Raw genomic sequence first — 72,089 nt, 5'->3', positions numbered from 1 at the left:
AGAAATATTAATAATAAAAAGGTATGAATTCTTCTCTATGCTTGAGAATAGATGTGAAATATCAATTTTATATGTTTTGATCATTCTGTCTATGCCTCTTAATCTATCTGCTGTGGGGTAGAAAAACAGACTGCAAAATCTTTTTTTTTCAGCCTCTGCCTTTCATTTTGCAAGATGTGAGCTTTTTTCCCCTTAATAATAACTAGAAAAGTTTTTCTTAAAAGGCTTGACCTGGGTGCTTGACTTTTTGTCTAAAGAAGACTACACCCACATAATTGGTGTAGAAAAAATGTGACCCCTTGTTATCAGCAGATGCTAAAGCTCATATTTTTTATCTTTTCATGGGTTCAGTATGTGCTTCCAAAGCCATCAGCCTGAGATCTGACCTCATATTCTTACAGTTTCTTACATTATTCTGAGATTCTCCTAGTTACTTTGCAAGGCTTTCCTTCATTTCAAATAGGATTTTGCTTGAAAGAATTGTGAAGAAATGCTCATATTTTTTATTAGAGATGAATTCCTAAAGTTGTAAAGGTTCAGTGCAGTTAGGAAACTTGTAAATAGGAGTAGAAAGAGAAACAATGCTGTGGTCAAATGCCATTACAAAAATTATATTGGTATTTGCCTAACAACCCTCTTGAAATCCAGGCAGGCCCTTAAAGAGTACTCCTTTTTCTTCTCATAGCAAAGGCATTCAATCCCAGAGGTTTTTAGTAAGGCATGAAGGGACTGCTCCATAGTCTCCTCTTCTACATTCCTCAAGTAACCAGTAAGAGTTTGTCAGTAAGGGTTATCATTCTCTATCCAAATCTTACTAACAGTTTACAAAAAGCAAATGTCACCAATTACAACTATCATAACTGCAATAATCTATTGTAACTTTTTCATTAGTGAGTTCTTTCATGTTTGTTAACTTGGTCAAGAACTGTGAGGAGAACAGAGCTCTCTCTGCAGTAACTTCTTCCATGAAAAGTGTTAACAGTAAAGCTTGTGCTGCCAAAGTGACTGTGTAATCCTTTGGCATCTGAGCCTCTGCCCAGAGAGGACGTTCTGCCTGACTGGCTGTGCTACATTTCTACTCAGGTCCCCAGAAGCATAAGTTGTCTTTGTTTTGGTACACAGCACTGGCTTACAGGACAAGCTTTGTAAATGTTCTTTCCTTAGTGCAATACAGTCAAGAAAAATGCTTGAGAAACTTGACAAGAAATGGTTTTTTGTAAAAAAGAGGAAGAAGAAGAGACTGACATGATCTTAATAGGCACCCATCTGCTATGTGACTTCATGGCTTGTGAATGCTATGCTGCATCCATCTGCTGTGTGACTACAGATGCCTTTCTGAAACCCTTAAAGAAAAGGATCTCATCCTATAACTTTGGCTTGGAAGACTTAAAAGATGAAATAGGACAAGGTGAAGTGTCAAAGAGGGAAGGTTCACTTACAGTTATTCAGGAAAACAAAGTTCTGACTCATCTGTGTAATTCTTGGAAGATGCTCCAGTCTGGGATATCTGACTTGCTGTTGGAAGGTCCAGTCCCAGCTGGAAGAGAACGATAACATTTTCTGTGACCAGCAGGACTAAAGACAAAGCCCAAGACTTCTAGAACCAGAGTTGCTTATGACACACTTCAAAATGAAGAATGAGGCTGGGAAAGTCAGAGGAAGGGTCCTCACAGAAGCAGCAAAGAAATCTAACTCTTTGCAAAAATGCTGCTGTAAACCAGAAACTTGCACCAGAAATGTGATGTTTATCAGGTTTCCAGAATCTCTGTGAAAAGTCTGTCTATCTGCTGTGTTCTCTGCTTTATCAATGTTTTTATTTCCAAATGTCCTCTGTCCTCTCCTCTAAAGCATTCAAATGATGAAGGATTCCTCCCAGAGATCTCACATGTATTTACTGTAATGAAGTGTAACTTGGAAGTATATGATGTTGACGAGGTTACCTTCCTCTTTGCATTTATTAGTGAACAAAAAATGTGGAACAGTGACCAGACATCATATCTTAGAAAAGATCTGGTCTGTAAGGGTCTAGCAAGCATGGGATGAACCCTCCTAGAGTACAGAGCTGAACAGCTAAATTGTAGGACTCAGGTTTGTGCCCTTGGGCCCTTGGTCCTACAGGAAAGTAAAACTTCTGTGTGTACCAGGTCACCATTCACATTCAAATTTAATGATTTCCACTAGAAGGCACTTTATAGCACATCTGCTGTGCTATAAAGCCCCTGTTTTGGACAATGAGAAAGTCAAGTGTACAGATGATATCACATGATCTCAGAAAATATCATTAATATGTTCCAAAAAGCACCATGTTTCTGGTAAAAAGGATTTAGCCTATGAGACCTTCCTCTTTACCTTTCCCAGTAAAAAAAAGTGACAATGATGTAGAATGGTGTCATTACTCAGGTTCATGGGTATGTCAGTCAGGATGGGGTTGTCCTAAGGTTAAAACTTGATGGCATGTAGAAGATGTCTGCTGCTAATGTGTACCCTGATATTAAATTAGTTAGTTCCATGTATTAAATATATGCATTAAGTGATCTTATTTCTTACTGTTATATGGATTTCATTTAGGTGACTATTTTGTAAGAAAGTTTTGCATAATCAATCTATGATAAAAGAAAAATGAAGTCGGTATTAAAAATAAAACAATAGCAACAACAACAACAATAATAATAGTAGTAATCCCCCTCATGATTCCTTAAAGCCACAAAGCTGAATGTCAAATAAATATGAGGGGAATGAAAATAATCAAGATTTTTTTTGAAGAATGGGGATTTTGTTTGTGTTTCAAATGCATTGTTTGCTCTTCTGAACTTTCAGAACAATATGCTGTTCTCAGATACTGCCACACAGCTGTAAACAGTGACAGTATTTGTAGTCATATGTTCAAAGAAAGAAGTGAACTTTGAAATATCTTCACTGGATTCTGTTAAGCATAATTTTCTAAGATTCAGATATTTTGCATTAAAAGGAACCTCAGTATATCACTGGACACCTCCCCTCCCCTCCACCGATGGACCTGTAGTAGCAATTTTCAGCAAATGCCCTAAGAATAAATGCATCTATGCACAGATTTAGATCCTGATAAAATATGAATCTGTTTTACAGCATGGATTTGATGCAGAAATTACAGGGTACAGAATGACTCCTGCCCTAAAAACCAATAAATAAATGTAATATTCACTTCAACACCATTATCCTAAATTTACATGACAGGAGCTGAATTTGCCTCAGCAGTCTCACATCTACTCAGGAACAATGGATTTTAGAGAGATGGAGTCAAGGGAAGTTGCCCACTGTAAATTTCTTTTTTCAGCTGACCACCTAATTTCAGTTTCTTACTTCATCAATTTATCCAGTCATACTTATAGATTTATGGTATATTTTTTAGTCACATATATATATATACCTATTTCTAAATCTTTCTGTTAAACACAGCTTTATAGTTTTCCTATTAGTCTTAAATGTATTTTCTTAGTGAAGAATAGGTCTTTATTTTTAAAAGTGTTGTCAAAATATTTGTTTGGAATAATATAAAAGCAATTGCTAGGTCAGAAAAAGACTAAGTCCAAGGATTTTGTAGATATGTTTTTCTTCTGTTCCCAGATTTTATTCTTCCAGTTGCATGTTTCTCTTGGTAAAGAATGTTTTGGGATTTTTTATGAACTATCAACATCATACATTAAAAAGGCAGGTTGTATTATTAAGTTAAAAACCCTAGAATGGATAAGCAGTGAGTAAGGAGCTTTAAAAGCAGCTGTTTGTTACTAATGCCTCCCAAAATTAACCTGGAATATTAATGCCGGAAGGAAATCTGCTCTTGGATGCCAGTGCTTACTTGAATTGTTATCGTTTAAGGATGTTTTATTATTCTTGTTGGTGGACAGAAAAATGTTGGTTATATCTAAATTTCAGATCACTTGTGGCTTGTGATCTCTCCCATGAGAAGAGTTAATAAATCTTGGATTGTGCTCATGAGGAGGATGCAAGGCTTGCAATGCCTTGTCCTTTGAGGATGCCTAGGCTGACCCTGGGTTATGGGCACAGAAATGGGATCTGCAGAAGTCCTGTGCCTGTACAATAGCACAACGAGAAGTCTAAGACCTACTTGTCAAGGATGTAAATGTCTCCTTTTGAGCTTGGGATGTTTTTTTTTTCTCTTTGGGTTGACTCCTCTTGTTAAGTATGTGAATTCCTTTGAGTAGCTCCCATTGAAGATGAGATTATCAATCCTAGTCTTTTTCCTTAAAGAAAATAATCAGTGTGCTTTTGGACCCATGTGAGGTAATCTAGTGGTTATGGCATTCACATGGGAGAAGGTAAGTAAGGACTTCAATTTCTTTTTACACAGTGGGGAAATGCTTTTAAAGAAAGTCTTTCTTGTAAAGAACACTTTCTTGTCTGGAAGGTAGATGGTGGAGATTTAGAGCCTCAGACAATGCATGGGAATTATGCCAAAGCTTTGATGCCATGCATCAAAGATTTATTTTTTAAACTGTTGTGGAAACAGGCACTATTGCTACATCCTTTAATAAAGTGGTGTGCTAGGAAGAATGACTGTTATATTGAGACACAGTGTCCTGTCATGATCACCTGGCCTTTTTTTTTCATGTATGCTTGAGGTACTTTCTTTAAAGAGCAAAATGCCCCAAAGATCCTGTGACTTTCAACAGGAAAGAGGAAGACATTCAGCCACAAAGGAACATGGCATCTGGACCTTGAGCTATGTTTAGGACTCTTACTTAAGGTTTTGAGTTTTGACTTTAAAAGATCATTGGTAAAAGTGATGAATAACTGTCCAAAGAGTAGGAGCTTGACTTTCTGGAAGAATAAACGGTTTAGGGAGCAGTTCTGAGACTTGTACTCAGTGGCTGTCATATTCAGAGCCACTAAATGAGCTTAGTCAGAAATTATCCTGGTGCAGAACGCTTCCCCCCAACATTTATTCCAGCTCTCTGGCAAGGACAAGTGAGCATATTGGCTTATGGCTACAAGATGGTATTTGGAAGAGAGGGCTAACCTTTCCTATGTGTGAAGCTTCAAGGTTATATGTGGCACCTTCACTTCATGTACAGCACATTTGTACTTCCTTGTGATGCAGCCTGGCAGACTTGTTCATAGAAATCACAAATTTTAAAGCTCAAGCTGTCAAACTGTACCTTGAAAGCTTTTAAGATAAAATTGCTTCCTTGTCCAGTAATGTGTCTTCAAAAAGCTTAGTGTAATATCTTTACTGGAATATAAAAACTAACAGACATTTGAACAAAGAAAAAAATAATCTCATCCTACCTGGACTAGTTAGGTATTATAATGCTCAAGAAAAAAAATGTTCTGCTTTTCCTCGTGATGAAGCTGAAAAAATAATAACTGAATTGCCATGTGATTATGGTTGGTGAGTTGAGCAATTTCTCTGCTTGGGGAATTGTACTCAGATTATAGATTACAGAGATATGTAATATATACCCATAATATCCCTATATATCTATATGCTTATATCTGTATACATGTGGCTAGAATATCTCTATATGGCTATATCTAATCCATATTATTAGATGGAGATACAAAGATATATAGGTCTACAGATAAATACAGATATTTTATTGATGCACAGCATGGTTCAAGAAACAAGTAATAAGATGGAGTGCCTTTCACTACTCTGAACATGTTAAGTGGGCAAAAAACCTTATTACTCCTGGCTGAGTGGTGGAACAGATTGATTTTCTTAGTCAGTATGCCCCCACACTATGAAAAAAAGCCTCATCAGTATCCTTCGGAAACCCTTCCTAAGTGTTCCCTGTGCTGTAGGCAAAAGAGCAGAATCACCTCTAAGTTGTTACCTACAGAGTGCACATGCTTTTCTGAAACTGCATATTTCCTATGTAAAAATGTTTTTATATTTTATATTTACTTCTATATTTGACTTAAACAAGCCAAATGGGCTAATTTTTAAAGCATTAAAAGTAGATGTCTCAGGCTTAAACAAGCAATGTCTTCAGAAAGTGGAGAGAGAAATGGCAATATATGGTACAGAAATAGTAAAAAAGGAAATAAATTTATTAATGTTGATGAAACATATATAGGTAAAAATTATTAGATTATATTTAATTGTATTGAATTCTATTAAATATATTCAGTTTCTGATATTACCATTGGTTTAATTTGTTATGCTAATTCTGCTACATTTACTTTGCAGCACTAAAATGTTCAAAGAGGAAAGAGCACAGTGTAGATGGAAATACCTTCCAAGTTGACATATATCTTCTATCTTCTTCTACAGGTGAGTGTAAGGAAATAAGACAACATGAAATACTGTAGTGTCATCCTGTACCTTTAAAATAAAATCACTGGTACAACTCAATCCACAGCTTTTTCATAAAGGAAGACGTTTTCAAGATTTCACATCAAATAGCGCTGAAGGTGCTCTAGAATGACCCTGCTGGAGCAAGAAAGCTGGACCAGATGATCACTGTGGTCCCTCCCACTGATCCATTCTGAGACTCTGTGAAAAGCAGAGACTTGTAGGTGTTACCACTGGAGACACTTGATTGTCAGCTCAGTCATGTGCTTTATGTGCAATGCAGTTGCTAAAGTGAACAAACTCCAGATGCCTGTTGCTGGGGTTCTTGATGTCCTGTCTTTAGAACCTTGCACTGCTGGTCTAATTAGTGTCTTTTGAAGTACTGCTTTGATTACCAGCTCAAGTTGGGATTTTTCAGGTTGGTAGATTGTCATATCTCGAGCAGTTGATCATTGTGTTTAGGAACTGCAACCTTGCTGTGAATCATGTTGTGTCTAAATCTGCAAAACCCCGTTCACCCAGTTAATGTGGTTCATAAAACTTAATCATGACTGCAGTGAAACTGCTTCATATGTTTGAAATGCCTGTTCCAGTTGTGATAAGAACCTTTGCTATCTCATTTCATGAGAAAAGAAAAAATTAATAGAAAGTGAAGGTGAAAAGACAAGTTTGTGAGTCCTGATTCTTCATTGCATAAGCACAAAGAAATATTTGTGCTGAAATATTTTCCCACTGAAGGGAGTAGTCCATGTAACTAAACAGGATGTCCCATCAAACACCTTTTACAGGGTGCAATTCAAAGAACCTAAACTAGAGTGTGCTCCTTAGTCATCTCCTGGAGAAGCTTCTCTCTCTCTCTCTCTCTTGACTCTCTCTCAGCCCAAACCAGTACAATTGGTTAGATGAGGACTAGGAATTTCTGGGTTCAAACTGGGGCAATTTATTTGGTGAAACTTCAGGGCAACAAACACCCAATTAATTCTTTTTGTGATTAAAACTTGAACACCAAAAATTTGAATCTGCTTCTGGTAGTCAGAGCGTATCTCCATATGAGTTTTATACTTCTCCAAATCTGTTATCTTTAGTGAAGATAATTTTTATGAGATTTCTCTATAACCTGTGTAAATCAGATCCACATATTTTTTTAAATGCTATTTTTGCAGAAAGTGCTGAGCACTGTCTAGTAATTACTGTATATGTACTGTGCCGTAAAACTCAAAGCAGTTACTTGCCTTTTTTCTAGGTTGAAATAAACTGCTCAGTTTTTTACATTCACTATTACTGTGAAAATATTCAGGAAGCTGGAATATTTACAGAATAGTTTTTTTATGTCCTAAACAAATAAAAACAGCAGAGAAAAAGAAATAAATTTTAATACAGCAGATGAAAGTAGTAATCTCTAAATATTTTCTGACCTCACAACATATGAACAGCAGTCACTGAAGTATTTTAGAGAAACAGAATAATGCTTCAGAGAGCAGCCCCTAAATATCTAATGGAAGTGAGTAACAAGGGACCATAAAGATGTGTGAGGTTTTGGGAAGATGTTGACTGGCCTTGCAGGTTGCTGACATGAAAGCAGGTCTCCTGCAGGTCAAAAAGCAATGAAAATATTATGTTGATAGATCTGCATGCAAGTTTTGCAGAACTACTGTAATTAGGTCTAGGTTTTGCTAAACTACCATGGTAGAATAAATTAGGTACTTTGTCTTTTGAGAACAGCATCTTCAGGACAGCACAGTACAAGGTGCTGACATCTACATTAATGTCAGATATTTTATGGCCAAAATTTGGTAGATGAATGCTATTTAGTAAAGCATGTGGATTTTTCTATAATATTTCATATGTGAACTAGTTTTTCTTTGACAAAGAGTCACAGAATCCCTGAAGAAGCTGGAGTTGGAAGGCACCCTGAACCATCATAAAATCCAGTTTCTGGCCCTGCATAGCACCATCTCCAACACACACCACGAGTCCAAGGGGATGGAATGTCTAATTCTCCAGTCCTTGAATACCTACACAAACACACATACACATATATGGAAAGTAAATAGTTTTCATCAGACAGATCCATCATTTTCAGCTCTGAAGTGTTCCCAAGAATGTGTTCCCAAACAAAAGCAACAGAATTTACAACGGATATGATTCACAGGTAGGTGGCTATTACATTCAGGTTGCCTTCATTTCTTTGGGAGAAAGCTGTGCATACAGTAGAACTGTGTTTGCAATACTGAAAGAGCAATTTTTGTTTTTAGAGTGATACCAGCACAACACTTTTGCTACATATTGAAGAAATTCATTACTATGAGGGTGGCAAGGAGATGGTAGTTGCCCAAAGTAGTTGTGGATGCTCCCTCCCTGAGAGTATTCAAGGATGGGGCTCTGAGAAACCTGGTCTAGTGGAAGGTGTCCATGCCCATGGCAGGAGGGTTATATGATTTTTAAGACTCCTTCTAGCTCAAACCATTCTATGATTCTGTTTGGAAGTACCATTGCAAAACAACTTACCATCCCTGTCATAATTGGTATTACAATATTCTGTGGACTCTGTATTTGTGAAAGCATAGATCGGCTACTTTAAAGGGAATGAAATTTCTCTGTGGCTTTGTCTTATGCAGAACTGTTTTGTAATCCTAAATGATTGTCCCAAGACATGGTGGAGAAGGAACATATTCCAGATAATGAAAAGAGAAAAAAATTGTTGATATAAAATTGAACCCACTGCAACACTCAGTCACATTTCAGACATTAAGAAAGAAGGTAGAAAACAGGTTTACTCACCAGAGCTCTCTTCTGTTTTCCCCTTTTCTGTGAAACATCTTGGGTTACTTATGGTAATTGCCACCAAATTCCTTCATTATTTGTCTTTTTAAAACCTAGTTGTTTGGCCTGGATCATGGGAATAGCAAAAGGAAAGAGAGGTCTATCATAAACACTATGTAATACTTTGGAATTTCCCTTCTTATGAGTTTGACTTAATGACATTTCTGATGGTTTTTTGTTTGCTTGTTTGGGTCCATTTTTTTGTGTTATGTTCTGAGGTTTTTTGGGGGGGGAATTCCAGTAAGCACAAACTTTCATAAATTTCAGATGACTATTCTTTGGTTTTGCTATGATGACTATTTAAGTTAATAGTCTATTTTATATACTCAGAATATTAATTTCCTGATAGTAAATGTCACCGGGAATGTACAGTATTTTGTCTCTGCTGCCAAACTGGTGAATACAGGCTGGAATTCTTTTGGTTGTCCTCAGAGCTATCAGGGTTTGCATGAAGACCAGCCAATAATGCATTTCTGATTTCAGTTCATCTACTGAAACCAGTTGCAAGGCCTACTTTAAAACCCCTGGTTTATTTCCAGTAGTTATGGAAATCTTATTTAGGTGGTATGGGTGCAGTGCCTGAGGAAGTTCTGAAAAATAATGTGTTTTAAGAGATTAAGTACAAAAGGCAAGGACATAATTCAATCATGTAAAAGATGTATTTACAATACTCTGCTCTCATGATTTTCAAAGATTTTTCTCAACCCCTTAAACACCCTAGAGCCATCGTGGCTGTTTGGACCTTCGTTTCCATGGGTTGGTTTAATTTTGAATCCTTCTATTTAAAAATACACCCCAGTGCCACCAGGAGGTGTCCGTGTGCCGTTTTTTGGTTACTTTCCGGGGTGCTTGCCTTTTTTTATTTTTGTGGGGAGAGGTCCATAACAATGCCATAATAGTAACAGCTTCTACAGAATCATTATTATTAACATTATTATACACTCTTGTTGTTTGCACTTCCAAACAAATTAGGATGTTATGTTTGTGTCCAGAGGGTTCTTCATTCTCTCCATGGATGAGAGAAATTCCGGATGAAAAAGACCTGTTGAGTCATCCATCTTCTTCCCTTCTGGCATGCTCTGTTCTCTGAAATATACTGTATAATGTATTGAGTGAAGATATCAGTCTGTTGCTAGGGAAATGATGACTATAATCAGATGTTACACAGTCTACATTTTGACTGCATTGCAGGATCAAAAATGAGGCTGTGAAAACAAAGATTTTTACTGAAACACTTAAGTTGTGCCCTATTTGTACTTGTGTATAATTTCCAGGAAGACTGGAGTGTATATTTTAAAACGATAAATATCTCACAGTATTTTTATGTTGCATATTCCCATTTGGTCTGTGATGTTTAATTGGAAAGTATATAGTGTAATTTTCAGTGCAAATACAGGCATAAAATATATACAGATCCATAGCAAATTACAAATAACTACAGGAAATTCTATTACCCTACAGCCTAAAGTAGAGCCATTTTTATTACCACATGGATATTCAGAACTATACATCAGAGTGAATAGTAAATCTGTTTTCATCTGAACATCTGTTTGGGAGAAAAAAATAATTGATTAAAGATGCTTGGTGATAGAAGGTATGGTTTAGTTGTACTCCAGAGGGTGTCTTGAAAACCCTGTTCCAACCAACCTAAAATATAGTGTATGGCAACAGTCACAAACATTACCTGCAGATGCTGTGTCTGAGGGAGGGCTGTGTGCAGGAATGATACTTTTTTCATGACTGTACGGTCAGATTGAGTTTTTCTACTTTTTATTACATCTTCCAACCAATTTATTTTGATAAAGTGCACACAATTCTTGTTGAGAAGAAACGGCATGAAAACAATTTCCAAATACAATGGCGTGTTGTATGGGTTATGGCAAAACTAAAAATGTTAAAAGCTTTTTAAGTTTGCTAGATCTAATTTAGTAGCCACATTTCTGCGAGGATATGGTTTTCAGGCTACCTGTGTAACACCCCAAGCTTCAAGCCCCCCTCCCTCCTCAAATTTATGCATAATGTTGGTGGTTTATATTAATCTGTAACTATAATTTTCCACCAAAAACCTAGCATAGCCTCTTCCAGGACCAGTTATTGGATTCCCACAAGCGATGGCAGTCCCAAAACATTTTAAAGTAGATCCTGACCCCAAGGACTCATCTACGTTCTGTTCTATTGATAGAGAGAAATACTAAAGCAGCAGATACATATCATTACAGTACATGTGTTCCTGCATCAATAGCCAGCTGCTCACTGAACTGGAAAGAACATGGGTAACAGAAGACATTTTACTGACAACTGGGTTGACTGAACTAGTGGGAAACACAGTGAAATTTCACTGAGACTTAATGATATCCCATATCAAAAATATGTAAAATACACATTGGCTAGATACTTGCCCTTTGAGGACCCTAACAACAACTGAATTCTACTGAAAAAAATGCATGGTTTTGCTGATGTGCACATTTTAATGCTGAGTTTCTTTGCACAATCATGGCTTGTTCTTTTTTTATTGAAAAGAAGAACCTGCAAATAAAAATATATGAGTAATGAAACTGACCTGTTAGCATGCTGTGTGGTTAAAAATATCATGTTTCCCTTGCTGCCTTGGAAGCCTGTTTCTGGGCTCATACTTAAAAAAATTGTTTTGTGTATCTGTTTGCAATACCCATGTTTGATGAACACAATGAGACAATTTACATGCTAATGCAACAAACCAGATGTAGAATAGATCAACTTATATGCAGAGCTGCTCAAGATTTAGTTTCTCCACAAGGATCTCCCATACCTCTTGTAGGTGACATGTCACTATTTCCTATAAATTGCTGCCAAGCTACCTTTTTTTAAAATTCCATCTCTTATCCTTTTTGTATGCAAAAACCTGATTAATTTTTCAGGTTCAATAGGGTTTTCTTTCAGAAAACTAGATCTAAGCATTAACTGATTAACCACTGATAAAACAGGTTTATTATTTAGCAAGTACAAAACACTTACCATCTGTCTTTGCTATTGAAAGAAGGTGGTGTGGATTTTTTATGAATGCTTTTGTCTCAGAAATTTTGCAAGTGCTCAAGATCAGCTGCCTCTGATATCACACTACACTCATGGATCAGCACCAGAGAATTTCCTAACAGTAAACAGGATTGAAAGTGTATACTGATGGCTAATTTGCTAAAAACTTACCTTAAAAGCTCATAAGGAAGTCATCACTAGCACTGGTCTTTTTAGAAACATTTTGTTTCAGGGTACTGAAGCATGTGTTGCCTGAAAATACCAAGAGATCATTTATACACACGCATCATGCGTTGACAAGCCTGTCCTGTCCTCCACCCTGGAACATCAGCAGCTCCTAAGCTATAATGTAAAAATCAATGGAAAAGGATAGAACATGAAGTCCTGCTGCTTTCAGAAGATGGGGATGCTTTTTGTAAGCATGAGTGCACTATATTTTTGTTTAGCTTTACTCTCTGCTTTTAAACTTGTTCATATTTTGTTACTCGCTCTTAGATAGTGAGCTAACACTCATCCACATTGATAATTTCTGTCCCTACTCTCTTGCAGGAAAAAATAAGTTCAGCCTGAAGACGTAGAGAACAGTGAGAATGTTCCTGCCACTACCCTTATTTCTATAATTTTCTTATCTGTTAAGTATTTCTGCTTTTTAAGAGCATTCTGTGTTTTATGTTAGAGAACAAGAGATACCTTTGATTGCATTCAAACCTGGTGATACTAGGACTGGTCTCAAGGGTACGTGCCCAAGATTTATGGATACTTCTGTTATAGTGTACTGTTGAGAATCTGAAGTTGGTTCTGAAATCAAAATATCACCTAAAGTTGAACAATTTGTCTTTTTAGCTATTATCAACACATCCTAACTGTCCATCATATGATGGAGGAAGATATTTTATGCACTGGGCCCACCTGCCTTAAGAAAAAGATATCCTCCTTATATTGCTGGCCTATCTTCTTGAATTCACTCTTCCTTCCTGGCTCTATTGCTTCTCTTGTGGAAAGAACTTTGAAACAAATCCCACTCTGTGCATTGACCAAAAAGATTAAGTGAAAAAGTCTTTCCTCTACAAGACTTTAGTCGGTCAATATATAGTAATACAGCACTCCATCTATTTCTAGGGTATTATTTTACATTAGGGAACCACAGGACAGAAAATAAACAAGCTAGAAAGAGATGCAGAGCAAAACAAAGTAAATAGTCAGCAAAAATACAGCATTCAGCATAGAAACACTGCTGAGGTAAGGCAAACTCTGTCAAAGCTGAGGTTACTACACTGTGCTCAGTCTCAACAGCAGCTCTCAGTCTTTCCTCTAAACAAAGTTCAGTGTTGTCTCTGAAAAATAAAATTAAAACATCAAGAACACCTGAACTTCTCCAATTTATCTGAGAAAGGCATTCATACTGTAGAAATTCCATCTTAACCCCTTCGGTAGTTGCTCCTTCTAGGCACAAGATAATTAATTATCTATTTGCACTCCTCTGAGGATAAACCTTTTCTCATTTCAAAATTTTGGAAAAAAATTACAAGAGAAATTACACAGATGAGGATCCGGTACAATGACATTTTTTCACATTCAGTAATTGTGTTATCAAAGGTCATGGTGAACTTTTAGCTCTAAAATGATGGTTTGATGAAGAAACAAACGTGAGTGCTTGCTGCTGTCTTTTAACACATACATTTTGAAGCACATGGCCAACATTAATGGAAATAAGCTGAAGAAAGAAATGCCAGTATCTCTTTTCAATTATAGGGCTAAAAGTTCTGTTTGTTTGAAGTGGACAGGGAACCCAAACCCTGCAAGTGCAATGAATACAGTCACAGACTTCATTATGGAAAGAAGAACGTAAATACAGAGACTTCATAAGAGATGGTCCCTCAGAGTGACCAAAGCACTGAAAACATCTGCCTAAAGAGACTGTAAAAAAAAAACAAAAAAAAAACCAAAATGAAACCACAAACCCACCACCATCCCACCAAAGCCAAACCTTTAAGGATAGGGAGTATTCTATTATGCTGATATTCCAGACCTAACTTTGTTGTGTCTATATAGCTTTTTGGAAAGAGCTAACTATCTAAGCTTTTTAGGATCTGACTATCATGAACACAAAAAATAGAAAGAAGATACTGGAAGAGAAGCCAGTACTGAACTGAGAAAGATAGCTAACAAAAGCAAAAATAACCCAGTCAAAGTCTGGTTTTGCAATCAGTGTCCCTGTTACACGATGCAATTACACAGAAGTAAAGGTGTGAATATATTTAAAGTAGCTCTCCTGTAATTGCTTTGGTAACAATAATACTGAAGATACAGTGCTGTGACTTGGCACAGACTAATCACATGTTTCCTTTAAGTGAGGCCTGCTTGTAGATGCTACAGAAATATCCAAAATTAAGACAGCAAGCACAGTTCAAGTGATAAATCAAGCACTCATATACTTTTGGGGGAAGAGGAACATAAATAGCCTTTTACTCCACTAAAATTAACAACGCTATTTTCCATCCCAAAGAGATGGGTTTCAAAAACCAGCAAAAGACACCATAACTTGTTTAAAAACAAGGAAAAAAAAAGAGGAGAAAAAGAAGAAACAGGTACAAAATAGAGAGGAAAGGCTGAAATTAATTTTATTTAACAACACAAAAGAATTAAGAAGGAAAGTATACTGAAATAAAGAAAAGCAGTGAAGGAAAATAAGGAAAACCATCACTTTAATATACTGTAAATACTTATTTTACTATTGCCTTTTTCTGCAACATATTACTGATGATGTTTCATGGATCATCAATAAAGTAACACTATTAAAAAAGAACTCTAGAATCCTATTTCCTTCTGGCATTTGTGCTAGATTGACAGTAACTAGTCCATGACAAAGGGCAACCAGTTCAGCTTGAAGACTTGATGCAAGAGCGAAAGGGAGAGAAAAAATTTAAAAAAAGGTCAATAATAATGTGTTAAGTTTGAAAGGAACACCAAGTAAAGCAAATGAATAAGAATTCCTTAAGGATAACAGTATTTCCAAAGCAAATGGACTTCTCTTACCACGAGGATAGGGCATTTGATGACAGCTAATAAGACAGCAAGGCATTCAGCTTCCAAACACTAGAAGGTGAGAGTTAATATTACACGCATGAGCCACAAGCATACGGCTGGCTTGTTTTTATTAACACTAATAAATGATCTCATAATACTGATCAGAAGAGGGTTTTTTTCCTCCACATATCTCACAAAAAATTTTCAGGTGACAAGTACTATGATACATATGGTAAAAACAAACAGCTGTGGCCACAAAGATGTTTTGTTAACTGATGATTAATATATTCAGGAAGCAATCACACTATTCATTAGTAAAAGTTTACAAACATTAAAAAGTGCATAACATTTGAAACCAACAACACAAAAATATATATAATATATATATACTATATATAAAGTGACATCACCTCCTATTAATAAAAGAAAACAAATCTTCTGACCTTGTGATTGGTGCTTGTGTGATTGCCATGGTTTACTATCAGTCACTCTCTTCACTCACCTTAGTCACACAGAGGTGTGGCTGCCCCATTTTGCAGCATTCAGCCTCATGAATGGCCTTGTCTATTGGGGCAGGACAAGGGGGAAAAACAAATCAATCAGCAATAGCTACTGCAGAACAGGTTATTAATCTGTAGATATTTTAAGTGATGTCCTGGATGGACAAGCTATCCTGGTATTTTGACAAAGGCCCAGTCTGGACTGTCATTTTGGAATAGATGAAATGGGAAAAAAATCTAGTCTTTGGGTGCTAGATGCCAAGTCTCTCACCTCCCTTTCCAACTCCAAGCCACAAGGCTACTGTAGCAGATTCTAGCACTTGGCTGTTCGGGTGCATCAGTAGCAGGCTACTGGCTGTGCAAACTCAACAGCCTGATCAACTGAGGCAAAGGCAAGGAATAGTAAAAATCCAAGCCCTTGCTGGATCCAGCCCAGGAGCCACTCGTTGGACTATACTGCATTCTAATACTCATTTCAGAATACATAATTGGCAATAACCTATGCCAGTTATTTTCCCATGTGTAAACAAGGCCTATCTTTTACAATGTGAATCAGGAAAACCTCTAGCACCATGGAATTAGTTTGAATTTTAACCCAAATGAGGTTATAAATGTATTCTCAAAACTACCGTAACAATAAAATACTTGGAATAACATTTTAAAAAAATATCTCAGAGAAAGATTAAGAAATTGGGACCAAAATTAGAAAAATGAGGAAGAATAACATAAAAGATTCAATTTGAGTCTCTGATATGCAACTAACTACAGGCGAGTGGCAAAACTGTACCAAGGACACAACACACGCTCAAGTATTCACATTAACAAATCGTTTTGAAGGCTCATCTAGTAACAAATTCGAGTGTTGCTGAGTCATTTAGGTTTAGGCATAATCAATTTAGCGGTTGACGTTTAGATCTATCATGTGTACATCACCACCTTATGCAAAAAAACCAGCCCTTTCAAAACGTGTGGTAGAAAAATTCACAGTAACAGAAATATTCTTCATAAGCAGTTGAGAAGGGGCAGTGTGGAGCATCTAAGTCGTACAATACAAAAACCATTGTAAATAACAGAGCTGTAAAACAGATGCAAAGTTCTAAAAACAGTGCTTTCTTTACAGTTCTTATAATGGGCAAACACTTTGGCCAGAGAATTTTAAACTCTGAGGATCACACAAGCCTTTGCTTAAGATACACAATTTAGATCCTCTGATGCTTCAAAGGCCATTTGCTACAAGATTTACCTGTTCTACTTTCTAAAAGTGTTCCCATCGAGTAGTCATTATGAAGGGATCCATCTGATGACACTATCCCAAAAAATCAATACATGTTCAACCATTGCTAATGACAGAGGTAGAGAAAATTCTGTCTTCTGTCACAGCTTGTACCCAGATTTTTAGCATTGTGTTGAGTGGGTTCCAGCAGTGAAGACACATGCACTTTCTTTTCTACCAGCTTGCTCATGGAAACAAATTTGTTCCAGCATACTCTTGTAGCCTGAAAACATCCAGCAGCTGCTCCACTCGGTCAAAGTCGGATGTCAGCTTTCTTGCTTTGCTGCCTCCCCTTGGGCCTCCCCGGTTTGCTCACTTGGATTTCGCTGTGCATCTCCTTCTCCTTCTATAAGACAGGAAAAAAAGATGAGTAATCCACCCTAAAATAAAGAGAACTCTGATTGTTCATCCATTAGCTTAAAAAACAAAGTAAAAAGAAATAAGAAATTGAAACCGAAATATGAAACTCCTTACTACTAAGATAGCTATACTTTGTTTTAGGAAGCGTCTCTTGAGATGCAAATTCCTAGCTGCAGTCACAAGTATCACTAAATAAATACCAAATGTAGCTAAAAATTAATGAATTTAACAAAAACAGCAGAGTATTTCTGAAAATTTCTTCACTATGATGCTATAACAGTATAAGAGAAAAAAACCTCATTGCACCAATCTGAACAGGGTTTGCTACAAAGAGCTGTAACTTCAATAAAAACAACAGTTTGTGAAAGCTGCTTTGGTTCTGTGCATCCGTTTTCAGCATCGTGTCCATGGTGTTCAGTCCAACTCAAACTGCAAACTACAGAAAGACCTGAGCAACAGCTCACATCCTACAGAGGCACAGTGAGCAGGCAACTCACAGTCTGTCTAAAGAAGGCCAAGAAAAGCATTGTCAAATGCTTTTACAATCTATATGCAAAGTATTGTATTTTACATAGCAATTAAAGACCTCACAGGTTCAGGTAACAAGAAGGTGAGTGCAAGTGGGACACGAGTCCCTGAACACTGGACTGATCAGCTATAGATACAAAACAATCAATAATGTTAAGACATACATTGTCTCTTGTATGTTGCAAGGATTCTGAGCAGTTTGCATGGAAATGGCTCGATAAGGGAAGAAAATTCCATGGCTAGGCTGTAACGAGGTTTAGATAACGAGGTTTAGTAACGAGGTAGCAGTGCCTCTTAATTTTAATCTACAGATCTTTAGAATGAAGGCAGTGTTCTCAGTGCAGATATTTATTGTTTCCTCATTTCAGATCACATGGTGCATCTGCAGATTTATTTCTGTTTATAGAAATAAGCATCATAAACGCCTTCTCTTGTCTGTGTAGAAGAAAGGGCACACTGGTAGGGGAAGAAAGTTCTTTGCCTTGCAAAGAACACTGCAAACAGCTTAGACATGACAGCTGTGTTTTGTGCATGCACTGAGTAGGCAGGAAAATGCCTCAAAGGATACTGTGAATTATCATATTCAACCTGATGGATTGTAATTTTTACACAGCATTTTGAAACCATCAGGCAGTATTAAAAAAAGAAACTAAACTAAATAATACAATACTCTGAGCCACAATACAGTTGTGTAAATAGGTCAGCTGGCCAGAGTAACCAGTCCTGCTAATGCACAGCTTTTAACTCAATTTTTTTCCTGGAACATTACTAACTCTACAGTGTCTATCCCTATTCCCCCTGTTTACACCCAAAACATTTCTACCATGGACTAAAATCAATTACTTTCACTCACTAATTTCTACAGTCAGTTCTTCATTCTGGTTATGTAGGTCTTTACCACCCTATTACCCCCATCATTTGCAGATGCTTGGACCACTACAACTTTTACAAGGAAATATCCTTTTCTGTGTTCTATAGCACCTAGAAAAGAAGCAGTTTGTTTTAGAGATTAGATCTGCAGAGACTTGTCCTCATTCTTCATTGTACTTTTAGCTCACTACTTCATTTAGTAGTGAACAAACTGCAGGATCAAGTTTCTTGGATTACATTGGTTACCTTGAGAGTGTTGAGCTGGAGAGCTACCTGCTGATCTCCCTGCTAAAAATCTTCCTTTTGCTTCTATATTATGATTTTTTTTCCAGTTTTCTATCTATCAGATGTAAGTAGTGTGGCTTTCACTTAATTTGGATAAAACGTATTGACACAGTCCTTGGAACCTGTATTTTGGTGTTTGGTAAATACCTCCATTCCATAGATAATAACAGGTTGTTAGCTTGCTATGGACAAAGAGAACTGGGACAGTTGTTTTGAAGGGAGAGTATCATACAGTAATTATACTTATTATACATAATTATGCAGTAAACTCTTGATTATCTGTCGTTGGCTCATTGATGAGGGGATTAACCAACACTCACTTCATGTATCAGCTACTGAGTAACAAGAAAATACACTGTCTTTGAACAAGTCTAGTGCTGTTAAAAGCTATTCTGGTTTTTTTTTTTTTTTTACAGGAAACGTATCTGCAGGCTTTTCAAAGTGAATGTACTAAATATGCTTGGATAGTTTAATTTACATATGTTTTATAACCACCTTTTTTTTCTTTAACATCTGCATTATCCTACTCTGCCATTACTTCATGAAGTTGAAAGCAAACACATTTGCAGTTCTGCAAAAAAATGCATGCAGCTGTAATAGGAATAAAAGGAAAGAATTGAAACTTGAAGTCTATATTTATATAATTAAGTTGTACTTAGCATAAATTGTTTGACATGCACCTTGAAAGAAATAAGATATAGCCCCCAAATGTGTTTTCTTCTTAATCCTGTCAGATGTGATGCACATATGCATCCTACAAGCATTAATATATTCTGAACTGGGATTTTACATGCAAAACATTTTTTAGCCTTTCTTGATTTGGAATGACATGATGTGATAATGCACTAATACTCACATGAATGCTAGGTAAGACAGTGCCTTTTTCCAGTCTTTTTTTTTTTTTTTTGAGGCTTTTACTTGGCCCCTAGGTGTACTAATAATGCAGAATTTAAATGTGTTTTTGTTTTATCTAATGGAAACTGAATAACCTTCTGAAGAAGTATGCAGATGTTTCTGTGTTAATACTATCTAAGATAATTTTAGGAACAGCTCTGTATGTTTTTCTGCATTGATTATGTTGTTATTGATTAAGTCAAAAGGGATCATCAAGAACTAAAGAGACTCCTGAAAACGCATTTTTGGCTTATAGGGACTCCACTATTTAACTTAAAAATAGGGATTGTTTTTATACTCTAAATGGACAAGATCAAAGATGATTTTGATAAGTGTAAATCTGAGACTGAACCTTGGCATTATGCCTTTCAAATGGCACCTACTTTTTATTTTTCCAACATTTTACACCTGTCCCTACTAAAATAAAACTACACACCTACACACATACTTACAAAGCATTTTTAAAAAAAACCTCAAGGCCCTGCCCAGCTAGAATTGCATGCATATAGAGCCTCTAAGTTCCTGGCAAAAGGAATGACTTAGGATGTACATTAGTCCAGAAGCCAAAAAAAGAAGCCCTCCTTCAAAACAACACTACAGCCACCTCAATACCATGCTGCTCACATGTGACTGTCCTGCAAAGAGACTCCCTCTCAGAACTCTTGTCTTTATCTCTGAGAAAAGTATGTGCACAAATAGGGCAACTGCTTATCAACAGTTTCTTCTTTGCTGCATTTATTTTCTTCTGCTGTTATTAAAATAAATAAAACTATGCCTTCCCTAACATCTGAAAAGGGCTTTCTAATATTTTTTAAGATCCATTCATTGGCTGCTACTCATATAAAACAAAAATAAATACCCAGTCGTATTACTATTTTATTTCATGTAAGGTCCACTCTTCCTCTCTCAGCTGAATTTGTGGAAGCATTTAAAAATGTTGGTAATATTAAAGGTTTAGGACTGTATTACTGCTTATCACCTTAAAGAAGGACAAATATCAGCAAAAAAGAGAAAGAGACAATTTACTCAGAAACAAAGATCCAGGTAAAGATCCAGGAAAAACAAAGATCCAGGTAAAACAAACATCAATGCATTCCTATTGCTTTGTCCTTTGGCAGCTGAAAAGAAGTTAAATTCAAAAAAACTTTTCGGCAGACACACGGCTTCTCCTACAGGCTTCAAATCAGAGAGATCCATTAAAGGATTTAATGCAGACTTGGCCTTTAATAAAGACTTCCTTATTGTCTTCCTTTTACTCTAATTTTCATAAAATTTATCCTGATTTGGACCTGCCACTAGGCACTCACTGCAGAACACCTTTTCTTTATTCAGGGTTCTACTTGCAAATAACCACCCTTTTAATTTATGAAATCTGTGATTCTTTTTGTAGGCAACCCATGTTGATTAGAAAAAAAAATATTTATTCTGCTGAGGAACAAGGGAATAATGAGGGCACATAAACCATGCTTTGTGTACTAGTTCTCATTTTAGTTTTAAATAAATATAATAAAATCCCAAAACATACTCACCTGTTTTGTTTATATCAAGCTCTGATAACTTTAAGGCTAGTTCACTAGAGTTCCCACCCGGAGAGGACACAAGGATGTCATGTAATGCATTTCTTCTACCTGTTCTTCCTGAAGCAATAAAGTCTGCATATGTAGATTCCACATCAGTCATTGCTAACAAATATCCACATAGCAGTACCTGCATGGGAGGAAAAAAAAGAAAAACAAAAACCACCACTTAGACCACCAGAAAACCAGCTGACTTCATGAATTAGGAATAGAACTAGAAGTTCCCATTACAGGGTAGATTGACACATCTTCTTTTACTGGTTAGCCAGTCTCAAAATTTGGAGAAATTAGACAAGAAACAGAGTAGAAAGCAAAACCACCGTGTGTATTTTATGCCATCTGTATTGAACAGTATTTTAGCCAACTTCATTTTCCATGCTTCATAAAGTGATAGTGAGTACTTTATAAAAGCAATGACCTCAGCAACATAATTTCTTTACAGTTGTCTCTGCTTTTAATATTAGCTGAGATGTAGGAGGTAGGCAGGGGGTGGAACAAAGTTCTTTTCTACAAAAAGCAGAGTGTAACGAGTAAGAAAGTACAAATTGATAATGCTTTTGTGCAGAACCCTGTGCTCATACACAAGACACTGTTGTGTTTTGTATATTTTCTTTCCTGTTAGTATTAGTTTTGGCATTGCATACAGACCTCTTCAGGTCCAACTAATTTATTTTGGTGTGGTAGTTTCCCTGATGCAAATACATTACCATAATGCTCCTGAAATGAGGGGAGATGTGCTATCAGAGCAAGCAGAATAGCTAAACTAGAATGCAGAGGTTTGAAAGCAGTGCTCTGTAAGCTAGGTATAATCTCAGAACTTCTTTTCATTAGAAAACAATTTTTCTTGTGTCATTATGGAATGTGATGATGTGGGCTAATTCAAAATCTGACAAAGATACAGGAAATACAATATGCTATTTCAATCTTGGTAACAGAAAGAATTACCTCTCTGCTGCAGATCTAAGCTAGCAGAATTTTATTTTCTTAATTTATAAAATGTTAAAGAGTATGGGGAGGAGCACTTTTTCTCACTGATCACATTGCTTTTACTGTAGTTTCATGCGTCCATGTCTAAGGTTTTCTGCAAAATGCTAGGCAACCATGCTTTCCTCATGTTTTATGTTTCCATGTCACAGGGGAATCAGGGAAGCTTTCTGCTAGAGGAGTACTTTAAAGAAAAGAAACACTACAGAACCTCTAAACCAAAGCAGCTTCCCCACAGTTGTATGCCTCCTTCATTATAAGCAGAATTTCTCTGGTTCTGCACACTGCAGACAGAGGACATGGCCATGCAGGCAGCAACTCACAGCTTCCTACAGCAAGGGGCTTTAGCTGTTATTACTAAAGTAGCCAAAACTTCACATTTGCATAGAATGGATAAATCTTTTTAATCAGTTCCTACTGCAGGTGCTGGATACTGAAGCAGCTCTTGAAGTCATCAAAAACATTAACAGCAGCAAAAGGTTTAGCTTTCTCTCTTCAAATAAACCCCTCATTTTTGATAAACACTTTTTATTTTAAAAATAGATACAAAAAAGACAACAGCCAATCCTTCTCCACCCTCACCTCTGAATAACTTTACAAACCCTGTTCACTCCTTATCTTCATCCCATTCCTCACCTCCCCAAATTCAGTCAGCTGTATGAGGGTGTATATATGATGTGTGTGAGAAGCCAAGAAAAGGGTTCTACACCATATTTTATTTAGCCTAAATATAACTACACCAAGTATCATTGCAAGACTGACTGACTTGAAAAGAAGTTCATTGCTATCAAGCTTTGGTGTCCCATGCCAAACACTGAATGGCTGACAGGCTAATTTAGCTCTTAAGATCAACCACTATGATACAGGAAACTGCTTTAAAAAACCAAACCAACACAGAAATAAAAACTCCAACAAATCAACAATCAAAAGAAAAAAAAAAAAAATCAACCCACAAAACCTAACACCATCACCTAGGGAGGGAAAAGAGGTCAGCATTGACTGAAAGCCTGCCTGACACATATAAAATAGCCCAATGCCTTTGTTTAATAACAAAAGCTTTCATGAGAACATGCGTTTCTTCCTTTGAAGTGGCCTCTTATTGAAACACTGCAAGTATATTGAAGCAAGTGGGAAGTTTACCATTTGTTCTTTGCCCAAGGTGCAGACACTGCAATGCCAAATATATCAACCATGTAGTAGTAATGCAGCATGTAGCTTGCAAAGGTGAAGGGAAACAGTGAGGACAGTTTTTATAAGAAAATAGCACAAGTTTGCAGACTTATCTGGCCCATTCACTGAATAGCATTCACCAAAATCAGAGATGAAAAGATTTTAAGCAGAAATCCCTTATATTAATGCATGCTTTTTTATTGCAACTGACTTGTAGAAAATGAAGTGCAAACCATGAAAGCAACCAGTAGCCTTACATGCTTGGATTTCATATTAGGGAAGGACCAGTCCATAGCTATCATCCCTGTGAAGACATTAATTTATTTTTAGCATAGAAAAGAACACCACAGAGTTGTTTTCTTTTCTTCTTTGAAAGGTGTATATGAGTGCATCAGGCCCAGAATAACTAGAGAAGACTGTGACTGAGGTGGAACAAGCTGCAGGGCTGTAAGGCTTGCAAAATAATCTAGGTTGTACTCCATGAGAAATTCCCTGGATGTGCAAACTGCACTCCACAGAATATGCTTCTGTAAGATTATAGTGCTCTTGAAACATTCCATAAAAATGGAGAACACCAGGGGAAATCTCAAGTTTATCTAGTTTCAGCTAAAAAACAAGCTATAAAGGCATGGGAAAATATGCTTGTAGAAAACTTTTTAAATGTTCATTTTCTTACGCTCAATATGGGATTACTAACAACATTCTGATCAAAAAATAATGTTATCAAACATTAATTTATGACACTTCCAAATTTTCCTGTCTGTGTCTCTTCCTAAATAACAAATACCATTCTGTTTTGTATTGGCATTATCTTGAGACATTACTGCATAAATATGGAACTACACTGACATCACCAAAGAGCTCCCCTTCCAATGAATGGCTCAGTGCCCAGCAGTTTGTACTTATTCACTGAACCAGTCATTAAGGAATTAACATTCACTTCAAAAAAATCTTTTTTCCCCCTTCAATCTCTGTGGAAGGAGTGGAATTTGGTAATAACTCTGAAATATAATTTGAATTTTCTAAATAATTGCATTAACAGGTACTCCTGCATTAAAGATTGTGGTCACAGTCCCACTGGTTCTACAACTTTATATTTTTCAAAGAGTTGCAAAACCTGCTATGTGAAATTAAACTGAAACAAGAGGGCTGCAAACCTCACTGCTTCTGCCAACTGAACCAGCAAACTGCAGAAAGAAGCTCTGAGAGAATAAGGATTAATGAAACCTACTGTTGCAAGATTGGATCCCTTGGTAACTGATAAGATACTATCCCATCAGAAATCCCCCCCGGCTGTGCTTTACCTTTCCTCCCATCTAGAGTCACTATGCCTGATAATGGGTTAGAGTTTGCATCACAGCCCAGGGGATTTTCATACAGTCTCTTTTATTCCTCAGATTCTCAATTTCATAAACATCTAGAAATGTAGGTATCTTAGACTTTTTTTTTTTCTTTCCCTTCCCAACTCCTTCCTCACAAAAAGTTGTGCTGAAAATTATTTACTTAAGAAATTACAGATGATTAGAATGGTAGAGCTGTTACCTCGGATTTTAGCCAGTCTTTCAAGACATGCCTGTATTGTTAATGAATATTCTGTATTGAACATAAGGGGTAAAGTATCCAAGGAGAAGGAGAAAAGAAGGATGCCAAGGATAGGTTCAACAAGGCCAAGTGCTGGGTCCTTAATTTAAATGAGAACAACTCCATGCAATGCCACAGGCTGGAGGAAAAGTGGCTGGAAAGTTGCTCAGTGGAAAAGGACCAGGAGATGCTGGTCAATATCTGTTGAACACGATCCAGAGAGTGCCCAGGTGGCCAAGAAGGCCAATGGCATCCTGGCCTGCATCAGCAACATTGTGGCCAGCAGGACCAGGGCAGTGATTGTCCCCTGTACTTGGCACTGGTAGGGCTGCCCCTGAATCCTGTGTTCAGTTCTGGGCCCCTTACAGCAAGGTCACTGAGGTGCTGGAGAGTGTCCAGCGAAGGGCAACACATCTGGGGCTGAGTCTGGAGCACAAGTCCTGTGAGGAGTGGCTGAGGGAGCTGGGGGTGCTTAGTCTGGAGAAAAGAGGCTCAGGGCAGATTTTATCACTCTACGCTGCCTAAAAGGAGGATGTAGCCAGGCAGGGATCGGTCTCTTCTCCCAAGTAATAAGTGACAGCATGAGAGGAAATGGCCTCAACTTGCACCAGGGGCAGTTTAGATTGGATATTAGGAATAGTTTTTTCACTGAAAGGGTGGTCAGGCATTGGAAAAGGCTGTCCAGGGAAGCAGTCAATCACCATCTCTGGAAAAGTTCAAAAGATGTGTAGATGTGACATTCAGGACCATGTTTTAGTGGTGAAGATGGTGATGTTTGGTTAATGGTTGGATTCGATCATCTTAGAGGCTTTTTCCAACCTTAATGATTCTATGATGAGAACATTATAATTTAACAGGTACAGAAAGGATCAGTATCTGTGTTTTCAGAAATTTAATGGAATACTCCTTTAACTCCACAATCCAATTTATGTTAAATTTTCCATTTCCATGCTATATAGAGAAAATGTTATCCCAAAAGTCTCTGAAGATAACAGTCAAATCTCCGTAACTGAAAAAAAACCCAACTAAAAAGTTACTGATGAGTTCACAAATGTAATCCAAATTTGACTGTGTTCCATAATCATTCAGTGAAACCCAGTAATATACAGTGTCACTGCTCTCAAGAGTTTGGGAGGAAAAGTACAGAAATTATGTGGTATACCAGCATGAATTAAAAATCAGTGTCTCTACTGCTTATGGGCTAGAGGTACTTAGGGTTGTTGAATTTAAGTCTGTTTAAGGGACTAGATACCTAAAAGAAGCCCAAGCGTATTTGAAGTACCTGTGCTAATTGGTTTCATTATTATTTCAAAAGGAAGACAGAACAAGAGCAGGCACTTGACATCCCTACAGCTTGTCTATGAACTTGGCACATGCTGCTGGCAAGCACCAGAGCTGCCATTTTCTTGGCAAACCTGCAGAGTAAGGCTAAGAGGAAAAATCCTTCAATGCATGCTCCCGCTCTTTCTCCATCTATGCTTAATGGCAGCATCAAATAAAAGATTTTCAAATAAAACTCTCCCAGGCTTTGGCTGCTAAACGTTGTATCACGATCAGCACATTATTTAAATGTAATTATCTATATTCAGCTTTCACAAGGGAACAAAAAAAAAAAAGAAAAAAAAAGAGAATTTGTCATTTAATAGCATGTCTGATTTAGGGAAGATGTATAATTATGCTTTTAAAACAAATTTTGGTTCCAATCTAGCCTAAGAAACAGGGCTACAGGGCTCTTTCTAGTGACAATACAGATCTCTTCCACAGCAATCTGTACCTAGATTTCTACCTTATGCATGGTCTTCTAAGCTGAAAGTAAAAACAGAGGAACAATTTAACAAAAGCAGATTTTGTTCCACTGAGATTGTATCTATTGTCTTATGTAACAATGTGTTTTTGCACAGACACAGATGAACAGAAAAACAGAATTAACTCTTGAAAGCAAATTAAAGAAAATATTAATGACAAGGCAAGATACCAAGCTGGGCAGTATTTTAATCTGCACTTTGAAAATCTCTCATGTAGTTTTTTCTGTCTGATATTTCTGAAGTGACCAGCTCCTTGAAACAGTAAAGCAGAACAGGTTACTTACAGCTGACAATTAGCATACTTTTAGGGTGCACATTATATACATAGCCATCCTAGTACTACTAAGATCTTAATAGAAATTAATAGGCAATTCAACTGGGTAAACAATAAAACAGAACAAAGAAAATCACCACCTGAGATTTTTTTCAGAAAAAAATTATCTTGTTTAAACCTGCATAAAAAAGCACTATGAAGTGAGATCTCCTTCAGCTCACAAGCTATACAAGGAGATCAATCACCAAGACAGTTAATAGGTTTTCCTTCTATGTAATCTAAGTTGCAGTTAGTTTTCCTAAAGAGATCTACAAAACTAAAAGCCAAATAGTTACAGCTCTTACCATGTCCTTGCCCAGGCAAATTTCATTATGCCCATAACCATAAGAATTTGGTCTTTCATCCACCACTTAATCTAAATTCCCAAATTTAGTGTTAGCTTCCAGTGTTCCATGAAACTGGGTGCAGATATCACTGATGGTTCTGGGAGTAATTGAAAAATAGCAATGAATGTTTTGATATTTTGAAATTAACACCCTATGGAAGAAACTAATCACAACATTTAAATATCTACATAGGGACACCAGGTTAGGGAGCAGAAGAGGGTGACCTAGAATGTACCATCACTGTTCCCTGCCTAACCTAAGGAACACTAATGGCAGGCAATGTGTTTGTGAGAAAAGACATCCACTGCTGTGTGACTTTTTACTTGCAGTTTGTGAATGAACTTCTTGGCTTGTGAAGGGAAGGAGCAAAGCACTACTTTTCAGGATACTCTGAGACTCTCTATGAACAACTAAATGCACTGCAAGCACCTTATAATCACAGAGATAGATAAAGGCCTCAAGCCAGGTGAGAGCATTTCAGCTCCTCATGTGACACACACCTGGCAGCCCTGGTGAGCATTCACACACCCATCTGAGCTGAAAGGAGGTCCATGTTTTAAGGTTCTGGGAGGATGAGGGCAGGTATGCAGCACCTTAGAATGCTGTGGTGCTCTGAACCAAGGAACACAGGCAGAACACTACACTGAACAAATACAGTCTTTGCTCAAAAGGACTGGTTTCAGCCTTTGGAGAAAGACTGTCTATTGGGGTCTTTATATGGCAATTCAGAAGCACTTCTGAAAGAACGGTGAGATGAAATAATAATTTTTGTCATGAAGACTGTGACACAAAAATCACCCCACAGCAATAAAAACCGGCCCTTCCTCAACTGCTGGGTTACTGGAAAAGACCAGTCTATTGAGAATTCATAACTGACTGGCAGCTTGGAAACATTCTGTGCAGAAAAGACAAGAATTGCTGTAGAAATGTGAAGTTGATATCTGCTTAGGATCAGGATGTTTAGTAGAGGGGATGAGGATTAGGGGGGAGGGAAATTTGTGTGGGCTTTGCTCATGAAGCTCCTAACCTTGCCTTTAAATCAGGATTCGTGCTGTAATTGAGTTTATGCTCTCAGACACTTCTATCAGTAGTGCCAGCATTCACAGCCAGTGATTTAAAGGTATTGATCAACACAGGTCTCATTAGGTGAGACTCTCTTCTTTAGAGAACCTGCTATAAGCACTGCAGTGACTATTTTTGTCTCCTTTAGTCACTACTACATACAACAGGCTGTATATGACTTCATAGGGGAAAAAAAACCCCAAAACGTTGAACAGCCATGATCAGTAACCTGCAAATGTTTTCGGCCAAAGGGCTGTGATCCACTGTCTTCCTTACAAAAAAACCAAAAATACAGGTTTAGCAAATTTTTAACTGAAGCTCTGATAGCAAGATAATTCTGTGAATTACCCCCAGACAGCTATGAGCCTTCCAATCAATGGTATATAGGCAGTGATGTGGAAGCCACTCAGATTAACGGTTTTCTATGAGAGAGATTTCCAATTTTTGGTAGAAGTTTAATGCCGTGGAAGGGGCTAAGAATGAGATCTTTAGACCATGAGAACTGCATTTGTTCAGCCATGAAGAACTAAGGTTTTAGGGGACACCTTATCACCATCTTCCAGTATCTAAGGGATGGCTAGAAACCAAATGGAGACTCCCTTTTTACGAGTCATGGAAAAGATGAGGGGTGATGAGTACAAGTTACTACTGGAGAGATTCCAGTTGGATTCAAGAGGAACATTATTCACAATCAGAACACACATCCATTGGCATAATCTCTCCAGGGCAGAGGTGGATTCCCTGGTATTCAACCCCTATAAGATTCAGCTGAACAGGGTGCTGGGCCGTCTTGTCTAGAGATGCTTTTGCCAAGAGATGTTGGACTACAAGATCCTTGAAGTCCCCTTTTAACCTGGTATCATACGATTCTATGAATCCTAACTCTAGATGCCCTAAAAGGATTCTGGCCCATTGAATTTTCTAATTCACCATCCATAAAATGCTTATCCATGTAAGATCCATTTCCCTCACTATCTTTTTTTGTTTTACTTTGCAGTTATACACTTTGTTAGATATTACTCTACTAGTACTATGGCTTTTGAGGTAAAACCAATAACACCAACATGCCTCCCCCTAAAAAAAAAAAAAACCCTAAAAACCAAACCAAAACCCAAACAAATGAAAGAAAAATCCTTCATTCTCATTAAAAAACCCAAGAAACAAAAAAACAACAAACCACTCCAACAAAACAAGAAAAAAAAACCAAACCACACAACGAAAAAATCCAACAAACAAACAAGAAGTGGCATAAAGACTGTGCAGTACATTGAGGTGCACTTTTCCATTTAAATAGGAACCAGCTATGTTTTCCAAAAGATAGCTCCATAGCACAAGGCAACCTCCATTTCTCTATAAGGGCTCAAATATTCAGCTGAACTACAGACTGGAATGGCTAAACATTCCTAAGTAATTAATTACAGTTGTTGAAATTCCTAACAGCAAACCATGAAACCAACATGAGGATTGATGGTCTTTTGTTACAAGCCAAGAAATGTAGCCCATCTCTTCTATATTAACTTATACCCAATCTGGTAAAATAGTTTGTTATGCAAAATACAGCAGTGTTATGCAAAGTGTAAGAGCTTGCTCGTCATTGTTTTAAAATATCAGTATTGGTAATGGCTAGCAAGAAGATACTGATCAGCACTGCCACCTATGCATGTGCTGGGTAGGGGAATATGATGGCATTATAAGAACACAACATGGATGTGAAAGAATCAGATTTCAGGTGGGGAGGTAGCATCCAGAAAGGGTAGTCTGTCAGCAGAACAAGACCAGAAATGAAGAAAAAAAGCATATGGAGATGGAGAGGAAGCAGCAATTGCCTTAGATAATTCAAGAGCTCAGTTAGAGAAACCAGTTTACAACCAAAAAGAAAGATTGTGGTGAACTCTTCCAGCTGCTCTACCAAAAAGCTCCCAGGGGGGATAACTTGGCTCAAGGACTTGACACAGGGCCACTGATTTGAATGCAGGGCTTGGCTCCCCCATTGCAATGGGTCGCTCCCATCCCCAGGTTAGCTGAAGTTTGCATTTTGTGATGCTCAGCACTCTGTCAATTTGACTGATATGTTTACAGCATCTACAACAGCTGTCTGCAGGTAACAAAGCCTTTGAAACGGAAAGCAAGAAGTTATAATAGCAAGAAGAAAATGTCTAGATAACAGTATCATGACAGCATTTATAACAGGAGGATGCTCCAGCAATTTCTTAAGGTTTCTTACACACCTATTTGCTAGGATTCTTCAATGTTTCAGTACAATGGTATAGTCTGGCCATCAAATATTCAAGCTATCTAAATGCTCTACAGTTAAGCTGTCCTTAAACTCTTCCTTATTATTAAAACAAACAGCACAGCTGTCCTCTCTCCAAGGCACTTTTCCTCAAATCTTTAGGGTAATGTAAGCTGCTAAACAGAAGCAGCATTTGTTGTATTACATATCTTTTCAGCAATTTCTGGTGAAATAGCTCAACTGTTTGCATGTGATCACCTTTTAAAATCATGCAGTCATGACTCATCAAGAAAGTATGCGTTGCAGCATCCAGAACAGAAAAGCTTGAGCTTATTACTGTTTCTCTTTGGGCAGTGGCAAACACTGTACTGAAAAGAAAGGATTTGCCTTTTTTTGATAGCAAGATCAACCACAACCATGTATTTCTAAATATTAAATATTGGTTCCTATTTGCTTTTAATAAAGTCAATTACCTCTCAAAAAAACCAAAAAACCTGCTATAGGACAATTTGCTTCTGTGAAGATCTCACATTTCACGTGCACGCTTGGAGTTTCCAAAAATATACCCAATGACATCACATTTTTCAGTATTTGCAATGATAAATATCACTGGGCTAGCCTGAAGACCTGTGAACATGAGACATCTAAAGTATATTTTCAATGCCTGGAAGAGAGAAAAAAAAAAAAGATGGAAAAGGCAATTTATAAAATACTGATTAATGTATTGTGGCACACAGACATTCACATTCCTGGTTTATCTGGTCAGCTTTTTGATTTGTTAATAACCAACTGCCTTTCCCATCCTTTTTTTTTTTTGTCCTGTGGAAGGCATTTAAAACCTACTTTACATTTGAATTAGTTGTCTCAGCCATCAGACATTCTGCCTTTTAATTACTATCTAGAAGCTGAAAAAAAAAAAAAGCTAACAATTTGGCTAACAGCATTTCAGTTTTTTTAACTTAAAAGCAGTTCAATTTATTATATCTCACAAAATATATTCACATTTTATATTGTACATGATTTCACTTTGGTTCCTCCTGTTCTCAGCCTTACATTTTTCAAGGTTTCCATCATTTTTGCATTCTGTTCCCATGTGTACACTGACTACTTTAGAGACTAAGGACTGCCTGGCTCTGTTGCTATGCAACAGCATAGCCTACTTAGGGCTTCCTGAAATAATTGTCTCAAATGTGCTTTTTTTAGACTTGTTTCCAGCAGGAATACTTTACAGATTCTTTATAATGGACCACTGATATGACCACAATGTTAGATAGTGGTCAGCTGGGAAGTATTGGTAGATAGTTAAGATTAATAAAAAGAACATTGCAAAATTGAAAAAAAAAAAAAAATTTGCTTGCAAAATTCTGGACATACCTGCTGCATTTCCACAGAGAGGTAAATATCACAAATATCCCATTTTTTTTCCCAGATGTTATCCCTGTGTATGAGAGCCATATATTTATTAGAGGGAAAAAAACCCACCTTCTTTGTTCTTTGTTTCACTCTATTTCATTCAAAGGAAAAGAAAAGTTCTCTATTTAGAGTATATAACCCACCACTCAGGAAAAATGAACCCTCTTTATACAGAGTCTATTATAAAGTTAATCATCTCAACAGAATGAACACATATGCAAATATTGCATATATTGCAAATATATTGCAATTTATTATCAAATAAGTTGATGTCAGAATTCTTGAGGACAAGGTTTCAAATTTTTAACATCACACTATAGATGCAAAAAATTGGATCTGCATTTGCTTTTTGAGGTATCTTCAAGCATCCCCTGAGAAACTGTCCCATGAAACCTTCAATCTTTCCAGCCTTCAAAAGCATTCTTCTTGTTACAACCTTCTTGTGCTCCTGCTTCTAAAGTGGAAAAATATGTTCTGTTTTCTTATAGCTGGCATAATTGGGAATCTAAGGTTAATTAATCTCTGTAAAAAAACATAGAGCAATTTAAATACAAGTCTCTTAAAAACGGCATTGATTAATTCCAGAGGGCCAAATGTCTTACAATACACCAGGCTGAGGGATCAAATCAAGGAGGTCTAACAGTACAGAATATTTTAATGAAAGGAAATATTTTACCTCTTATTCTTTTTTCTCTCTTGTTCACCTTAGCATGTTCAGCAGCAGTTGCATCTACAGAGAGCAGCGTGTCAGTCCAGAATTGTGATAAAGAGAAAGATGTTTGTCAGAGCCAGGGAAAATAAGAGCAAGGTTTAAATTAAGGTCCCTGCAGAAGCAAGTCCATCTGCAGCCTTTTAAAGGAAGGGGGGGAAGAGAGCAGCAATTTCCTACTGTTTGCAAGATCCTAAGTCTTAAAGATGACTTTTTCTTAAACAGAGTGGACGGTGCGAGGCTTCTCAAAACCAAATGCAGGAGGTGGCATAAAGGGGTAATTTTCCATATTCATATGCATAACCACATACATGCATAATAGCCAAGCTATCCAAGAATATGAGTCAGCAAGGTTCAGTGAGTGGGACTCTCTCAGACTTGAAGTCTCTGTTCTTTAAAACCACATAAGTGGTACAGCTCAGACTCAAATCTGTAACAATACAGTATTAAAAGCTAAGATATCAAGACCTGAAGAACAGCAAAACCTGGAAGGATCTCCTTTGCAGCAAATAACCAATTTGAAGCCTCAAAAATGACCCAGAATCGGGTGGAGGAGAAGAAAGCATTAATAAAGAACTATTTATAATGGTGAAATCTGTTATTATGTGCAGTTTGTATTTTATACTTTGCAGTATTTATGGGCATTTCAAAGACAGGCCAAACAATTTCTAACCTAACCAAAAGAAATCCCTTGTGTTTGTCACAATATGCTTGAAGATAGAAACCTTAGCAACCTCTTTTGCATGCCCACATTTAAAAAAGAATTTAATTAAACAAAGAGGAAAAAAGTGAAACTAAGTCCCTTGCTAAATAATCCTTTGTCACCTAGGATCATTTTGTACACTTTGTATTGAAAACCATGCACTAGAGAGTATTTTTCTCATAAGTTTCCATGTGCTGGAACTAGCTGGAAGCTAAAAAAAAAATTGGCTTGCACAGACTAATATTTAATTGACAATTGTGAGGCATTACATAATCTGTCCATGCCACTCAGATTTAAGATGCATTTCTAGAGGCAAACCCAGGTACCCTGACAAATACAACATCCAGCCACAATCGAGGAACATACAAGTACTGCAAACCACAGCTACTTAAAATCACTGTTACAGCTTTGAACCTGATGGTCAAATATTTATCTTTGCCCCAATTTCAAGTGAAATTAAAGCTCAAATACTTAACCATATTCATCTAATGTCCCAATTCTTCATCTACAAAAAGAAAATGCCAATTTGGGCAGTTTACAAGCCAGTGATGGAAGCATATAAACAAAGTAGAATTTTCTGGACTCTCACACAGCTCATTGATTTCAGCCAACCCTAACAAATTGCTCAATAACTTTAAAAGATGGCCTATTAAAACTACATACAGTAGACATTTTATATTCATGCCAAGAAAAGTTATCCAACTAAACATATATTTCCTGCAGCTCAAGTTCTTAATTCTGCCTTGCAACTCTCCCTGTCACAGAAGTTGCTGCTACTAAGAAATGTCAGAAAAGCCTAAGAAGAATCTAAACATACAGTTCCTGCCATATGCATAAACACAATACAATATAAAAAGTGTAAGCCATGTTTTCTGGTTACAAGCATGAACACACAGGTATAAGCAGATAAAGGAGAACTTACACAAAACCCTTACAAAATTCCTGAGAGGAATTCATGTTGTTAGACTACACAAATCCATCTGTATTTGAATAGCTTACTTGAGCTTCAGGGCCATGCAAATTGCAGATTTCCTCCTTTTTACTACCTGCTGGTGGATAATGAAAAGGAAGTACCAGCTGTCTGCTTACAGTAAGAATGTGTATGTGGGCAGAATACTTCTTAAGACTTCCAATTCTTAAATCCTGGCACAGGGAAAAACCCTTCAAGAACAAGAAGCACTCACAGATGTGAATTCCTGGATACCATATTCCCCATAAAAGGCAAGCTGCAGGTATAAATTCAGAGGAAGAAGGTAAAAACATAAAAAATGTTGCTCAATATCTGAGGCAATGAAACCCACATCTCATAGTCACTAAGGAAGTGTCTTGTTTGAGTAAAAGCTAAATTTTAGCAATAAAGAGAATAAAATAATTAAGTAATTGGGAGACAATGAAAAGAAATATGGGCAGAGCACAGTAAAAAAGTGCATGGAAACAAAACCAAATGTTTTCTCAGACTGAGCAGGAAGAAAATCAACTTGAAGTGTCTCCTGACAGAGATGAGACTTATTTGATTTTTATTTATTTTATAGTTGCCATTCCTCCTGGCAAAACTCTTGAAATGCTGACAGCTATCTGTAAGCCTCTATCCCATCCCAAGTCCAACCTTTATACCTAGAAAAACATGAAGGACCACAACACCAGAGAAAATTGGTAGAAACCAGTAATGTTCCAAATGTTGCAACAGACTGAGTGTTCAGGGTTAGAGAGCTTTGAATATCACTTTATCTACCCATGTAAATATATGTATGTATACCTGCTGAGATAGGTATCATTAAATATTCACTCCATCTGCATAACTACTTTCATCTAGACATATACAGTAGTAGAGTGCAAGCTTAGTAGATTTCCCATAAACTGTAAGAGAACAGCCTAACATCCCTAATCTTTGTCTATTTATTTGGGAAATAATTAGCTTTAAAGAACCACTTGTGCGTTGACCTTGGCTGATGTTCACCCTGCTCTCTCATTCCACCTCAACAGGGGGACAGGGAGATGATGGTAAGATAAAAGAGTAAAGAACCAGTGGGCTGAGATAGAAACAGGGAGATACTGTAGCAATTATGAGCACTAGCAAAACAGACTTGACCTGAGGAAAACTAACTCACTACCAATTAAAACAGTTTGGATAGTGAGAAACCAAGAAAAGTTAAACCAACACCTTCCCTCCACATTAGTCCCTTACCCACCCTCACCCCCGGTGCCAAGGCTCAGCTTCACTGCTGTGGTTTCTGACTGCTCTAAGCCTTCTCCAGCAGCCAGCAGCAGCCCAAGGGGATGGGGAATGTGCAGTCACATCACTCCCTAACAGTTGATGGTCCTGCTGCTCCTTCCTCCTCATGCTTTTTCCCTGCTCCAGCATGGTCCTTCCCATGGGCTGTTCCCACAGGCTCCAGTGTGGGCTGGAGGTCTTTCAGGAAACACCAGGGAGCTCTGGTGGGGCACACACTGGTAGGCAAATACCTGCTCCCATACCTACTCCACTGCAGGAGGCCTGGAGCAACACATCCACTTCTTCCTTTTCCTTCAACCTTTGTATTCCCTGTGCTGTGTCTCACTACCTTTATTCTTCTCTACCTTGTGTTTAGGTTTTTTTAATTCCCTTGCTTAAATATATTTTCCCAGAGACACTTCTATCCTGGCTGAGGGGCTCAGCTGCATCCTGCAGTAAATCCACACAGACTTGATCTGTGTCCAGCATGGGACAGCCCTGGCCTTTCCTCTCAGAGGCTGCACCTAAGGCACCTCACTGCCAACACCTACCCAACCACAAAATTCCTATCTGTCAGAAGATACTCAGTGGCTATAAATGACCATAAGTACTTACTGAGCTTTCCAGTGTCTTCCTTAAACTCCATTAACTGCTGAGACTGCCCTGCTGTCACTTTCCTTCACTTAAGACTTAGAAATCACAACCATGTGAGGATCTCAGCCCTGGTATCTCACAGCTGATAGGAAGCAGCCTCTTTCCAAGCAAAGGTTATGTGGATAAGCATGTTAACACCAGGAGAGATAGACACTAAGGCACTATTCTCTACTCACCAGCTTCTACCATCACAGACCAAGTAAAACTCAGTGCTCATGATCACTGTAGCTGGGACTTTTATAGCACCAGAATCGATGTGTTTTCCCCCAAGAGTGTAGCCCTGTTTTACAGGAGAGAGGACATTGAATCTTTTCTGTTATTTTAAATAATATTATTACAAGATTAAACTTTGACATTTTAAGGTTTCTGTACTAAGAAAGGTAAGAGAGGAGTATATACCAGCTTTTCAAACTTAACAGCTAATTCCAAGAAAGCATTCACTACAGAAACTAAATTACAAGTTTTTTTTTTCAAGATCACACCATATTATTCAATTGAACTAATGCCTCTCAGAAGAGCCAGAAGTGCCAAGAATGCAAACACACTGCAAGAGGTAACATGTTTGGTTTTTGGTCTACTCTAAACATTGATTAGCTTGTTCATAAGATAAACATCCCGAAAGAACAATAAGTGAAAAGACACACCTTGCCCATATGCCAAATTTGCATGAATAATTATGTAGAGACTCATATTCTCAGTTTTAGGTGACCAACATGGGATACTACAAAGAACTTGATGCTTCAGAAATTAGAATGAACTAACCTTTGTAAAAGTATTTAGGGTTAAGGAGTGAAATAAACTACTAAATGCAAGCCCTTTTATCACTTCTGAAAATCTGACTTAATGTAGCATTGAAATGTAAGACTCCACCCATGAAATTTGAAGATAAAATGCAAATTTCAAGACCAAATGTCGATGAAGAAAATACCCACTTAATTTTCAGCTCAGTCAGAAGTTCATTCAGACTGTAAAAAACATGAAGGGAAGAAATACAGAGGGGCAAGACCTTTTTTTTTCTCCTCCTATCCAACTAATGCCCACATTTTCTAATCTGCCTATTTGCACCGGGATTAAAAGTTTCACTGAACATGTACTCCACAGGTATCCTTTAGGTAAGCAAATTTTAACTTTTAGTGCAATCCATTTGAAATTTGCTATCTCAACCACCAAGAATTATCTTTTCTACCCTTCCCTTTAACAAAATTTCCCACTGCTACTACATACCTTATACCTACAGCCTCCTCATGATCCAAGAGAAACACTGCCAGTATTTTCAAACAAATAGCACTGATATTTGCACAGCAGATAACATTCCATATTTGTTTTCATCAGACTCCAATGAATTCAGAGCCAAGATTAAAATGGAAAGGCGATGTATCTTCAGTTCAGAAAAGCTTTTCAGCAGTCTGAATGAAATAACATTCTGGTAAGACACATCTTAACTCTACCATGCTCAGCCTCAAAGTCTTTTAAATCTTTCTGCACAAAATGCTTCTACCCCTCCTTAGTAATTTGCTTGTTAACCCTTTGTGGGGAATATCTTTAAATACGAGTTTCAGAACCAAGCAGTATTTTCTTCCTTTTGTATTTTGCCACTTTTCTTGCCCAACCCCCGTAAGGGATATTCAAACATTAGCACTCAAATATTAAAAGAAACTAAATTACAAAAACCATTTATGTTGTGAATTACAAAATATAAAAATTTAAACATGCAAAGCATGAAAGGAAAAAAATAAATCAAGAATCTGGAAGGCCAGCTGCAATAGAAAACTACTTCCCCAGGGATAACTTTTGGATGAAGACTCACAAACTCTGGGTGCTACATTCCTGTGTGAAGCACTGCTGAATCCACATGTCTTGACATGTGTCCCCTCCTTTCCACAGAGCTATTTTTCATGATGTCATTACAGGATTAACATATTCGTAACCAGACAGAAATGATCTATGTGTGACAAGATAAGTTTTGAGAATCACTGCAAATCTTTTAGCCATTTGACTCGTATGCCAAATGAAGCAAACCTATCTGTAAAGTCAAATTTGGTTATTACCTGAAACTCCACATCTATCACACTACATTACATGAAGATTCTTAGGTTCATTAAAGCTATTTTTCAGAAGATCTCCCCTTGTTTGGCCTACAGCAGAATGCCATTTAAGGGACTTCAAAAGTTAATGGGGTCAACAGAAAGAAATCTCAAACTTAATCAAAATTTCCCCACAAAAAAGAAATACTGAAGGATTTTTTTCCTCCTCTTAAAAAAGATACTGGATTGTAAACATGCAGATTCTCCGAGTCTTATATTCAAAAGAGGATATTATATGAAAACAAGAATAAACTAAGTGCAATGCCATCCCCAGTAAAAACAGTAGAGCAGGAAAAGGCATTCACCATATTCACTCTAGGAATATAAGCAGAAAGAAGGGAGGGGTGTTAATCATTAAAAGTCAAAATAACTCTCTATATTCCATGAAACACAAGAACTCGTCTTCCACCCATCACATCCAAGACCAAAGAAATGTTTCTTACCCAATAAAATTTAGTTGGAACGATTTTAACCAGTTAACTGTCTGGTTAAATGACAAGTTGAAGAAAAAATAACCCAGAGAAGCTAAACAAAACAAACCACCACCCGTAATTTGATTAAATGGAGATTATGATTACACTGCCAACAAAGGCAAACTGGTTTAGTCTGATTATTAAGCAGGTAATCAAAGATTCCACTGAGCTCTAATGTCACTGCATGAAGTTTTAATGAAGCAGCACAGCATCATGTCTTTTAGCTGTTACAACAGTAGCAAGCAGGTCTTTTAAAGGAAAACCATATGAGACTCAGGTAATTTTTCTCTGTTCAGCTTCATATTATGTTCTTTTTTCTGCATTCTTTCTACTAATCTTGGGCACTCTAAAACAACAGCAATAGAGCACAGGAGGTCCTGAGACAGAACCATGCCTGATACTGGGTGAGAAGGTTCTTAGAAACAAATTGTGACGAGGTACATCTAGAAGAATAAGTACTTCAAGTCAGCTCACATGTTCATTAAGAAAATTACTCTCATTATGCCATTATAAGGCTGAATATATTTTTTCTTAACACACTGAGCCAGAAACATGCTTTGTCACAAGGGTATTTCTATTTGCTTTGAAGAAGACTGGAAAACATTGTGCTGATCATGGTTAATACCAAGTAGATCAGGACAGAATTTAGAAGACCAAATCCAATGATAGTTTTGTTATAAAAAAGCAAGAATTACAAATAGGAAAAAAACAAACTATAAACTATAATAGTGCAGCATGCATAAATAAAAAACCCCTGTGCTCTACAAAAAGTGCTTGACTTCATATTATGCCACTAGCAACATTACAACCAAATGTACTTTTTTTTTTTTCTGGGGGAAAAAAGAGTTTTCTCTATCCAGAATGAATATTTCTTACTAGCTTTCCTTAACAGATCTGTACAGAAAGAGTTTGGGAGTTGTTTAAAGTGAATGCACGTCAGGAGAAGAAGCTACAGGGTCTCCTAGAATAATGTTGACAATACTTATAATTAAAAATTTAAAAAAACCCTCAAAAACTAAAACACAAAAAAAACCCCAAAGTCTTGAAATTCCATGCTCTTTAATGGATTTCTGTGTTTTCTTGTGTCATTCCCTTCCAGTACAATATGAACAATATACTGTTAATAATTTAAATTAATTTACTTCCCATGGTTCTTTTATGTTTCACAGATTTCAGCATGTGATGGAGCTTTTCTTGAATATCTTCTACGTGGGTGGATTTTATAGAAGGATAAATTTAGTTTGCAAGGCCTGTTGTCACATATCTGTGTTTTTCTGCACTAGAGTAAGGTACATTAAACAATGACAAAGTCATTAATACCTAAATATGGAATTGCTTATTATGTTCATATCTCATTGTCTTAGTAAAAACTTCATATGGAAAACAGAAATTATCTCTTCACAAAAAGGCTGTGGTCATGTCTTGCAGGTTCAGGAGAAAAGCAGCTTGCCACCACTCTCTTCTACACGTAGGAGTTTGAGACCCATTTCATCTCAGCACTTGAGCACTGCTTTGCTGCATTTGGACACTCTCAGGTGTAACTGAAACTCTGTCTCTTGCATGATCCGTGATCAGCTTACTCCTGTGAAATAAGCACTGCGTGATGGAAAAACTTGTCTTAAGCATAACAATGAAAGCTAAGAGGACTTCCAGAACTGCTCAAGTATTTTACTCCAGAGATCATTAAAATCAATGCACTTAATCTGAGGAGTATGATCCAGAAGTGGAGGCCTCCTGGTCTTCAGCACGCAAATCATAAGACTACAGAGTTAGGCATCCTCATCTGCAAAAAGGCACAGGACCAGAAGGAAAACAATTGTGCTTGTAACTCATAAACCAGTTTCAACATATCTTTTACACTGATGGCTCTGTTCATGGGTTCCTTGAGACTGAGGACAGTCTGGATTCCAAGACTTCTCCTTCCACAGAATGAAGCTATTGTGTCCACTGCTCATGTGGACATAATAGCTTCATTCTGTGGAAGGAAGCAGAAGATGAGCAGTGACATTCACTTCTTCCCTACTTCCACACAGGTTTTTGAGTTAAACTTGAACCCTGAGTCAGGACTGATAGGTCTGTATGGGCACACCTAGTAAACCACCACTCTTTCAATCACAGAAAAACTTTGGAATGGATATCTGGAGGCCATCAAGTCCAACAACCACTTGAGGTTAGGTAGGCTAACAGTCTGGCTGCTCAGGGACTCACAAGAATTTAGAGTATCTCCAAGGCTGAGGGTCCCCAGGCATTATGCCAAGCTGTACCAGTGCTAAGCCATTTTCTAAGTGAAAGATTTTCCTTCCACATAGCTGGAACTTCTTATTGCAACTTGTGGCCTTTGCCACTTATCCTTTTGTTGCAGAACTCCAAGAGAAGTCTATAGCATCTCCACCATGCCTCCTTGGGCAGTGCTGTTACATTTTGTAGTGTCCTTTCCATGCTGGACAAATCCAGCTCCCGCAGTCCCTGCTTGTACATCATGTGCTCCAGCCTCATGTTTTCTGTAGCCTGCACTACACTTGAGCAGGCATGTCAATGTATGCCTGTTGGAGCAGCTGTCCAAATGACTGTGATGGCACACTGGTGCCTCTCAGCAAGTTCAAGATCCCAAAGTCCTCGTTACCAGATCTTAGGTGACACAAATACAAAGGTATGCAAAAACAAAGAGTCTGGCCAGCAGTTCTAGATACTTACTGGTTTTAAATAAACTAGGAAAGATTAGAGTCTTGAATTCAGTTTCCTAATGGCTGTATGTAGTTCCCAGATATTTTCTTGGCTCAAGAGTCCGGTCTCATTAAAAGCACTGGAGAAGTGAAGGGTACAGGAACATTGGTCAATCCATGATTAGAGAGTTTAAAAAGTTATCACCATGTCATAGGTGAAGACACACAACTGTGTCTTGGTAAGATGATTCCCTCACATTAGTACAGCCTGCTCCTGACTTGCTCGCTCCTGACATATAGTACAAGTAACTAAGTATTTTCTGTCTAATCACACAACTGCACAGCATTTGTAAAATCAGATTTTAGCTTTGTGCTTACTGGAGCCCAGGTTTACACTGAAGTTGACACTGCTTTGAGTCCTGGTACAATGCAAAACGGTAACATTACAGGGCATTAATCTACAAAGGATTAAACGACAACATTAATCCACAAAGGATGAGAGTTCTAACTCTACACAAGAAACCTGTCCTCTCAGCTTGTGGTCTCATGCAAAGACTACCTGGGTTTCTGCTTACAGGCCTGAGACTCCAGGAGGCTGCCTGCATGAGCCAGGCTCTGAAAGATCCAACTGTGAGACAAGACAGCATGTTTTAAATTACTGTCTGTGTAATTAGGCACAGTAAAGGCCACCTTCTCATGTGGAGAAAGACCTGTTAATTACTTTACTGCCTCTCTTTTGCTGCCATTCCTCGTCCTGAAGGACCAGCTGCCCTTTTCATCTTCCTCTGTCTTCTGCTCAGGATCTATTTCCCCTTTAGAAAAGGGGACCAATATCTACCTACCCTTCCCCTCCCACATAACAGTATTAAATTAGGAACATTCCTCTTGATATTTTGAAGCCCCAAACTGCAATAGATTGAGTAACCATTAAAATTTGATTAATTAAAGTTGCAGAAAGTAGAAGTATAATCTGATACAAAATTAATGCAAAGTGATCTCAGGATACCAGCCTTAATTAACTTTACTGGAGAATTTTCACTGGCTGAATTCTCATCAGATTCTACCAATACAGTCAAAAATATGTAATTTCTCGAGAGAAGATGAGGATTTGCATACTTAACTCCTAAACTTGCAAGAACACACATTCTCTGGCCTTCAGCTTGATGATAGCTTAAAGGCTGTAATGCATTTTTCTTTTAATACATATACTATTCTATCTAATAAAGTCTTACATATAGACTATACCTACAAGCTCAGTAGCATAGTACAAGAGGCAGAACAATGATCTTTATAAACTGGCCCACAAGTGAGCCTTTGGAACACATTGGGCAGGCACTGAAATAAGATTTCCTTTTAAAAGAATTTTTGAAGTAGTAAGATTAAAAAAAAAAAAGTAAAAAATTGTATCTGTTAACAGCATCTGGAAAAAAATGACTTAATTATGCAGTTTTGTAGAGAGGTTTCCTCATCAGTATATTGCAATTATGAACTTCCAAAGCCTTTGTTTTCAAACTAGGAATTTGTGAAGGAAGCTAGGAGAAAGAGCAGTAACTATATAGTAGGAAACAATCACCCAGACATATGGATTGAGCCCAGAGATGACCTCCATATTTGCTCTTAGAGAGAAAACAAGAAGAAAGGGGAGGGATACAAACACAGAGTGATCTTGAACTGCTAGAGGCTGAAAACAGAGGATTCTGCAAAAACAACTCTCATGTGGTGTTGTGGACACAGCACTGCAAAATACATATTTTCTAAATTGGGAAGGCTTGGGAACTTTTAGTTTGGTGTTTGGATATATTTTGATTTTTTTTTTTTTTTTAAGCTGCTTATCAGACACTCCTTGGTGAGCTTTTTCTTTGCATTTCTTCATCTTGTGTTCCATATGCCAATTTCAATAACTGATTTGAAAGACCCAGGCAGCATGCTCTGACTGCAGCAGGCACAAGAGGTTCTCTTCATGCTACTAGATAATATGCATAAGACACAGCTGGCAGTCTTATGTTTCCATAGCAGTCAAAATTTCATTATATCTCCTACAACAGGAGTAGCATAGATTAAACCACTTACTTGATTTTTAGGCAACATGCTGGTGTATGGAAGAATCTTACCCTGTTGTAGATGGAACAAGGAGCTGTAATGGAGAACCGCCTGTACCAAAGTTTAAAATGCAAAAAGAGAAATAAAACAAAGTTCTTTTTGTCCAATACAAACAAAGTAGAAAGAACCAAGGCACACAAAATAATGACAAGAAATTAATGAGGTGCAAAACATTTAAATGAGGAAAAGTGATGAGTCATATGGAAAGAAACAGAGACGTCCAGTTTCAGTGTTTCAACAGTTTGAAAGTTTTACAGCAATAAAGGGACCATTTTAGTGGATTTAATATATAAGTTTGAAATGAGCAGGATCACAGATGCATTACATGTAAACAGACAAAACTGCACTAGTCATGCAAGTCTTTTAGATGGTCTGGGAGAACTCAATCTGCTTGTGCTGCCTTTGAATTCACCTAACAAACATTCTTAGTGAGCCTTAGGGAGAGGTATTTTTAAGATACTGTTAAGAAATTTGATATACTTATATATTCTGAGTATCAACACTTTTGAACAAGTAAACTTGGTATGCATTTCTTTGGTTTCAGAATTTTATTTCAAAAGAAAGATTTGTGTCAAGGTAAGTTATCAGCAGGACAACAATTCTTTCCAACTGCTACAAAATTGAAGCTGTATGACATCCTGCAGCTCTCCAGATATTCACAGCTCTTTTGAGCACTTCTGAATTCTGTTTCTACTCTCTGCTGTAGGAAGAACTTCCCTCTTGCTTTTATTTCTTGGCAGGGCAGGTGAGGGAGGGGATGGTACTCAAGGAAGAGACAGAAAGGAAAGGAAACACTCACAAATATTGCAAAACATTGCAGAGCAAAAAGGGGGAAAGCCAGGCATTTGCCTTCAAATAGATAGTCATTGTTATTTTCTGAGGAGGCAAGACTTTTCACTCCATCTTTCAGCAATCTTTTCACAGTGGTCACAGAAGGAGCTGCTTACACTGTGGGCCAGTACTGATCTAAGCAGCACTGTGAAGTACTTTTTGGGAAGTTATCACACATGTGGGATATAGGACAGGTACAAAAAAAGCTGCAGTGGGTAATCTGTAGGTACGAACTGAACACATCTGAATGCTGAACCTACTACTGTGTCTGCCTGGCATAGGGGAAATAACATCAACTTCAGTTTTCATTGAGTAACATAGGCTTAACTGTGTATTTCTTGTAACCTCTAAAATATGCAAAGCCAGCATGTCAGGGTCTCTTTGACAGGATATTATTTTTCATTAACCATGAGTGATTTGCATTAATTTTAATCCTGTCTTTCAATATATGTTACACTTACAGCTTTGCTTTTTCTACTGTTTTGCCTGGGATTTATCAGATAACAGACCTTGGTAACTAAGGCATTATATTCACCTTTTTTTGCAGAAGATCTTAGATTGGCTTTCTGTTGACTTCTGTAATTTCCTTGCTATTCCAAAAAAATTTAAGTGAAGAGTACATAAGCATGGAAGAAGGAATGGTGAACAGTTCAATTTGAATTTGAGTGACACTGTTGGGCTTTTTAAGCAAGTTTATCCAGCAATGTGGGACAAATAAATTCCACTTTTTTTGGTAGCTTATATACACATATAAGCTTATATAAAAGATAGAAAATTGATCACAGATGCCATCTGTAGACGAGAAGAATACACAAAAGTTCCATAGAAATAAGTGGACGTCGTAAAAGGCTTGTAGAAAAATCTCCCTTGCCTATGTCTTCTCCCAGCAAGCTTGAGAAAGGAGTCAAAATTATTTCAGTTATTAGGTGAAAAAAAAAGTCTTTTCAAAAAGGCACTTTAGCTCCCTCAAAGCACCTGGAAGAAAGTTTGCATGTCGAGATAAGTCTTGTAATTCTAAATATGTACTTTTTATTCAGCTTCAGATAGATGGGAAAGCATCAAGTAAATCCTCTTCCAAGCAATTGTGGAAAGAGAAACTACTTGCCAAAACAGGTATTTTTATCAGAAAACTAGGGCTAAATCACACTTTCTGATAGGTCCTACTAGATCTGCTCCAGAAATGAAAGGTTTGAAGTATTACTCAGTGCATGTGGCAGACTGGCTTTTTTCATTTTAAAAATTATAAGAAATTGCAAAGAAAAAAAAAGTCTGTCTGTAGAAAAAGCAGCGAAACGTGACAATCAGTAAGACCAAACAATAAAGTTGCATGTTTCACAAATACTTTGCAGATTTGTCATGATTAAATGTAGGGATGAGACCAAGGCATTCCCACTCTCTGCACCCTCACTCCAGTTTCCATGGAAAGGACATGCACGTGTGCACAGTCCAAGTAAGTATGCTGTGGATTACCCAGGTGCCACTCAGTTAGCACTTTAGAGCTTATTCCAGCCTCTGTTTATTCCTCTGGTGTTCAGAGACAAAAGGATTTTCAGAGGATGATAAAGTAGGAGTAACTAGTTATTGTCAGATATAGTTGTGTGCAGATTTCCCAAGTGAAATCAAGCAAATAACTACAAAAGCAAGAATTATGTTTTCATCAAGTTTGACATGAAGCTCTGGAAGCAAGCAGTAAATAGGGAAGGAGAAATACAAAAAGAAAGTAGCAGCTGTTCTGCTTTGGCTAGGTTTTGAGCAATCAAACATTTGAAGGAATAAAACTTGAATTAAACTGGTGGGAGCCCTTTCAGGCAAGCCAACATTCAGCAAGGCCTTGCATGCAACCTTCTTTATTTATAGAACCATGTGGATATTGACTTCAATGCTGGCTCACTCTCAGATATCATTCATGCCACCTTAAACAACCAACAATTCTGATCAAATGTGTCTAAAACCATCCTCAAGGGTAGGACAGAAGAGACTCTTTTTACACTCAGCTGGTTGTGAGCAGGTATGTAACAGCCACTTCAACAAATTTACTTTATCCCTAATGGACTTCTTTTCTATCTCTATACTTGATTACTTGTAAACCTAAGACCCTGATTCAACGCTTTCAGTAGCTGAAAGGATTTGAAAAATCATCTTTTCTGATTCCCATTTTACAATAAATTTCCACAATTAATGCCTCTTTCTTTAGCTTGCTTTTAGCTTTCAAAGGCTGCTCCTGCACGGAATAAACGCTTATGCTTTGCTATTTAATCCTACTGAATTTTTTCATGCTTCTCTGAATACTTTTCCCTCTAGTGATACATCAGTGGGGTAAGATATAAACAGCCTTCAAGCCAAATATAAGATTTTGGCTTTCAGTGAGCTGGCTAGTTGGAGAGAATAGTAAAAACCTGTAAAAAAACCCAACACAAGCCTTTGTTCCTTAGCCTATAAAAGGTGTTTATGCCCAAACTGTAAGATAAAATCACCTAACTAATACCCAAATACACATACATGCAGAAAAGAAAAAAAGGAGAGGAAAAGTTCAGAGTGGAGATCATGGCTACCTCGAATTCGGGTTACTCAAATTTTGCTATTACTAACCTTCATAAAAGGAACTACTCCTTCCCTCACACTGGGCTCACAATTGTTCCCCAGAGATGGCACTTCATTTGGAAGAACAGAGAAAAAGTCAGCCACGGGACAAACAATTGATATTTCAACATTACACATGGGTTTTTAGATCTTACGTTTTTGACTTATCCAGAAAGATAAGTCAAAAAGGAGCACTAGATCCACCCTCCCATTCTTCTGCTGACATTTAACTCCTATTAACAATTTTCCAACCTGTCCACATCTATGTCCTTACTTACAAAAGGATCTCTCACAACAGAGGAGTGTTGGTGACAAAAAAAAGTCTAGTATTTTGGCCATGGTTATCAGAATGCTAATTACATTATAAATTTGCACTATATAGGGATAATCCAGAAATTTAAGGTGCTAAAGAATGACTTATCTTGGATTTTCACATCACTTACAAAAAACCCCACATGTAGATAGTAAAACTACTGAAAGTATCTACACCTGTTAATATGAAAACCAGGATACTCCAAAATATTCCTGCTTTCTTGAACAAGGCTTTCAAATATGCTCAAAAATAGAGATAAAGTAGAACATTTTACTGAAATTACTGCTCCATAAGCAGAGCAGGAATACTTCTGAAAGGGGGATGGGAAGGTGAAATTTCTTCAACACAACAAATGGCAGATACGATTACGTTGTTAAGAAGAATGTCACAGAAACAACATTAGCTGAAAGACAGGTATCACAGGATGCAGGATGCATAGAAAGCTTCCACAGTTTTCAGCAATTTGAACAGAGAAAAGCCAGACAAATTAGCTAAATATCTGGCCTGTTTCAACAGCACCCACATCAAAGGAGAGACAGGTAAACTAAGAGGCTTCTAAAAGGAGAATTTATTTTCTAAACAACATTCAAATCACCTACTGGGAAATGGCATCTAACCCACAACAATTCCAAGAACAAGCTTTGCCTTGTTCGGAAGAACAAGCTGACATAAGTCAAAAATGCACAAAAACCCTTGACAACAGTTTAACAGTCATGAAACTGTCCTAGTCCTCAGCAACATTCAGAGACATTGTTTATCTCAGAACAAAGAGTGCCACCCTGATCCTGATGATAGCCATGCCATACAAAAAAACCCCAAACCTACCCAAACTCAGAAACTCCATACTTGCCACCAAAATTCATACAAGAATAGAATTATGAAAGATGACACTGAAGAGCAGCCCTGAGAGAGTAATGAATCATTACCAAGCACTGAGACACAGGCAACTGCTCCTCTTACGAGGAGCTGCATAAAAGAGCTCACTTGCCAGAAACATGCTTGGACACCAAAATGAAGTGTTCAGGTGCTGCCTTAGGCTCAAAAAATACACAACATTCAGATTACACAGTCTGGAAAGCAGAGGAAACTTAGGATGTTTCTGGCACTTCTTTATTCTCCCACTGCAGTAGGAAATTAAAGCAACAAACCACCACAGGAAGATGGGCATTTATTTGGATACTGACCTCAGAACACTGCTGAAGTTTTCTTTCTATTCCTTCTATTCTACCTTGTAGCTGGCTTAAGAAATCATATGCTGTTATTTAAGGTGTGCAAACTGTTAGTCTCCAAATAAATGTTCAAGACAGTAGTTAAAATATACAGTGCTACCAAGGGGGACAGAACTTTAAGCTCAAAAATTTTACACAAAAAAATTCAGTAGAAAAATATACTTGCAAAATGAGTACCAGTTCCTACCTTAGCCAAACCAAGAAAGCTAGAGGGAGATGGAGGAACAAAATGCAAAGAGTGGACTTGGAGGACCTAGAAAACTTACACAAAATATATTTGCATAGTGTGTTATCCCACTAGAAACACTGCTTAACAAGCAGAGCAGCAGTCTGTAACGGATGAATGGTCTTCAAAAAATGCTTCTATGAGGCACACAAGTGAAAGGAAAGAGAATTTTCTGCCTGGAAGGAAACAGCACGGGTCAGCGTGCTGCAGCAGTCATCAGAAATCAGTACCTTTTTCTGGAGTAACTCCCTGATCTGCAGCCTTATTGGCTATACAACTGGGAAAACAATGTTTAAATAACAGCTTTCATCCCTTATTTCCAAATATTGTCAATGAGAATGGAAGTGATGAAAAGCATTTTGAGATCTTCCATGATTAAAAGGGCCACATAAATAATACATTTCTCCAGTATAAAAAGAGGATAACAAAATGTGCTCCTTCTTGTTCTTTGGTCTGTACAGCAATTCCCTAAGTGTGCCAAGTGTACAGCTGAAAAGTATCTTCTAGAGTGACAATTAGCTAATGAATTATACTATGCAAAACACTTTCAATTCCTTCCTTAAATGCTAATGAAGTCATTCCCCATTATTAGCTAATATTAAAAGCCTACAGTTACATGAACATGTAATGAACACTAAAGTATCAGAAAGGAAGTGATATTACATGCTTCAATTTCTTATACAGTATCTGCGTTTCTCCGGGTGCAGGCTATCGTGTTCATCTTCTATAAATAACCATTCAAACTTTATCTGTTCTGGAGATGCTGTGTGCACGAGCTGGGGATGACTGAAGGCTTTGCACCTGTTTTTCACCATGTAGCAGGGATTTTTCTTTTGTAAAACTGAAGAGAATATTGCCATTGCCCCAGTCAGGCCCAGTCAAGTAGTACCACATTAGGTACAGACAGAAAAATTAGACTTTAAAAGGACATGTAGCAGTGGTGGCATTATTTTTGCATATTGTTACTTAAAATGACACTAGCATCAACACAATTCTTACTATCATATAATATTATAGCAGCCATTAGATAAATCAGCACCTGTAGTCCCTGCAGGCGACTAAGCACATAGGAAAAGTGTTCTATAAAGCCTAAAGCTATTCAGAATGACCTAAGACAACTCCCTATTCAGGCCAAATACTTTGCTTGGAGAAGGTTTTGGTGTTTGTAAACACTATTAGCTTGTATATAAACAAGTATATGATAAAATGGGCTTATTTCACTGATAAAAAGCTGTAGTTCCCTTAGGCTTTACAGGCATGCTGTAATCATTTGGATAAGCTATGTCTCTTTCTCAAGTCATACAGCTTCTATATTTATGCAGACTCCATTCACATCTCTTATCACGCTTTGACTCCACGAGACCTTACAAATAACAGTCACTTAAAATGCACCAGTCTATTTTTGGTTTTGTGTGGTTTGTTTTCAGAGTTTTTTATATAAAGTGTTTCACATTATGCCTGCCTTTTAGAGTCTGAATTATTTTCACATGCTTCAATTCTTATATGCATTAACAAATCCTATTCACTTATTTTCTGTTTCCCATGCCTGAGCTCAAAAACATTAGCCCAACCCAGTAAAGCTGCCATCATCCAACTATTTTAAAGCAAGAAAAACACAAAACAAAGGAAGGGTTTATGACTGAATTTCTCTGTAAGGCTACACACTACAGTTTGTTCTGTCCTACATTTAAAATGCATTTTTGATACCCAGCTACCAACTTTTATGTCTCCTGCTAATGGCACCAGTACCCTAAAGTCATGCAAACATATTGTTGTATCAATTCTACAATTAAAGAGAACCTCACAGGGAAACAAGAGATCAGCCCAATTGAAACATAATGAGTAACTGGAAAAAAGTATGCATAGTGAAAAAAATGGGAAAGAAAAGGGACATAAATATGAAATTATTGCACTTCTAAATCCTGCACGTCAGAAATAAATTCTCAGAAGGTATAAAAAGAGTGTCAAAGAATAAATCAAATATGAAATAGAGTCCATATGTACAGAAAGAGTGCATACAGAAGACAACCCTTTTTTTGAGGAAAAAGAATGCGACAGAAAATCTTGACTCATGAGAAACTGAAAAGGAAGCAATTGTTTAACATTACTCACATCATGTCAATTAAAAAGGCGCCCAATTAAACCACTAGGCAACAAATTTTAAGGGAAAACAAAGAGACTTTTTTCCCTACACTCCACATGCTCTGAATCATGCCAAAAGATACTGTGGAGCCTGAGCCTGAGAACAGAAATCAGATCAACCAAACACATGCAGCAAGGACATGATGTCTCCTGCAATTAAATGTAATAGTGCAAACATTGCTTTGTGCCCAGGGAACTTCTAATCAATGCTGAGCAACAAACACTGGGAAACTGTATAAAAAGATTAGTCCACCTAATTTAGTAATTTCTTCTCTAAGCATCCTTTACTGGAATCTTGCCAGCCATCTTATTTTAACAACAGACTTACATTCTTACAAGCTAACATTATAATATGCCACAGAGTTTTTTTAATTAAACAAAAAGAGGTTTTTGCCCATCCTGTAGAAATGGAACTGGCATCTGACAGTCACCGTTCTAGTGTGAGCAACTATTTCTTTAATTTATTAGCAACATTAAACCCAAACAATCAATGCCATCTGTCATGTACCACAGGAAAAAGTTTTTATATTTCATTTAAAAAACAAATCACAAAAAATCCACAGCTACTCATACTACTAGTTATGGGAGTTTTTGATAAACTTGAATAAAACATCCTTTTGTTCCTTTTTTATTGTTATTTATTTTTTTCAGTGTGTAATAGTGGTGTCTTGGAATTCACTAGCATCATACAGCTATCAAGAAGTTTCTGTGCCTCAAGTGGGCAGCTTGGGAAGGTTGAAAGTAGCTGAGTCTGCTTGGCCTGACTTTCACATTCACATGTCAGCAAACTGACCCTTAACATCAAAAATTTTTCTTGGTCTACCTGCAGATAGGTGGTTTCAAAGGAGAAAAAAAATTTTACCTTCCACTTTGAATGTGTTAAACAAAGAAAAATAAATAAAAAAGTCCAAGACAAATGTAGAGAGCTGCAGATCAGAAACATTAGGCAGAACTCCAGAAATTGTTTGAAATTAAAACTGAGAACCCCAGTGACTCATGAGATTGAAAAAGAACACAGGAATTGATGGAAAATTTATGTACCTGAACTTAATTTACTGAGTTTGGAAATTACTTTTCTATGGCAAAAATACATATATATTAGGCAACAATCTCGGTCAAGGTTAAAGTTCTGCAATTATTTCCTTTCCCTTGCTTTGAAGTGTGAAAGTGCTGTTGAGCTTGGCCTCAAGGAATTCACTTCAGCTAAGCGCAAGACTTACGAGTGTATACAATCTGTGTGCTCGTGATTTTTGTAGCTCTTGGGGTTGACCAGCTGTCTAAAAGGCAGCAGGCATTCCCACAGAACACCTTGTGAAGGATTCAATGACAGCTCACTTGATGAGCACCACAATTTTGACTCTTCTGTGGAGTTTACCTCTCTCCTACCTACTAATGACCGACAAGTTAAGTCAAGATGCTGAACAGCATTTAAGGCTGCTGCTGAAGTAATAATATCCTTTACCAACATGATCCACAGTATTTTAAGTGAGGTTTCACATGTACTATAAACAGCATCATGGAAGGACCATTAATAAGCATCTGTGCTATTTTAAAACAACAGGTGGTGAGATCGTTTCACCAAAGTTATGTGCTCACCATATGTGTAAGTGGAAATACTGTAGGAGGTAGAAGGCAAATGAGTGAATAGTTAGCAAATATATATATTATATAATATATATAATTATATGGATATATTAAGATCTATATGATCTCATTAAAGCTGCAGCACATTTCATGGGCTAGCTAACAGCTGCCAAAATAACTTCAATATACCTTTGAATCTTTTGGAATAGTCACTAGAACAAAAACGTGACAAAAAGAAGCAGTCAGAGTGGGAGAAACTAAGACTCTATGTTGGCATTGGACCTATTTGCCTTTAACATCTGATGAAGCATCAGCACATGAGTGCAGAAAGGGATACAGAACTGTGCAGAGACCAGGCAGTTGCCATAAAGGCAGGTTAAATTCCTCATGAGTCCTGTAAAGCCAAAGAACAGCAATGCAGTCAATTTTTAAATCCATTTTAATAAAGGTTAGAAAACAAACCAAATTCTTCTAGAGAGAACTACACCCCAGCTGACATAGAAATTCTTCTACTGCTGCTCTTCCTCACAGTTACTGTTTTATACTTAGTTCAACCAGGAAAGAGGAGCAGAGATACCCTGGAATCACTCTACAATCACAGAAATATGACCAGCTCAGAAATGCAGCGTGTCTTCAGTATTTTAGGGAAGACAAAACCCACTATCATATCTTATTGGTTCTACCATAAGAATTAAAGGAACAAAAAAAGCAATTTTTTGATCTGGCATTTGGCTGGGACATTTGCACCAACTGTCCTATACGAGTTCATTTTGTGTCACTTTCTCCTCTGATATATGATTATATTTTGAGAGTGGGATATATACTAGAAACATACAGTTCTTGTACAATCAGATCCTTTCTTTTATAATGCTGTCTTAATAAAGTAATTTTCTAAAAGTAGACAATCTTAAGGTTCTCTCAAAACTAGTCTCTTGACACATCACAAAAGCAATACGTATAAAGAGATCCATGCTTTTGCTGCTGTTTACATGCAGTCCCCTTCAAGGGAAAAGCTTCAACCAGCTTTCTTTTTGCAAGAAGCATACATGAACTCTGCATTTATATCTCCATATTTCATATTAAACTCAGGGGCTCATTATCCAGGTTGTGAAGCACCGACCTACTTGAATGTGTCAAATTCAAAATAAGATTATCAATACCTGTCTTGTTGCCACCACTAATATACAATAAAGGGGTAAAAATCTCAGTTCTCCTCAATGATTGCTGGCTTTGCAATTGAGTGGGCACTCACATAAAGATCCTCTATTGACAGTAAGTCCAAGACAGAATCCATCTCTATAGTAGAAGACAAAGTTTCAGTTTGTGCCTGGCATTTATTTTCAGAAATCATTTTTTTCTCTTCCAGAAACACGAGCTATTGCACATGAAGGACATGCATTTTGAAAATGTGACTGCATTTCTTCTTCAAAATAAAAATGGTATCACTGCTGTTGAAATACTCGTAATTGTTTGCACATGCTAAAGTTTTAAGTTCATTGTGTAATATCTGTCCCCTTTTACCCTGCTCAAGCCTTTTTAAATAGAAATCTTAAATTGGAAAAAAATAATCCAACTGAAAGCCTAGTAAGAACATAAGTGAAAAACTACCTGCTTGCTCTGAGACGGGGTTATTTCACTTAGTTCAAACAGAACTTGGTAACATAATTTTTAAAATTCTCATTATAATAGAAAATATATTCAACTGGAGTGTTTCATCTTTCTTGGAAAGGACAAGAAGTGAAATCAAACCTCTGCAATTTCAAGTGCATTCAAGGTCACTGGGTTTTCCAGTTTGTTCTGCTAAGGAAACAAGCCTTTTGCAAACATACCCATCTGGTCCCCACTAATAAAATTGGGTAAATGAACCTGCCGGTTCAAAGGCTGACAGCAGCCTAGAAACCTCAAAGATAATTAAGCTCTTACATATCTGAAGAACAAACCCAGATGAAGTATTCCAAAATAGCAGAACCTCTAAGGAAAAAGACAACTAAATCTCAGCTGCTACCCAGTCTGTCTGGCACCAACCAGCTGGCCAACTAGGCTGTTCTTCCAGTCAGTGGGGCTGCTGCCCCAGATCAACTGCAATAAAGATGCTTTAGGCTGGCAGAAGTATGGAAAGTTACAGTAACAGAAGGAGCAAGAAGAGTTCTGGGAAAGAAATCTGTAGGCAGTGGATTTACACCAGTTACATCACTGAACTACACTCACATTGATAATTAGATATACTTTTTCTTCTATGGACACATGCATATTACACCACCTGCCTTTAGAGTACACAAGATAAAAACAAAAGCAATTCAAATTTGCAGTGGGGTTCTTGTCAACCACTGCTTCATCTCTGCTATCATATTCTTTAAATAAAAAAAGAGTTAATTTTTAAGAATAAAGAGACTTGAAAAATTAGGTTGTCAGGAAGCAAGAAGAGTTAATTTGCTGTGATAACATTGTGTCAACATTAGTGAGTAGTCAAACTACCCGGAGCTTGTAACAACTGCCTGGGGGCCATTACTTGATTTCTTCACTCCAGTAAAGAAACTGACTTTATATAAACTGTATGGCTAATATGCGAAGCATCTGAACTCAGCTACATGGTTTCTTTTTCCAACCAAATGCAACTAGAGAAGAACATAGCGGCTCTGAAACCATCAGCCATGCTTAATTCTAGAAAGGAAAAACCAACAGAAATGTCCTAACCAATGCTTCAAAGTTTTACAGGAACAAAATAAATGTATCATCAACGAAAGAGACACAGGTTTGACAAAACTTTGGGGTTTTTTTCCTAGTTTGAAATACATACATTACGTGTGCCACATCTTAAAGCAACAAGCCTACACAGGATCATAGTTAATGACTGGGCTTCAGAGAAAAGATTTGTCTGTTGGACTGATTTCTGACTCTGCAGTTCATCACTCGCTCTTTGTTTCAGCCGTGTGAAAGCTCAATTGGTTTTTTATACACATTTTCTGTCTCTGTAGCTGTCATTTGCCTTCTGCATACCCAGCAACAGTACAGACTGCATTTAAATATCTTCCCAGAAACAATGACAACAAATAAAGCAACTCCCTGTTACCTCCCTAAGGATTACTTGTGTCACTCTAGCACCATGACCAGAGGCTTCAACCACAACCACAACTGTCTGAGCTTCTGTGAACCCTTGGGTAACAGAATCCTTGAGGATGTACATACAGGTAAATAGAAATTGAATATAATAACCTTCAGCTTCCAGTATCCTACTTCCTTTTTCATTAAGAACAGATTAATTCCCAATTCTTTACTTCCCAGAGACACAGTAATTTCTTCCATTTCCAAGCCACACAGAGCCATTAACTGTTCCATATGCAGATTGTGTCTATTCTAATGAGCTGTCTCTGCACACCAACCTCCTGAATTGCTATACCTGCTTTAGGGCAACTTTTCTTTTTTAAAGCAGAACAAACCAATCAACAAAAAATAAAACCAAACCAACCCAGCAAAAACCACCAGTGTTTCAGGCACAGAAATAGGTCAGGCAATTTTTTTTACCTTCTCAGTTCCAAAATACCATTCATTTGATGTTAAGACCTATGTACGTACCACAATGTGCAATGTTAACAGCCAAGCTACAATATACATACATTCTTGTTTTTTCCGCTTCTACAGGTGACATGACAGAACAGCAATTCACTAATTCTTCCATTAACAAACAAATGCATTTGAATTTTGTTGCTATTTTGTTTGTCAAGAACCTTAGGCTAGATAAAAATGAATAAAGGGGAAAAAAACCACGCAAGTCTTGGAAGAAGACGACATAATCCATTTTGGTGTAAGGGTTCCCCAACTTCTACACTCTTTAGTTTCCTGTGAAGCGACTTCCAAATCTAGGAATGTGCATGAAATGACATCTTTTCTTGCTTCTGTTGCCCTGAAGCCCTTCTGCCCTAAGATGTCTTCCCCGTCACTTGAGGAACGCCGGGGCAGCGCGGGGCGCAGTCCCGCACCTGTCGCAGCCCTCCCGCTCTCGCCCCCGTCCTGGGCTACGCCACTGACAGGGTGCCCCGACACGGGCACGGAGAGCAGCCCGAGCGGGAGCTGGCACCGAGCCACCGCACATCCTGGCCACGGAAGATAAAACGCACCACTGTGGCGCTTCAGAGAGTGCAGCCTCGCCGCTTTTGGAGGGAACCACGGCAGAAGGGAGGAGAGGGAAAGAGAAGGAAGCTACGAGCCCCAGCGCCGCTCCAGACGCTGCCCGGGCTGGGCGGCAGGCAAAGCCGGAGCGGGGGGCTCTCAGCGGCAGCGCCGCGCTCCCCCGGCCGGGCAGCGCCGCAGCGCTCGCCCCCGCACCCGGCAGCTCCCGCTCACCTTTCAGCGACCGGCTCAGCGCATCTTCCTCCCTCCCTCCTTCTCTCCCGCAGCGGCTGCTGGTGGCGGCCCAGAGCCCCCGGGCTCGGCGGGTGCCCGGCGCTGTTCCTCCGTCAGCCGGCGGCAGCTCCCGCTGTCACTTCACCCCCACATCCCGCCGCCGGCGGCGGCAGCTGCTGCTCCTAAATTCACGGCGCTCCGGCGGCATGAAGTCATCCTCCCCGCCCCCTCCGCGGGCCGCCGCACTCCGCTCCCGCCGCGGAGGGGGAGACGGCCCCGCCGCCCGGCGGCCCGAGCCCCGCGGGGCCCTGGCGCTCCACCCGCTCCGGAGGGGCCGCCGCACCCGAGGGAACACCCGTGCCCGGCTGCCCGGGAGCCTGCGAGGGGCGGTACCGTCTCCCGGGTGCGGTGGCGGTCCGGGGGGCCCTCCCCAGGCACGGCGGCGGGATGGGCCGCTCCGCCCCGCGCCTGCCGTGCCCTCCCGGGACTCCCCTCCGCGGCTGCGGCGTTCCCGCCGGGCCGGGTGCTGCGCGCCCCGCTCCGGCCCCGATGCTCGGCACCGCCCGGCCGTACCGCGCTGAGCGGCGAGGAACGCGGGAGGGCAGCTCCCTGCCCGCTCCAAGGCCGGAGCCAAGGGAGAGCGTTCCCGGGGAGAGCTCTCTGTATGCCTGGGTCTCGCCGTTTGAAGGAAAATGCTCTGTAGTCTCTCGGGCTCGTGGGTGGGCTCCCTGTTTCCACTCTCACCTCCCGGCCTCAGGACGCCCAAGCGCTCCTGAGCTCGTGCCCCTGAAAAATGCAGCGCTCCCTGGGATGCAGGAGAGCTCTTCTGGCAGTGGCTCCTGCTCCGTGCCTGGAAGGGGGAGTGGGGGACAGGCACTGTGCTGTGCTCAAGGTCACCTGGGCTAACTTCCCCCTTACCAAGGGTGTCCTGATATTTCTGAGACCCAGCAGTAGGCAGCATGTCTATTTTTGTTACTTACAGAGTGTTGTGCACATAGCGAGTGACCGACAGGCTTGTGAAGAAGGCCGGATTCCTATCACAGTTTACAATCCCATGACCCATCCCATGTGCATGACAAGCACAGCTATGTTGGTATATAAATGACACCAGGCAGTGTAGTTTGCATTGGTAATGCATGTCACTGGTGCACACCAAATCATGGTAGTCTGAGAGCTCTTCATATCTTACAAGCAAGGCAGGGTTGTGTCTGGTTGAGAGAAGCTATCTATGCTGGATGAGCTCCCAGGAGAAACAAACAAGGAGTTTCCCAGGTGCTGCGCCTGCTCAGTTGACCCAGTGGTCAAGTGGTGCCTCAGCGAGGTTTTGGAGTAGACTGGAGCTGGAAATGTTGACAGTCTCCATTGTGGTAAGGTCTGAAACATGAATAGCTGCTTCAATGGCCTGGGTATAATTTAGGAAGATTGTAAGTAGTGGTAGAGGAAAACAGCAAAGAGAAATGTCATTAAGGTGAAGTTGTTAGTCTCTCAGATAAAATATAAAAACTCTGAACCTCAATTCCCTTTTGGAAATTCATTGTGTTTTTTATGGTGGTTATGGTATGGCTTTTTACCTGTGCAGTTCTGCAGCTGCTCTATTTTGGGCTGCTCCTGTTTACTCCCTGCCTTGAACCTCTTTTGGCATTGGAGACCTGATTGTGCAGCGCCAGCAGCATCTCAACAGTGTTACTTCATCTCAGCTGACAGTGTGTTAAATTAGGTGATTGAAGGCTCATCTCCACATGCACAGAGGCGTTTAGGGGCACTTGGGCAGGTGGGGGAGCCAGGTTGGGCAAAGGGAGCCCATGCCCATCCCCTCCCAGGGAAGCCTCAGTTCCCATGGAGGTGAGGGCACACCCAGCAGTCAACCAAAAATTTCTGTGTGGGTGTTACTGCCTAGGGTTATGCTATGTGTTGTGGAGTGGATAATGGAACATTTTGGGATTAAGATTTATGAGATGTTTAGGGCAAGAACCAAAGACAGGGAAAGGAAGGGATCAAGGCGATACAGGAATGAGCACATGTGAGAAAATAGTGGGATGAGGAGGTAAATAGGGCTCGTCTGGTGTAAACAAATTGCTGGTCAGACTGCTTGTCTGGCTATGCCCTGCACCTGATCATTGCAGTCTCTCCTAGACTAAACAGTGTTTCTAAACCTTACTGTGTGAGAGGTCTCCCTCTGCTATATGTGTACCTCTGCATGGGTGTAAGTGCCAGCAGCAGGAGTCACACCTCAGGTTACAGGGACTCATGCCAGGGAGGAGGGCAGAATTTCACCGTTCATGCCATCTGTGTTTGAGTGAATGTTTCTGTCTGTGTTGATCTGTGTGGTTGGCCTTGTGCTTATATATATATATATATATATATATATATATATATATATATATTTGTGTGTACATGCTTTCTGTGTGTGTATGCCTGTTAGGAATATGTGTTCAGACTTGCTGCTGACTAGGCCTAGGAAAACGTTGCTATGGCAGCTTCTCTTCTATTGAGCTATATGGTTCAGCGACTCATAACACAATTCACTAAATGATTAGCATACTAGAAAATCCTAGATCTGTGCAAAAGTAGGAATTATTAGTATTTAATTTTTTATTGTTTCTTTGGAAACAGTAAATTCCAGAGTCAAGAGAAGTAAATGCTCTTGGCCCAAGGGTTTTAATTAGTATTATTCAATATACATGATTGCAAAAACAAGGCAAAGAGGGAGACACCTATAGGATTTTATTTTAGTAGAAAAAACATATAGATATTCATAATTTAGCAACATTCAAAAAGCCTATTTTACTTGGAGGATATAATCTTTGATTTAGCAATCATGGGTTCAATCAGTTTTAAATGAATGTCAATATAAATTGATTGAAATCTAAGCATTTCAGCTTTAAAAAGTGTGCTGTAGGGAAAATAAAAGGAACTAGAAAGCTCTCATGAATATCTGAATACGGGGAAAGTCTGGAAATGTCTTTAGTAAGTGAGAATATTGTAAAAGAGAGACTGCTTATTTACAAAGGGAGTGACTTCAAAGAGGTTCAAAGAAGTGTTAGGAGGCAAAAGTTGTGTCTTAGAGGTTGGAAACAGCAAAGATAAGGTTTTCCAATATTCAAATTAAATTTGATTGTTAAATAAATAAAAAGCAAAAGGTACATTGTAAAAATGTAAGAAATCCTGAAATGAAGAAGTTGAGCTCTTTTCCTTAGTGAGGAAGGGGTGAAAAATCAAGACTCTCTTACTCAAAATGAGCACTGGCTTTCCTGATAATTGCTGACTGGAGTAAAAGGTGAAACAAATGAAAAAACAATGAAGGGGAATAAATGAATCTATATAAATGGATGCTACTATTTTCACAGGGAGGCTAAAATCAAGAGTGTGTTCAGGTCAGAGGAATAAAGCTCCATCTAAGTTTGGGAAGTCAGAGATGCTGCCCCATTCCTGGAGATTTTCAGGCACTACCAGTATTTATGAAACAAAAAGGGACCTAGGAATTTACAATTACATGGCCTAGTTGGTGATAGCATGCAACACCACAGCCAGTAGTACAAGAACATAAGAAGAGACAAGAGCCACTGCACACAGGCTTCTTTAAAGTTTGTACTCCTGAAACTAGAGAAAATTGGTTGTACTGAATATAAAAAAAGAACTCTAATCTCCCATCCACTTTTTTTCTGCCTAAATAGTCTACTTCTTATGGACCTGCTTAAGTGACAATTATTTATGGTATTTTCATGTCTTCCAAAATTCAGTTTCTGCAGTGCAAGCCAATGTGCTGTTTCCTGAAGAGCAATAAATTATATTGCTACTGTTATAAACAGTTATTATAACTGTTATAACCAGCTTTTTTGTCAGTTTGCCATAAGCTTTTTTTTCCTTTTAATATTAAACTGAGTACTTATGTACACTTTAATAACAGGGTTTTTCTGGATATCCTCAGACTGCATTTAAATGAAAGCAAGACCATGAATAAATGGTTCTTACGAATTTTTGCCAATTTTTGTAATGGATGTGGGCAAAAATTTTACATAAGCATTAAAAAAACTACTGAAAAAAATGTCTCATGTCAACAGCAGTGCAGTTTAAGATACTGAGCATTATTTTATGGTTCCCATGGAGAATATAGTAGAGTATAGTAGAGTACAGTAATATTCCTACTGGATATCAAAACAGTCTTACTCATGTTGAAATATAATGTAGGAGTGCTCCATAAGAACCCTTAGTTACACCCCTTAATAAGTTAATATCCAGCTGATCCATCTGTTTATTTGAATTAATTTCAGATCTCACAAATAAAATTATGCACAAAATAAAAATTGCTATAGGCTTTCTACTGAGAAAAAACAGTATTTAATAATCTTGATATTGGAAGTATGGACTCTGCAGATATTTTTAAAAGCAAATAGATTAAGCTTTTTTTCCATGACCACTTTTTACTTCCTTACTCTTCTTTACTTTCTTTATTCTTTCTTTCCATTATGGCTTTATAAGCTATTGAGTAAATTAGGTAAGTTAACACATTTTGTTCAGTTGGTTAGGGTGTAATATACATGCCAAAAACAGTGACTCAAAAGTACTATGATGAAGAAGAATATTGCAAGATGAACTGCAATGTCAGCAAATACTCAAATACACTTCTTTATAACTGAATCATTATCGAGAAAACATTTTTAAAGTAGTGATACATTTCTCCAATAATTTCCGAACCATTTGTAAGGGAGTAATTTTTAAAGTAAATTCTGGTTGATCATTTAACAGCTAATAAAGTATTCAGTATATTATTTTCTAATCCTCAGCCATAGTAAATTTGAAGTAATGTGATCTGGTTGTACATAGTTTAGAATAACCAAACTCTGGATGCAGGCAGTCTCTGCCAGTGTTTCTCAGTACCCTCCTCTTAATGGTAGTTGTTTATTTTCTTAGACTCAAATTTTCAAGGCAGGGACTGTCAAAGATTCAGTTTGTACAACATTGTTAGGCACGAGCAAAATGCATTGATAGTAATTTATGGCATTTAACAATACCGTGAACTTTTGACTTGGATGCACAGGACTCAGCTGCACCCTTAGTTACAAGTGACTTCAGCTGACAGCAATGGTAGCTGTGTGTGCACAGGGGCAGAGCCTGGCCCTTAGCCTCCTTGACGTCAGTAGGAACAGATGTGTTCTCCTTTCTTTTCTCTTGGGGCTTCCAGCATTGTCTTATTACAAAGCAGTTTGAATTTCTTAATGCTTTTAATTGAAACCGCTTGCATTTTCTAATTTTCCACTGTCAGCTTCATTGCTTGCTTATATGTTTTCAGAAGCTGGTAGGAATAATAGTCCCATCATAGAATTTTTTATGCTAAAAAAAACCTTACTAGAATTGTAATATAAAGCATCCCTTCAAGTGGGAAAAATAACTTTTAACAATATAATGTGACTAAAATGCATATGCCATAAGGGAAGAAATTAGGACGTTAAGCAATCTCAATTCTGGTATTAGCCACAATGTTTTCTGAGTTCTTGACTTATCAGCCTCTGTTTTCTCACATTTTTCAAAGTAGTATGTGAAATCTGTTATTTTTTAAAGGAAAAAAATACTGTCCTGACAATTCTGATACCTACCTAGGTCTTCAGTATGTTTACTTATGTGAATGGATATCTAGTGACTTGGTGTAAAGTTGTCCCTGCCCATGACAGGGGGATGGATTAGGTATCTATAAAGGCTCATTCTAACCCAAACAATTCTGTGATTTTATGGTGTTAAAGTAAAATGTAGTACTTTACCTTTTGGTCCTATAACTGTCAACAGTACAAAAACAAAAATGGGAGAATCCTGACATTTGTTGTTCATGCCCTCTTCTAACTCTATCTTTGCATCCTGCTGGATCTTCAACTTGATTCCCATCTGCAGGTTTCTTATGTCAGCCTATTTCTTTGACTGTTACTATTACAAATTTTAAATTCTGTAAATTTTAATCCTAATTTCAGATTTCTTATTTTACACCTGTTTGTTTTATTGGAGGAACCCATTTAAGATGAATCAGTGAGTCCAGGTGCTTGTTATTATGAAAAAGTCTTTAAAAAGAGATTTGTCCAAAAGATTGTCTTCTCTTAATTTACTATGTGGCAGAGAGCCTCTTGCAACACATATCTTTAATTTAAAAGAAAAGAAAAATAAGAAGAAGATTGCTACCAAGATTTGCAGTGCACAAGGAAGAGAGAAGCAAAAACCATGAGAGCTGCCAAAACTTGGTGCCTTTGCAGATGCAGAAAATTTGACGGCAAAAATGTGTCACAGTGTTTCTGTATATCTTGATTATTATTCACTGCCAAAACAATAGAAACCAGCCAAGAAACATGAGAATCTTGTCCATCTGACCAGAGAAATTACATATTTTCTTAATTTCAGATCTAGCACATTCCATTTTGGAATAATGTCTCAGCACCCATAAAGTTTACCTAAAGCAATTTCTAAGACTGAGGACTACCTGCTTTCATTCTGTATGCTAGGTTTACTTCCCATTTTTCTTTCTGTATCCCTTTCTGTTTAATATTCTTGGGCAAAAAAATTCAGCTCAGAATTAAATAAAACACCCTATGATTTTGGATGGTAACTAATCTTAGTTTGCTAAATAAAAAAAGCTTGTGGGTTGCTTGTAGTTTTTCAAATGTTGGTGAGTAGGTGGCATTTAAACATATCCAGTTCTGGTTTTCAAGGCATTTATAGTTCTCAGTTGATTCTTTGGGTACCATATTTTGAAACTTTGGATTAGGTCTGTCCTCCTGCCTTTTCTTGTAATTCTTCCTGACTTTGGTGCAGTCTGGACAAAATTGGACACTTGGAGTTCAGGTTGATTGATAGTCATCATTAGAAATATATTTTATCAGTTAAGTCAGCTGCCTGTTTCCTGAGAAATCTTCTCTCATTTGTTCAGGCGTGTATATTTTGTGATTTTTTTTCTTCCCTATAGACTAAAAAGAATAAAATTCATCAATAATTGCTGTGCCAAAAGCTGATGGTTTTGCTAAAGCAGTCAGGGTGTTAGGGCTTTCTTCTTAAAAATAAATTTCCCAAACCAAGTGCTCTAGTGGTTTTGTATCAGTGCTAGTGAATATTCTTTTCCAAAACATAATTGTATAAAAACTAATTGATGTGTAATTTGTTTTGGTTTAATTTTTTTATTTCATTTCTGAGTGTATGTTAGAGAATTCTGTAACTGCTACTTGTGCCTGCCCACTCACAAGCTTGATGCCTATATAGGAGTCCCACTTTCAAATCACTCTTCTGGTATGATTGTGGATTTCTTTGAGTCTGTTTATGTTTAGAGCAAACTGTGTCAGACATGAAGGAGAAGAAACAATAGTCTTTTGGAGTCTGCTTTCTCAACAGTGGGCTAGTGGGACATTGTTTTGTGTTACGAGGGGGAAAACAGATGCTGGAAAAGCAGACCATTTGAGCAAGAGCTGTATGGAAGGTACAACTGTCACAAAATTCTTCTGCAAGGACATTTTTTTCCAGTCAAGAAAGAAAGGATTAGCAAGGAACAATTTGTAAGAGAAGTAGTAGATGTTTTAATGACCTCAGATATTAGTATTGTGATAAACAGAGGAATAAAATGGTACTATCAGTGGAGCATTGACATTTTATAATGTGTGGAATTTCATTGTACTTGTGGAGCTATGAACACTCAGACAGTTAAAATTATATGAAATGAGCCTTGGATCCAGAGGTAATATCAGATTGCATACAGTGGAGCAGGAGAGCATGCTCCATCTGAGAAGTGCTGTTGGACAGTGTATGCCAGCTATCTGAAGGCAATAAAGGATTAATTAAATGGATAAGTAGCTGACTAGCCCAGACTTGTAACTTTAAATTTGTAGGCCAAATATATTTTTTTTTCCTAATCTGACCTCTGATGCTGATGCCCAAAGTTAGTTTTATTCGCTTCAGTTTTATGAGCAACAACAATTTTTATCATTCTTTGCATATAAAACTACAGATATAGGAATGCACAGAAATGCTTGGTGCAGTCAAAATTATGGGATAGAAAATTCATTGTTGTAACAGTGTTATGACTTTGTAGGACATGTAGCAAAGCCAAAAGAAAAGGACATTGTGGTAATTCATAAGAACATAAATGAGATTTCTGGTTGCATAACAAAATAGAAAAAAGAAACCTGAAGCACATTTTAAAAATGTTTTGAAGAAAGACCATGGCTGAAATAAAATCTGAAAGGACAACAGAAGAAGAGTAAGGACAGAACTCTGAGAAGGCAAAGACAGGAGCTAAGAAAACTACTTTGAAGGCCACCCTGAAAGAAGTGGGAAGAGACCAAGGACGCCGTTTCACACAAATGAAGGAAGGACAAGATTCCACAGTCAACAAGTTAAAAATCAGTGGGAAGAAGGAAGTACTCCTGGTTCTGATATTTTGGTAGAATGGTGATAGGAGAGAGGAGAAGCTTGTTTTTTTCTTGCTTTTCCCTTCCTTCCCCCCATGAAAATTCCCTTCTTTTGGTTTCTTAATACAGCTACTGCATAAATCAATAATACTGTTCATTTTTTTAGTTTTCTTTAGAATGTGAGTGGATATATTGCAGCACTTTCCAGCTGAAAATTGTCCTTCGATGGGGAATATAGACTCCATTTTTGCAGTTATTTACATTTCAAATGTCTCTAAGAGACTTTGGATTATGATGTTCTGTTTAATTATTGTAAAAACCATTTTCTAAGTGAAAACTACCTCCAAAATGTAACATATCTTTGTAGTATGGACTTGGCTTGACTTATGAAACGTCAAAGATAATTATCAGACAGTGAGACCTTAAAGAAAATCCTTTTACAAACAGCCACAGCAACATTTCTGTGCCCTAAGTGTTTGATGCTGGTTATCTGTGAATGTTCTGCACAGATAATATTCTTTTGTTAATTTTGCAGCTATGGGAATTTTCATTAGGCTAGCTGATTAAATGTAGTTTTTATCTTAAAGAGACAAAATTAAAAGACTTGTCTATCAACTTGTTTATTCATAGATTTGTCATTATTGCTGCATCTTCATTGAGAAGGAAGTCTGCTGGGCAAACTGTGAGATACTGTCTAAAACTGAGTAGGCAATGTGAGTAGCAAATCTATGGAAACAAAACTAGTCCTTTCATTCCCTGGTATGTAGTAAAGTTCTCAAAGGAAGTCTGGATCCCACAATGTTTTGGATGTTGTACATACACATAATGATAAAAATGACATCCATGTCACGTAGATTCTGCCTTGCCTTGACTCTCAGTATTTAAATTTTTTCTCAAGTCCTAGTTGGAGTGGCTCTCCAGAGAATACTTAATATCTTTTACTGTCCTTAAAATTCCTTCTATACCTAAAATTGTGGTATGAAAATACTGAGGTTATGGGTAGATTGAGCATGGAAATCCTTGCCTTTTGCCTAAGCCCTATGCAGTCTGCAGTTTGTTCCTGCTTACTTAAGCCCTAGAGTAATTCTGCCTTGCAGCCTGGAGAGCAGTTAACTGGTGCTGACAGCACTGACATCCCTAAAAAGCGTGGCATGGATCTCACCATGCAGCTCTACAAAGGCATTAGTGTATAAATGGTGTCTATAGGGGTTTATATCTCAGGTATTTTATAGCCTGAATCATAGAGGGGTAGAAGAAAGAGAAAAGGAGTCTTTCATTTCTGCTTTACCAATGAAGAAATGGAACACAATAAAAATTTGAGCAAGGTTTGGAATCTGCTGAATAAGTCTGCTTCAGCTTGCCATTCTGGGTAGGTATGATGTCTGCATGGGAATTTAAAGCTTTTCCAAATGTTTCCTCAAAGCTTCACCAAATAGAAAATAATCACAGTGCCAAAATTTATCTGTGTGTGCCTGTCCCTGTCAGGCTGTTACTGACTTTTCATTATTCCAGTTCTAAATTGAATACAGCCTCAGGGAAGGAAATATTTATGTAAGAGGGTGACAGTGAAGGAATCTCTGTCCTAATCCTGCACATGAAAAACAGGTCTTGGAACCAGCATGTCTTCAGCTATTCAAATGTAGCCATTCTTCCCCTTCAGGAGATGTTTTTCCCTACAGGCTACCAGGGAACTTTATAGTCTTTTTCCTTTGTCACAGAATAACCTTGAGTGAAGAAACTAAAACTTAGCAAGTAAAAGAAGTCTTGATAGAATTAATCTTATGCAGTATTTGTGTGCTTGTGTAGGTGAAAAATCTGTAAAGCATATTTGTGTAGGGAGCATTCCTTGACAAAATCAGTTCTTCTGTGTTTGGTTTCTCTTCTTCCATTTCTCTTTTTATTTAGTGTTTGGAGAAATAGTCTTTTGAGAAGGGTGTTTATGCTGATTATATAGGGAAGACTTAGCCTCCTTCGATTATGCCAATGATATGAAATAAAGACATTCAGAGGACTAGTATTTTTTAGGCTATGTTGAATTCATTTATCATGTGTCATATTTAATAAGCATAATTTCATTGATGTCGGATACCTGAAATTATTGTTGATTTGAAGCAGCACAATATTTGAGACCTCTCACTGCTTATAGCATAGATGGCTGCTGGATGTGGCTGTTCAAATCTACATTATGTGAAAGAACATCATGGAAGAATTAATGTTTAATTACAAAGGTTACTGAAAATCATCCAGTTGACTGTTAAAATTCAGAAATACAGCTTGTGCACTTAATCACACAGAAGCTAAGTTCATCACTTATTCAGCATTCTTTGTGTCTAGCAATGCCATGGGAAAACAAAGGCATGTTTTTTCTCCTAGGATGGACTGGGCAGCTCTGTTTGTTGCCTCCCTTGTTTGATTTACAATATATGTATTGTCTGAGCACTTTGCATGAATATTTTTTGCAGTGGATGCCTTGGATGTCTGTTTTGGAACTCTCTAGATCCAGTGCTTTAATATCCTGAAGATTTTATATGCATCAAAATCTATAATCCAAGCCTCAGGAGAAGAAGCAAAATAATTGTGAAAAACAGTCTTGTTTTCTGTGAGAAACATGCACTATAAATTCACACACACACACACACACATACATATGATACAGGGTATGAATTTCATGGCTAAAGAATTTTTTTCCTCTGGGACATCTAGTAAAGTAAGAAAAGCTGCATTATCCATATGTTTAAAAAAGAAAAAAGTCTAACTGTTGTAAATAAAGTATCAAGAGTATTCATAATTATGGGGATAACTAAAAGTTTTTTTTTAATGGTCATGATAATCAAATGGTAATTAATTGATGATTGAATGAAAAATGATGATAAAGGAATAGCTTAATGTTAATTCAACCATTATGTTAAATTGATAGGCAAATATTTAAATGTTTATTAAAATGATAGTTTAGATGGTGATTAGACATTGATATAGACAACCATTTAGACAGTAGTCTAACATTGCTACTTACCACACTTCTAATAATTAAGCTACAGCTGGATATATGTAAAGGACTTTAGCATACAATACATTTGAGGCCTAAATGTGATCTATTACTTACCTTGTTATAGGTATCAGATGCTGGGACCTTGAGCAGGAACCGTGAGCAGTGGCCCATGGAAGGTTGAGATGGCTGCTGTGCCACCAGCAGAGCTGCAGGAGAAGGCAGTGGGCTTGGGTGGGCCACGTGTTTTTAGAGTGTAGAGTGAGTGACTCCAGGCAGCCCCCTCCCTTGGTGTAGGAACAGCTGTGTGGCTGTGGCTGTTTTAGTTCTGTCCTGCCCCAGCTCGGGCTCCTGATGAGACAAGGCCTGGACTCCTTTGTTCCTGAGAGGATGCAGCCCAGCACAGAGCTCACAGCCTGCCCAGCAGGGCTGGTTCCAGTCCAGGCACACTGGTTGGTGGTGCTTGGACCATGGTGCTCTTCAGCCCTGCAGGGAGGGTGCCTTCATCACACCAACTTGTCCTTCAGAGAACACAATGAGAAGCAGCAGCAAAGAGAGTGAGGAAAGAGGCTGTGGGGTGTTCTCTGGAGTTACTAAAACCTGCCTGGATGCAATCCTGCTTCAGGTGACTGTGCTTTGACAGGGGGTGTAACCTGACCACCTCCAGAGCTCTCTTTCAACCCCAGCCATTCTGTGATACTCGGAGTTTTGACTCCTCTGGAAATGCCTATTATGAGCACAGCAAAACATTTTGCATGCACTTTGGGTTTGGCTCCTTCTTACTTTTTATTTTTTTTCCAGTAAGTTGAAAAACTAGAATGGCATGCATAAATTGAACCTTTTTAAAGACAGTATGAAAGCAAGATAGAGAAAGAGTACAGCTGACCAAACAATGCAAGAATGCTGGGGGTTTTACAAAAGATCAGGTTATGACTTGTCCTGGGTCTCAAACACAAAGAACTAATGTTTATCAAAGTCATTTAAATTTGCCAAGCAAAGTAAATTTGTCAACCCACACGAAAACTTACAGAACAAAGTTAAATTCTTGGTAGCGTGAGTGTGAGAGAATACAAAAAAAAAGAAAAAAACAAGCAACCCAAAACAAACCCCAAGCCAATTTCCAATTCAGAAAACAGAATCTGCAATAAAAAGAAGAAGCAAAGGCCAGATTTGGAATCCATGAAAGTTGTGTTGCCAAAATCACACCAGTCAACATGAGATCACCCAATGGTGATGTTTGTAATATGGTAGTGTAACTACAAAGGATTGCTCAAACTGCAAGAGTCAGTAGAATATATCTATATACCATACACAAAAGAGAATCCTTCAGCTCGGAAGAGACCATGGAAATAATAACATTAGTACAGCAAAATTTTGAGTTATTCCTAGTCAATTATTAATGCATATATTTGTAAACTATACTCACCAGTTATATGTCTTGCCCTGTGTTTAATAATCCCTAATCTGTTGATAAAATTTAGTTTTGTCTTTCTTTGTCTGTATGCATGTGGAATTTTCTAATATATACCATGTGAAAATTTTAGAAAACACAGCCAAATTTCATCAATGTGGCATTAATGTGGAAAAGTGATGCTAAGACATCCTTATTAGTTAGCTTGCAAATGTATTAAATAAAAATTTATAAATGTTACAAAGCTAATGTGACATGGTACTAATTTTTTTTATTTATTAATTAACAATGAAAAACATGAGTTCTTTTGTGGTGAAACATATCTCATATGCTAACTTTACTATTATGCTTCTGGCCCTTATGCCTGTGTGTCTGTAACAGGAAGTAAGAAACATTTATTTGGACTCTCCAAACCTTGGTTGCTATTTGGTTATATTTTTTTGCAAAGAGATTTATCAAGAGCAGTGTAGTTGACTTGCTGTGAAAATGCTGTTTGCACAGGGTGTAGTTGGTGGAATTCACCCACACTTCAGTTCTTGCTCTCAGGAATTGACAGTTGTTTTCAGGATCTGAATTTTTTTAGTGCAGAAACTAATGGATTGATGTTATAATCTGCAGCCTTTAGTATTCAAAGAAGAAGTGTTAAAATGGAAGAATTAGAGTATACCCAAGATAATGTCAGAAACAAGAAAAAGTTCCTGTTTATGCATAAACCCAAAAGCACTCGACAGGGTCTAAGCCCATATTGACATTTTAAGATATTTTTGTTGTCAGCAATTTTGTTGAAAAGTGCAATCCTGGACCCCCCCCCCCCTTCACTGTTGTAGGAAAAGCATATGAGATTTTACTTTGTAACGTCCTCAAAGATTGAGAAATGTAATATTCATAGTATGGCTGTTGTGACATCAAATGAACAATGATAGTAAAGCAGCTGTTGAAGGCCTATGCACATGCCAACAACCTAAAGCAAAGTCTGTAGCTGACAGGGATGGCACCTTGGAAAAACTGAACTCAGATTGGCTGTTTTGTGTTGGCTGAAAGGAACTATGAACTTGTTTGTGGTAAAGTCAGTTAAAGGTTGGACTTGATCTTTTCCAACATAAATAATTTTGTGAAAATTCTCTTCACTATTACATATAACTAAGTGGGCTAATGGATGATGATATAAAAGAAGAAAAACAGTTTAAAATCAGATTCTGGGTCTATAAGTAACTTTGCTAAGTTACAATATTGCAGAAACAATGTGTCATTGACTAATTCATCCTTCATGGAACACTGAACACCTGTGTCTGCATGGTAAGGAATTACTGTCAGAGCTGCTGGGATCTTGCAGAGGTCTCAGAATCTTCCAGAGAGATGGGGAAAAAACACAGAGATACAAGGAAAAATTGAAGAATATGAAGATGATGTTTAAAAAGGTCATTATAGAAAAAACTGCCATTTTTTTCAAAGTATTAGGACCTTTCCTCTCGATTATATATTTTTTTCTTGTTCCTCTTTATACAATTCAGCATGTGTCCTATTGCTGTTTAAATGGTTTTCAGTTTTAGTATGCATTTTTAATGTATTTCAAAAGATCACCCCCCCAAAAAACATTTAGTATATAAATATGGAGTTTAAATCAGTTTGAAATTCGACCTGAGCAGAATTAATATTTAGCAGGATTCTGCAGTCTTCCCAAGACTGTTTACTCAAGAAAATCTGATATAAAGATAGGAAAATTCCTAATTTCCTAATTTTCATACTCTGCTGACTCTCAGTTAAAATGCAAACAATCTATAGTACGTCTTCTTTCAGACAAACCTTTTCATAATTGTAACAGTTTTGTGAGACGTAAAGCTGTTACTTTATACTGGAGTTTGGAGTTTGATTTGTATTTTTTTTTTTCTGACACATTAATGTTAAGTTTGAAAGCTATATTGAGCTACCTTAAGTTTGAGAGTATATTGCTAAAGTAAATTTCTTTCTGTTTTGTTGTTGTTGTTGTTGAAATATGTGTTGCTTAAGGTGTATTAAATTTGTGAAAAAATAATTTGCTATCAACTTTCCTTTGGTGCTTAACCATCAATGCATTATGTCATTAAATAAATGGGAACTGTTCTCAGTTCTCAGTCATGGAAA

At 37.9% G+C, this 72,089-nt stretch overlaps 1 protein-coding gene across 1 annotated transcript; it reads right to left on the bottom strand.

The window, feature by feature from the left end:
* Positions 1–15,268: 15,268 nt before the first annotated feature.
* PKIA (cAMP-dependent protein kinase inhibitor alpha) lies at positions 15,269–57,359 on the bottom strand. The gene is made up of 3 exons (XM_018911247.3): positions 57,197–57,359; positions 21,397–21,574; positions 15,269–17,276 (listed from the first exon to the last, which is right to left on the bottom strand). Exons 2-3 carry the CDS (start codon positions 21,545–21,547, stop codon positions 17,197–17,199), a joined length of 231 nt encoding a protein of 76 aa, XP_018766792.1. The 5' UTR covers positions 21,548–21,574; positions 57,197–57,359; the 3' UTR covers positions 15,269–17,196.
* Between the last annotated feature and the right edge of the window lie 14,730 nt (positions 57,360–72,089).

The sequence above is a fragment of the Serinus canaria genome, chromosome 2 (genome assembly GCF_022539315.1).
Source record: "Serinus canaria isolate serCan28SL12 chromosome 2, serCan2020, whole genome shotgun sequence".
In the NCBI taxonomy this organism is placed as follows: domain Eukaryota; kingdom Metazoa; phylum Chordata; class Aves; order Passeriformes; family Fringillidae; genus Serinus; species Serinus canaria.
This window is presented reverse-complemented; position numbering and strand designations above follow the sequence as displayed.

What these genes read in the sequence shown, in the direction of transcription:
- PKIA (XM_018911247.3), bottom strand. Translation starts at nt 21,547, where the DNA reads ATGACTGATGTGGAATCTACATATGCAGACTTTATTGCTTCAGGAAGA. An exon ending in GCTTGATATAAACAAAACAG is followed by an intron (nt 17,277 to 21,396) that starts GTGAGTATGTTT and finishes CCTGTCTTATAG; the next exon opens with AAGGAGAAGGAGATGCACAG.